At 42.6% G+C, this 71442-nt stretch overlaps 1 protein-coding gene across 3 annotated transcripts; it reads left to right on the top strand.

The window, feature by feature from the left end:
* Positions 1 to 35372: 35372 nt before the first annotated feature.
* Positions 35373 to 64323, top strand: LOC134383851 (zinc finger protein 345-like). 3 transcript variants are annotated; one of them, XM_063105316.1, is made up of 6 exons: positions 35373 to 35454; positions 36058 to 36237; positions 38375 to 38509; positions 59002 to 59128; positions 60000 to 60089; positions 61589 to 64323. In XM_063105316.1, exons 5-6 carry the CDS (start codon positions 60020 to 60022, stop codon positions 63958 to 63960), a joined length of 2442 nt encoding a protein of 813 aa, XP_062961386.1. In that variant the 5' UTR covers positions 35373 to 35454; positions 36058 to 36237; positions 38375 to 38509; positions 59002 to 59128; positions 60000 to 60019; the 3' UTR covers positions 63961 to 64323. The 3 variants fall into 3 exon arrangements, with proteins under 3 accessions (XP_062961386.1, XP_062961384.1, XP_062961385.1); XM_063105314.1 differs by lacking the exon at positions 60000 to 60089; XM_063105315.1 differs by lacking the exons at positions 36058 to 36237; positions 60000 to 60089 and having other exon boundaries at positions 35413 to 35454.
* The last annotated feature ends 7119 nt before the right edge of the window (positions 64324 to 71442 follow it).

Here is a 71442-nt window from a genome sequence, read left to right as displayed (position 1 = left end):
CACAGAGTTATTTAACGACCTGTGGTCAACTCAATCCTCCAGACCTACCAGATTTTATCCACTATTCAAACATGGCATCCGAAAAGCTGTCTGGGACCACACCATTTTAGCAACTCCAGAGAAACCTAATTAAGAGAGCCAGGCTTTAGCACTAAGTAAATGTTTCCACTGCAGAAAGCTAGAATTATTAATTTCCAGATTGGTAGTGAAAAACTTTCTATATGACCAATGAAAATGGTATTTCAGACTTCAGTGCCAGCAAGTGTTCATGTCCCAAGAGCACTTACCATACTTTCTTCTTGGGTTCCATTCTAATTATGTCACAAATATGACTGCCTTTTTGTCATGAAATCAGAAAGACCAGACACACATTTGCACTTAACTTAGATGACTCTAAGGTCTTTTAAACTGCCTATATCTGCATGCTCACTTTACCTTATTTATGTACATTTCCTTCAAGATGAGTTTACCTCATTTCTTCTTTATAATTTTAATTCATGGACCCCATAAAGCTCATAAAGTACAATGTAAGTCAAAGTAATGAATAAATGAACAACTCACCAGACATTTATTCATTTTTTGTTGCTCTTGGAAATGCGTGGAAGTATAGCTGGGAGAGAAGGTGAATGGAGTGGCTTAAGGAGAGAACTGTTGTGTCTTGGTCCTGATTCTCCTGCACAAAACTCTCTATACATTAGCTGAAAAAGACAAAAATTTCTCTCTATGGGAGAACAGTCCTTTATACCTCAATGAGGGGCAACAAAAACCCATTAAAGATATATCTACAAGTACACTAATTGGTAGAGATTAGACATACTATTTATTTTTGGGTTAATGAAAACATGCATTGCCTACTGATTTATCAACCATGAATGTTACCTAAAGGTAAAATTTAAACCAATGAAAAAAAATTATGTGTTCATAAAACTTAATGTTATAGAAAAATTCTCTGGCTCATTTAACTATTTCCCTATGAACACCGGGGTTCCACAAAGGACCCCGTATGACTGTTTCAGCTTCAGCACAGCTAACATTCTAAGCATCTGGAAAGCATGCATCTTGCAACCCAACATTTTTTTTGCCAGCAACACACAGGAAAAGTGTACGTAATGTCTGCTTCCTGTAGTAACCTTTTCCAGTGACAGGTCTCTCTGTACACAGGCCCTCCTATACATGCTGTGACAATGAACTGCACTTTGCCATTTGACTTGCTTTGGCCAACAGGACATTAGAAAATGTGATGCAAACATAGACTCAAAAAGTCTTGGCCACTGGTGCTTGCCTTCTTGGACACAGTCATACTGTGAAGAAGCCTGGGGCTACCATGTTGGAGACTGTGAAGGTTAATTCTAGGTGTCAACTTGGTTAGATGAAGGAATGCTGAGAAACCTGGTAAAGCAATCTTTCAAGGTGTGTCTGTGAGGGTGTTTCCAGCAGAGATTAGTATGAGAGTCTGATTGGATTGGGTGGGAAAGACCCACCCTCAGTGTGGGTGGAAACTGTTAGGCAATTATGTTTTAGCCAATGTCTAAGACTGCGGAGGGTGAAGGGAGGAACACCCAAAACAGCAGCGGAGAGTTTCAGGTCCCTAGAACAGCACGTTTTCCAAGAATCACAAAAAAACCCCTCCCCCTTCTTCCTCACCACTACATCCTCTTCCCGCGCGGGTGTGCAAATTTCTCCACCTATAGAAAAATCCCAACTCAGCTTAAATCCCACTCGCTTCCCTCGCCTTCCTTCTTAGCCAATAGGAACAGTCCAGCTCAGCCTAACTGGATATAAAAGGCCCACCCCGACTCCCAGCTGCTGCTCCCACTCTGGAGAGGGCAGCCCACTTGTTCATTTTGCCTGCCTAATACACTTTGGTTGAGTCCCTGTCTCCTGGAGTGTTTTATTTTCATGCTCAGGTTGGGGCTTTTCCTTTCATTGGTGCCTTGACTAGAATGGGGTTTCCCCACTCCTAGTGGGACCCCTATCCATTTCTCTGCCCATGGCCTAGAGCCCACACCAGTGACGACTGTCCCGGTGCCGGGCGCCCCTCAGCTCTCCAGCCCTTTGGGGTCCCTCAACCATCACGAAACCGGTGACGACCGCTTCTGGGGTTTGAGATTTCTAGGTAACCCATCCAAAGGGGGGATGCCCCTTTGGAGCCAGTACTTCCTCCTCCATTCTCATGGGGGGTGCCTCGTCTCTCCCGGCTGACTCCCCTCTGAAATGTCTCCTAACTAACCTTCACACTTGGGCTTAACCCCAAACATCAAGCCAAAACAACTCGTTAAACTCTCCACTCAGGAATGGCCCAACTATAACTTAGATAATCAAAACAAGTTGGCCTCCCTTTGGGTCCCTCAATCCCAACATTCTACAGGACTTACACAACTTTTGCAAGCAATTGGGAAAATGGGCCAAAATTCCTTATATCTAAGCTTTTCTTACCAGCCACAGGCAACTATAACACCAGATGAACAAGCATTAATCCCAATTTTACCTTTTCATCTGCTTCTTTTCTTCCCCCCATTTTTAAAGCCATTGTTAGGCTCTTAATCCTTTTTACTTTCGTTTTGGAACCGGACTTCCTCGTTCAAACCACACTGGCTCCATCTGCTCCAAAAACTTCCCGAATCCTTCCCCTCTTCTCCTCTGTCCGAACTCCCCAAAAACCTGGCCAGCCTGCCGGCTTGGGGGCCAGCAACTCTTCCTCCCCGTCTTGCCCCTTTTTCCTGTACCCTCTGTCTTCCTGTCTTCTGGGTTCTTAGCTCAGTTGTGGCTGCTCCACTCCTGGCACCCGGAGGTCACTTTCCCCTTTTTAGTCTTGCTTTTTGTCAATTGTAACTGCTTCATTCTTTTTTCCAGAGCTCCTGGAGCTCCCTTTATCCACTACCTGTTACCCACTTTTTACTCACTGCCTGTTTTGCCTTCTCCTTTCTGGATTCAACTTTAACTTCCTCCTCCTCCTTTGAGCTCCTGGAGCCCAACTTTGATTTCCTGTCTGTTTGACCTGTTCTGACACTCTACCTGTTTCTCTGACTTCCCACTTGCTTCTGATATCGCTCCCGCAGCAGCCTTGCCCCCGGTGTACTCAGGTCCCTTCCCCCGTCAGCCCCACCCATCTGCCCTGCCATTGCCAACCATCCTACACACCCATTTCAAAGTCCTCCTTACTCGGACGCCCCCCCTTCTTTTCACATCAGCTCCATCAGCCCTAAGTGCCCCTAAATTTTCGAACCGTCTACCCCAGCGGAAGTTATTCTCCTAGCCCCCCCCATTTTCTTTTTCAATCATTCCCGCCCTCAAACTCCCATTCCCGACCTGGTGAGAATCACATTTAAAGTTTTTAATTCCCGGGAGGAAATGGCCAAACTTAAAAGACAAGCCCGGGTCCAGCAGAAGGTCCAACTCCAAACCCAAGCCTTGCTAGCAGCCCTGTGGCCGGCTGGCTCTGGGAGCCAATGGAAAGGGGTAACCCAGCAACCCCCTCCAGGGGCCTGCTTCAAGTGTGGCACTGACAGACACTGGGCCCGCCAATGTCCAAATCCAAAGGAACCAATGTGCCCTTGTCCTCAATGCCAGACGATGGGCCACTGGAGGTCTGACTGCCCTGGCACTGGAGGTTCCCTGGTGCCTCCACACAGAAGAAACTCTGAGCCGGTAAGTCTCGCCTTCCAGCTCCTTGGCCTGGATGACGACTGACGAGGCCCAAACTTGAAAACCCCTCTCACCCACGCCGAGCCCAGGGTCATGCTCCAGGTAGCAGGTAAGTCCATTTCCTTCCTGTTGGACACAAGGGCTACCTACTCTGTTCTGCCTTCCTACTTGGGCACCAGCTTCCCTTCCCCAGTGGCAGTCATGGGAATTGATGGCACCTCTTCTAATCCAGGGACCACCCCGCCCCCTTCCTGTAGCCTGGGTGGATTTACCCACTCTGGCTCTCCCAGACCCTTCAAAGCCCTTTCATCTATTTACGGATGAGTGTTCTGGCTTGGCTACAGGCCTCCTGGCCCCGCCTATTGGGCAGTGGCATACCTATCAAAACAGCTAGATGTCACGGTCCAGGGATGGCAGCCATGTTTCAGGGCGTTAGCAGCTGCTGCCTCCTTGACCAAGGAAGCGCTCAAGCTTACTTTGGGCCAACTCCTCACTGTCTTTTCTTCCCATCACTTGGGGGCCCTGCTCGGCCACAAATCCCTCAGCCATTTGACTCCTTCCAGAATCCAACTGTACCACCTCCTTTTCATCGAAAATCCCCAGATTTCTTTATCCACCTCCCCCCTCTTAAACCCCATGACCCGTCTGCCTACTCCCTCCACTACTCCCAACCCTTTACATTCCTGTCCTCAACTTTTAGAGGACTTTACTCCCTCACATCCAGGGCTCTCTGACCAGCCCCTATCCAATCTTGACCAGGTGCTTTTCATAAACAGTAGCTCTTTCATTGCCCCGGAAGGCCAAAGGCATGCAGCCCATGCTGTTGTTACTCTAGACACCACCTTAGAGGCTGTACCCCTTCCCCTCGGAATAACCTCTCAAAGGCAGAGCTAATAGCCCTCACTCGGGCCCTCCACCTGTCCAAGGGACAACGGGTCACTTTATACACAGATTCCAGATATGCTTTTCTCATCACCATACTCATCCTATCCTCTGGCAAGAATGAGCATTCCTCACTACTAAACGGACCCCAATAATCAATGGGCCCCTCATCTCAAAGCTACTCAAGGCCCTTAGCCTCCCAGCCGAGGTGGCTATCATTCACTGCCATGGCCACCAGTCCTCTAAAGACCCTATATCTAAAGGCAACAACAAAGCCGATTCCACAGCCCAGGCTACAGCTCTAGGCTCTGCCCCAGCTCCTCTCCTTTCCCTCAACAAATCCCATTCCCCCTCGTATGCTGAAAAAGAAACTCAGATCCTCAAGCAGTTGGAGGGAATTATCGGGGAAAAGGGTTGGATTTTTATCCAAGATAAGGTCACCTTCCTGGGCCACCTAGCCCACAGCATCATTACAGATGTCCACCAATCCCTCCACATTGGCCCAAAAGCTTTATATCAGTTCCTAGAACCCCCTTTTCCATAACCCACACCTCTGAAAGCTCATTGAGGAGGTTCATCAGTCTTGCAATACCTGTTTTGCTGTTAATTCTCAAGGGGGAATTCACAGGGTAGGACCTAACCATCAACTCTGAGGCCATCAACCAGGGGAGGACTGGCAGCTTGATTTCACCCACATGCCATGTCACAAAACCTATCATTACTTACTAACTGGTGGACACCTTTACAGGATGGATTGAGGCTTACCCAACAGCTCGAGAAACAGCAGACGTGGCAGCTGCTATACTCATTAAACATATCCCAAGGTTTGGCCTCCCATGGACCCTACAATCTGACAACGGCCCAGCCTTCACCTCCAGTGTCACCAGCAGGTCTCCGAAAGTCTGAATGTCACCTGGAAACTCCATATCCCTTCCATCCCCAATCCTCGGGAATGAATGAGAGGTGTCTAGGGTATCCGTCAACCAGCTTCTGCTCCACTCCTCCTATGTGCCCACTTCCGACAACCCCTAAGACACCCCTAATTCAGTAGGAACTAGGCAGAGACGATGGTGACGCCCATTTTCCTATCTAAACCAAAGAGGGGGGAATGTTAGGCAATTATGTTTCAGCTGATGTCTAAGACAGTGGCAGGCGGACGGGAGTAACACCCAAAATGGCTGCCAAGAGTTTCAGGTCCCTAGAACAGCATGTTTTCCAAGAATCAAAAAAAAAAAAAAAAAACCCTCCACCTTCTTCCTCACCACCACATCCCCTTCCCACACGCATGTGCGAATTTCTCCACCTATAGAAAAATCCCAGCTCAGCTTAAACCCCTGCTCGCTTCCCTCACCTTCCTTCTTAGCCAATAGGAACAGTCCAGCTCAGCCTAACTAGATATAAAAGGCCCACCCCGACTCTCCCTGCTCCTGCTCCCACTCTCGAGAGGGCAGCCTGCTTGTTCATTTTGCCTGCCTAATACACGTTGGTTGAATCCCTGTCTCCTGGTGTGTTTTATTTTCATTCTCAGGCCGGGGGTTTTCCTTTCAGGAACCATCCAATCTTCTTGGGGTTCGGAGAGAACAAAAGACAGAGGAAAGAGGTGAAGAAGCTCTCTCTAGATCTGCTGGAGCTGGGATACACTCGTCTCTCCTGTCCATGGACATCAGAGCTCTAGAGTCTTCAGCTTTTGGGTTCCAGAACTTACACCAAGAACACCATCAGCTTCCCTGGTTTTGAGGCCTCTGGATGTGGACTGAGCCACGCTACTGGCATCCAGTTTATAGATGGCCTATCATGGAACTTTTCTTCATAGTCACGTGAGCTAATTTCCCTAATAAATCTCTCTCATATAATTATAACGTATCCTATTGATTCTGCCTCTCTAGAGAACCCTGACTAATACAGAGACACAGGGCCAAGCCAAGATGCAGCACAAACCACAGGACACGTGAACGAAGCCATCTTGAGCCAGCCAGCCTCAGTCAAGGCACCAGGTGACTAACGCCTCACTTGTACTGCAGGCAACACCAGCACAGAAACTGCCCAAGTGAACGCACCCCAATCTGTGGATTCACAGGACTTTGAGCAAATAAAATGTTTTTTTAAAATCCAGTAAACTTTGGTTGGTCCCTTACACAGCAAATGCTAACTGATACATTACTCAGAACTCAATGTTTTAAAGAAAATTATGTGGGAGAGAAAGTCTTAACTTACACGTCAAGTACAATCAGCAGAACTTCAAAACCACATGTAGAAGTTGTGAAAATCACTATGAGTGTCAACTGGATGGACTTCAGTGAGGTTGCTGGTGCTAAAAGAGGCCATGTGAATTTTAAAAAGCAACTGTTTGCACACCAGTAAACTATGTCTAAAGTTTTTGTACGTCATAAAAGAATTCTGTTTACTTCACAAAATGTAAAACATGAGAAAGGCCTGTTATTTATAATTGAGTACTGGATTTTTAAATTCATCTTAAGTAATGATTTGGAGAAGTGTGATGCTGTTTCATTTTCCTACTTCAAATAATACAAAATAACTTAGGAGAGTGTTTGTGCTGTTAATACCAAGGTCAAGGGTTCAGATCCCTGTAACAGACAACTGCCAAAAGGATAAAAGTGAAATAGGCTCTTATTATTTTCTGAAAGAGTTCATAATTTTCAAGATCAGATTACTGACATCAAGTGGGAAAAATCTGTGTTATCTCCCCTTTGGGTCACATAATCCACAGAAAGCGTTGGGAACAAAAAAGGATAGGGATGTTTAACGCAAGGCATTTTAAACCAATACTTGTTCTAAGGTGACTTCAGTGTCACAAAAATAAACTCAAAAGTAAACATACACTTGTTTTGACTTAAGTATGCAAAATTAGTAACGCTAACCAAATAATCAGGATAGCCAACATGGAGAACTCGTGACTTTCAGCAAGTCACATCTCCTCAGATCCAGCTGTTTTTCATCTTCCTTATAAGGTAGAAAGACCTTGGCAAACCCTTCCTGAACTAAAGACTAGGTTTAAGAGAGCTTAGACTCTGGAAACAATCAATGATGGGGGAATGAAGGAATGGGAGTGTGTTCAGAGCACTGTGGACAGATCCTCTCAGTGATGACAGGTGACTCCTCCAGCCCAGAGCACACTTTCAAGAGTCGTCCCAGAAGTAACATTTCCCAGGCCCTTGCCTATCCTTCTCAGCTAAACTCGGGCAGTCCCTTTCCAAAGCTGCTCCACGTCTTCAGTAGAATCCAGTCTTTGATAGATACTGGATGAGAGACTGTCATCAAAATCTTGTGCAGGGCCGGCCCGTAGCTCACTCGGGAGAGTGTGGTGCTGATAACACCAAGGCCACGGGTTCGGATCCTATATAGGGATGGCCGGTTCGCTCACTGGTGAGCGTGGTGCTGACAACGCCAAGTTAAGGGTTAAGATCCCCTTACCGGTCATCTTTAAAAAAAAAAAAAATCTTGTGCACTGTGCACTCTGTGTGGTAGGATCAACAATAGCTTGGGCTCTGCAAAGCAAGGATCTTCCTCTCTCTACAACTCTTCTGCCTCTGCTCTGAGTGCTACTGACAGGGTTCAGGCCAGGCGCTGTTCTTTCAGGTGGGATTCCTATTCACAGGGCGCCCTCTTTCAAGCTTTGTAAACCTCCTGTACTCCAAAGAAAACCGGACCGTCACCCAGCACCCCCATTTTCCTCCTAGAACACTGAAAACTAGGTCTCCTATGATCTTCTGTAAACTCAAACCAGGAGCGCTAGGCAGGCGACACTGTGCAGGAGGGGACCAGAAACTTCACTTGCTGAAGAGACACCGACACCCCCCACAAAAGCTACTGCCGGAGTAAGACGCAGTCGGCACACACTTCGCCATCACCTCCCTGGGTCGCGGGGGGGGGGGGGGGGGGGGGCGCCTCACTAGTCCTGTTAAAACGCTCACGCTACAGACCGTGAACCGAGCGTCAGTAGGTTCGTCGCAGGACCCGTCACGCAGAGCCGGGATGTCTCCTCACGCCGCCCCCACCCCCGCCGCCACGTCGGACTCGACCACCCGTCCGCGAAGCTTCTGGGCCCGGCTCTTGCACACCGGCAGCACATGCTCGGTCTTGCGGCAGCGCACGGCGTCCCGACAAGACAGTCCGTGAACGCGCAGCCCGAGCCCACCCTTCCCCAGCCCCCGCCCAGGTCCGCCGCTCCAGCCCCACGTCAGGCCCCGCCTGCCTGAGGCCCACCCGCCTGAGGCCCGCCCGCGTTCCTGCTCCACCGAGTGCTGCGTCCGTCACCCGTGCCGCCCCCCACGGTCCTCCTAGGCCCGGGGCTTCTCTTTCCCCCTCGCCTGCACCTTCGGGAACGGTGAGTCCAACCCCGAAGTCTCAAGAGCTGCCCCAGCACAGCCCGGTGGCCCTGAAGTTCCCGGCGGAAGATGGCGGGAGTGGGCCGAGCTGCACATGCGCGCAAGGAAGCCGGAATAACCTTTTCCGGAGTGCTGTGCTGGTGAAGTCATTGCAGAGCGACTGCATTTCCCAGATAGCGGGAGTGGGCCGAGCTGCATATGCGCAGGGAAGCCAGAATAACCTTTCCCAGAGTGCTGTGCTGGTGACATCATGGGAGCGCCAGGCTACATTTTCCGCAAACCTCTGTGGCCCGTGTCAGGTACAAGAGGAAGATTTGTTCATTTTCCAGCAGAGTCCTGTCACCAAGAGACCAGGACCTGATGGACCAGCACTGGTCTCTATCCACGTGACAGCGACGTGGAATTCTGGTTCTTTGTTAAATCCCGTTTGATGACCTGGGACAATGTGCGGATAATGTGGAATCTGGAATGTGGGACAATTACTGAATGGTTTTAATAAGTAAATTTAATTTCTTAGTGCTGATATATGATTGCTGTATAGGACTCACGTCTACTTTTTGCAGATTCATTTTAAAGCATGAATAAAATAATATATTTTACTTTAAATTTGTTACCAAACGAGAAGGTATTGTGTGTATTCATTTTGTGTTGCTATAACAAAATATCTGAGACTTGGTAATTTATAAAGAAAAGAGATTTATTTGGCTCATGATTCTGGGAGAGCCACATCTGGTGCAGGACTCAGGCTGCTTCTACTCGTTGTGGAAAGTGGCAGCAGCCAGTGGGTGCAAGATCACATGACAAGAGGGGGACGGAGGGCGGGAGGCGGTGCCAGGGTCCATTAAACAACCAGCTCTGCAGGGAACTAATAGAACGAGGACTAACTCACTGCACACATACACACCCCGGCATAGTTTATCATAGTAAAAAATTAGAAATAAACAGTTTCTATTTTTAAAGGTTTGGTTAAAACTACACGATAATATGGAGTGTCGATTTAAACACGACAATTGAGAAAATATCTGTCATAGAACACTGTTCAATGAAAAAAGTAAGATACCAAACAGCAAACATAACATGCTTATAGTTATAATTAAGGTAGATGTACATGCACATAGAGAAGGTTATACACAGTTTAATGGTAGCTGTTTCACGGTGGTGGGATCATGAGTGCTTTGTGTTTTCTTTTGTTGGCCATCACATATGCTATTCTTTCTGTTAGGGGAAAGAGTAAATGGATAAAGTTGTCTTTTCTATTAGTTTCTGCATATGTAAACCTGCCTTGATCTAATCCCATTTTGCACTGACTGTGGCTATATGGGGAATTCTACATCGGTGTTCTTCCTTTGTAGAATTTTGAAGGTATTGCTCCATTGTAGTGTGGAATTCTGTGTTGCTTTTGAAATAGTGATACCAAAATGAGCCCTATTGACCAAGAGGGACTTACTATTTCTCCCAGCTTGATTAAACTTTAGACAGGCTTCTACCAGACCTCCCTTTTCTTAGAGCATTTACTTTAGAAAACTTATAGTTGTAAATTTTTCCTGTCCTTTTGAGATACAAATCTTTAAAAAAAAAAAAAAAGTCTGTTGCTAGTTATACAACTCAGGACCATTTTCTTCAAAAACCTGGAAGTCACATTTTGAATTGTAAACAATAGGAGAGCTAGCACTGCAATCTACTGGTATCTGTGGGAGGGTGTTAGCCTAACTTTGATGGGGTCCTTGCATCAAGTTGTAAAACTACCTCCTGCAACGAAGATAGCAGGGTTTCTTTTTCCCTTGGATCAAGCCAATTAGCAAACACAGATGGCCTAGATCACCCCACCACAGGTCTTAAAAACTGTCCAGCACTTAGTTTCTGTGGAGTAATCTGAAACTAAGTTCTGCCCTCTTCTCCATCTCAACAGCCTTAAATGATGTTTTCCTTCCTAGTCAACTCTGTCTGGTGCGGTTTTTGCTTTGACACTATATTTTCTTTTTATACTCGAGGTTCTGAGGATCCAAAATAATGTTCCTTGATACATATATTATCTGCTGGGGGGAAAAGTGAATATATATTCACTTTGCTGAACCTTGTGGTACAGCAATTTTGTAAATAGCCTTTCAATTAACAGTCATTTTTTTTCTGCTTTTGGCTTATCTCTCTGTCTTATGTTACATTTGTGCCTTCAAATCCAGAGTTTCTGAGGAAGGTAGAAAACGACTACTATTTGCATCCTTCCCTATTGCCTTCGTGAACTGAACTGACAAAATTTTACAAAGTTAAGACAGTAATACATACAAATACAATAAAAATAAAATAAAAATGAAATAGAAACAAATGCAAATACTTTTTTTTTAAAAGGATGTGAACAAAATAGATTCTGGAAAGCAGATTTTGGTAACTGGTTTGGCAGAGAAGAAAAACTTAACTCTAAAGGTCAGCTTTGACTTGTAGGGTTGGGTTGTCAAGGGTGAAGAGCCCAGTCTATTTGTACTGCAAAGCCCTGCTATGTGTGAAAAGCCCAAGAATTCAAGGCAAGAGGAACCTCTGAAGATCAAGGTGTGGGTGGGGTGGGAGGAGGTGGGGGTGGATGGAATTCTGTATAAAAGGTAGTTAGATCTCAAGTTTCCTTTACCACCCTGCTATGTCTCCCTCACACGGTAGGAGGCTGGAGACTTGCTTTCTGGAGGGGCTGGACTAACAGGGACAAGTGATGGTGGCAATCCCTTCCAGTCCCACTCAGCTTCCAGAATGCAGCAACCAGGTTTATAGAAATAAGCAAAAGACTGGAGGCTCCTTTGTGAATTCAAGATCTCCACAATTTTACCTCTTGGGCATTTCCCCCTCCAAACTACTAGAGAATGTATCACTAAAAGAAAATTAATCATAACAGAGGATGACATAAAATTTGGAAAATACATAGTCCAAAACTGGATCAGAAAATTTCACAGATGTAAGAGGAAAACTCAGAACAATGGAAAAGAGACATCTCAGGATTGGCAGCCTGGTCAGTGAACAGTCCAGATAGGAGCAGGAGGATTGAGAGCCACAGAAAGGATATTTCAGAAAATAATAATTAAGTCTATACAGAGAGATTTAATTATTTTATTAATTATATAGAAATATAAATATGTAAAATATATTTTAAAATATATAAATATATAGAGAGAGAAAGAGAGGAAAGATGATGATTTACTTTATAAATTTGATTTTTTTTTTCTAAAAGACCGGTAAGGGGATCTTAACCCTTGACTTGGTGTTGTCTGTCCAAGGCCAAAGAGCCCGGTCATAGCCTGCCCAGGGTCATGAAGCCTGTTAATAGCCCTCTGGCACTAAAGATATAAATGCTGTGACCTTTCTGCCCTTTTCTCCTTCTTACTGCTTGCACAGCCCTAGGCATAGATCACTGCTGCATTGCTTTAGATAGCTGAGAAATGTTCCATTTCCCTGAACGATTTGCTCTGTGGTTTTTCCCAGAAAACATCTGCAATACTTCCTTATCTGCTGATTCCCTCCTACTGGCTATATAAGCTGTGACCTTCTGGCTAATAAACGAGACTTGATCAGAATACTGTCTTGTCTCCATTTCTCGTGTCTCTTGTTCCCATCCAATTCCCACTCCCCCCTCCAGGGTCTGCGTTGAATATCCCGCGGGTCGGGACAGTTGTCAGCACCACACTCTCCCAAGTGAGCCAGGGGCTGGCCCTTATAAATTTGATTTTACTGAAAGTAGACTTAAAATTTTGTGAGTTCGAGTTCGGAATCAAATTTAAAATAGGCAGTAATAGAAAACTAAGGAAATAAAAAAATAAGATAAATATTGATTCCAAGAAGAATGGGAGGATTTCCATAAAGGAAATTCAACTATAATCATTTTCTATATTATATGGTTTAGATGTAAAAAAAAATTGTCAAATTTATATATTATAAAAACTTGATATATTTATTTGTTTTGTGGAGAGGTGGTATAAAAGAAAGCCAGTGCAAAAATATTTTAAACTGAAAAATCAAGAAGACACAAATAGTAGGTTGTTTATAAATGTGGATGCATTTATTTTTTAAAAACCCACAGCAGAATTGCAAGTGATTGCCTCCAGAGAGTGGGCATCAGGGGGAGGACTGAATGGGGCAATGGTGTTTTTAGTTGTAACATTTTAAAAACAATTTGCCTCCGGCCGAGCCCGTGGCGCACTCGGGAGAGTGCTGCGCTGGGAGCGCGGTGACGCTCCCGCCGCGGGTTCGGATCCTATATAGGAATGGCCGGTGCACTCACTGGCTGAGTGCCGGTCGCGAAAAAGGACCAAAAAAAAAAAAAAAAAACAATTTGCTTCTTAATGATACATATATGTTACCTTGGTGGGGGGGGGGAAGACAGTGCATGCATGCTATTTTATTCCATGAGTAATATTATGTACCTTTACACAAATAAGATTTTATGCTATATTTTAAAGTTAACCTGTTAGATACATATTTTACTTGCAAAATAAGTTTTGCAAGGGGAATATCATTATATATGTTCTTAATTTTAGAAAAAGTACAGGATCTTTTAATTGGATTTACTTAATTATAGCTAGATCACTGGGTCATGGTCAATGATTAATTGCCACAAGATAGTGAGCGAAATCAGCCTCTTTTGGCAAAGTTAATTTTTAACATTAAGAGAATAAACAATAGTTTTCTCCAACACATTTTAACAAGTGTGAAATCTTGCTGAGACTCAAGGTTATAAGCCATCAGTCCTTGGAACTGTTAAAATATACCTCTAAGTCTCACAGGAGAGCCCTTTGCCCTTCTCAGTAAATAGATTTTGAAAATTAAAGTTTTCATGACATAAAAAGAATAAGACTGTACTGAAATTTTACATTAAATGGTCTGCCAAGATTGCTTCTTTATCTCAATCAGCAAAGACCAAGGAGTGACCCACAGATCTTTTGTCAACAGTGTCTTTGCTGATAGTTTCTCTCAAGGATTTCTCCTTGTTAGTTGAAACATGTGGTTTCTGAATTCAAGAATAATTTTCACAGGTGAATTAAAATAATTTGTGATTTCTTATATTATTTACCTATTATGAGCAATTGGAACTCTAAAATAGATCACATTCTTTGGATAATGTATTTCTCTTTTAACAATAAAAGTGACTTGCATATATTGTGATTCTATACAGAGAAACTGCCTTTTTCTTAGTTTTGTTTTGTTTTAGAAGTATTTCCCTTACGACTCTATAATATTTATATTTAGGTGAAATTTACTTCCTAGATTTTATAATATGCTTACTACAACAAAAGCAACTTAAGTGTTTTTATTGTTTTAAAAATTGTTTTGGTGAGATAGCATTTGAAGGCTGGATAGTCGACTGACTACTGAAATTGAGGAAGGAGAAAGTAGTCAAAATCAGGTTTTGACTACTTTCAAAACCTGATTTATTCATTCACAAATATTTATTAAGGGTCTGTAACGTGTCAGGTATTGTGCAAAGTACACATTAGCTTCCTACCTAGGAAACCCATGGTCTGGATGGGGAAGAGAGTTACAAAAGTTCAATTTCAGGGGAAAAGATTGGAATTACAAATGCAGAGCAGAGAGTAAATTTTTCTGTGCAAAGCAGTGGCAGTTAATTGACTGGGGAAGAATACTCCTAGAGGTGAAACAGAATCATTTTAAAAAGAGTTAAAATTTTTGTTATGTTGTCTGTAAATTACACACACAGGCATGCACACGCACACACCCACCCACCCACACTTTACTTTTTTTTTTGTTTTTAAAGATGACCGGTAAGGGGATCTTAACCCTTGACTTGGTGGTGTCAGCACCATGCTCACACAGTGAGCTAACCGACCATCCCCATATGGGATCCGAACCCGCGGCCTTGGTGTTATCAGCACCGCACTCTCCCGAGTGAGCCACAGGCCAGCCCCACAGTTTACTTTTAATATACAATTTGATTTGGCCTAATCTGAAATATTGCAATCCACGTTTAGTTATTTAACAATAAAATATTTTGAAAGATTGGTTAGTTAGCAATTAAAGAATTGTAATCAAAAGGCCAAGTACCAGAGGCAGCTACTGGGCCAGCACTTAGATATTATCATCTCAATCAGCACCAGAAGCTTGGCAACTAGCATGAGGACTCTACATGCTCGTATTGTTATTCGGTCTGAGACTCACTTTCTCTGACACACCATGTGTGCGGGACAGCTGGCGCCCTCGTCTTCTTTAGCTATTGGGTCTCACTATCCCACTGATATCTACTCAATATAAATCTTTTCATTGCAAATGACCAAATTAACTTAGGTAAGTTTGTACCAATGCATTTTACTCTTTGGATGTTTCCAGTACATTTGTCTCTTTGTTCTATTTAAGGATCCTTAACACTGACTTTTAATGAAAGTGAATTCATTCTCATCACAAGTTTGACAATATATATGTGTTGAAACTCATTTTGATGCAGAAATAAAGGATCTGTTTACGTATGTAAAGGGAAACTTGCAAGAGATTAATTTTTCCAGTTACTTCAACAATAGATATAGTTATTTTCAGAAAGTAAAAGTACAAAAACTTGATTGGTGCTTATATTATTACATTCTCTGTATAAAACAGTCAAATTTTTAAATTGTAAGCAATATGTTTTTATACTAGAACTTACAACTCTTCACAGAGTGGGGTGTGACACCGATCCATAGCAATTGTTATGATGATTTGCAGATCCAGGTAAATAAATAGAACACGGCATATTAGCGAGAAAACATGCATTTTTAATTTATTCTATTTTATTTATTTTTAAAATTAATTTGATTATACATATTTTTGGGGTCCTGCTCCTGTGTGCAATCAAAATTATTGATGTGCCAAGATTTTCCTTCAGTGTTCTGGGTTGAAAGACATTTCAAAACATTTATAAAATAATTCACATTTATGAGCTTTAAATCAGCTTAAATACAAACACAAAAAACAAATGAATAAACAAAATTCTTCAGAATTTTACACAAGAACTGCGAGTAAGATTGGTAGAATTTGTTTCCAAATAATTGTGTCAGGTGACATATTTAGGTAAGACAGTCTGACTTTCCCTTTCATGAGTAGAGAGGTCATTTATTTCACAAACCCTCTACTTATCACCTTACATTTTCATCTTCAATAATGGCTGCTAGCCCCCAAAGCTCTTTAAAGCAAAGTGTGAATGACATCTCCAAGAAGCCACCTTTGATGACCTCAAAATGCAAATAAGCTCTGACCTCTGAATGTCTCTCATTGAGGCATGTTATAAACATTATAAATCTGTCACATAGCGCTGTCTATTTTGTCACTTATGAACACAGAGTGGGAGTCTATGGGGGCTCTGTGCCTATCAGTGGGTGGGATCACGGAACAGCCTGATGCATTAGGGCTGTCTAAGCTTCCACTCAGAAGTGGTGAAAGTCACTTGTGGTGCAGAACTAGACCTCTAGATGTTATGGCCAACGTCCGACGGGTAAAAGAAATTTGCCTGCGAGAACCGGGTGATAGGAAAGGGAAAAGAGTTTATTTCTGGCAGCCAGGGCTATGCAGGCCAATTGAAGTGTGCAGCCCCAAGTTGAAACCTCTTGCAGCTTTTATTTTTAGCTAGGCGGGAATTTTTCACACCTGACACAATCTAGCCAATGCAAGCAAGCCAGCGATACATAAGCTAATTTTGTGGGTAGCCCTGTAGCCCCTCCCCACCCTGGATTCCCCATAGGGACTTTTCAGGCTAAAATGGCAGAGCTGCCTAAAATGGCGTTGGCCATGCTACTCTGTTTATTCCTCCATTTATTTTAGCAAGCGACTTGTACAGAAGCAGAATGCATATGTTAAGGTCAGTAGGGGTTGGGGCATCCCTTAACATAGACACCAGGATCAACTCTCTTAAAGAAAGACAAAAATTTTAAAAATCTAAATGTTTAGCAATGACAATTTGGGAAGGTCAAGAATGAATCTAGAGAAGAGAGAGCTCACAAGAATGTGCTTCAGCTTCCTGGGACCCTCTCCTGGGGAAGAACACGTGAGGGTTCCATCGTTCAGTGACAAGAATTTATTCAGCTCAGGTTCTATAATTTATTCCAAGAATTTCAACAAAAGGAAAAATAAGACTTAAGAGATAGACAACCACTGGGGAAAGCTACAGAAGCAGACGTCCTCTAATGTTTGTGTGCATCAGAGTCACTTGCAGGGCTTGTTAAAACACAGGTTCTGTGCCCCACACCCAAGTTTCTGAGTCAACAGATCTGGGGCGAGGCCCAAACAGGTTCATTTCTAAAAAGTTCCAGGTGGTTCTGATGCTGTCGATGCGAGCACTACATTTTGAAGACGATTGTACTAAATACTAAATAAATGGGCTTGGTGCTTAAAGAGGCAGCCTTATAAAATTGGAAGACCTATTTGGTGGTCGGGAATGAAGTAATTATAATGACTTTGTATCTCATGGATATTCTTTATAAACAAAATAAAACAAAACAAGAGCAAAGTCTGCCAGTAGTAGTCAACAATTCATAAAAGCAGCCACATATAATACCGCTGGAAGCAGGAAAAAGAGCCACCAGAGACTGAAATGTCTCCCTCCCTTGGAAGTGATACTGTTACATTTTTGTTTCCCCAAACTCTGTTTCCACTAGAAAGGAGGGATGACATTATGATATTACCATTATGGTTACTTAAATTAAAAAATGCTTTTGAGCATATCTTATATTCTAGTCACTGTGCCAGGCAATGGGAATCCAGAGGATAAGACCCAATCTCCTTCTCTATGGAGATCCGTCAATTATTAAAGTAATAAATTCTATAATGGCAGTGACAATGCCTTGTGCATCTTGGTATTCCTTTCAGATTTCATCACAGTGCCCTGTACATAGTAAACACTCAATAAATACATGTTGAGGAAGTGTTACATTCATTAGCATGCCAGTTTCAGCAGCACATTCTACTGATCCCTATATTTACTGAACTCTAACACTGTACCAGACACTCTGCTAATTCTCACAACCACATTATAAGAGAAGTAATTTTATTATTCTCATTACACAGAAGAGAAACCGAGGTTTACAAGATTAAGCAACTTGCCCCAGATCACACAGCTAAAAGTGTCAAAGCTGAAAATTGAGCCCTGATCTGTATGACGTCAAAGTCCCTTCTATATTAGCTGCATTGTCTCAAAAGTGATTGAAATAATTTTTGTTTATGTTGTCAAGTATGCCTCCTGTGGTCTTTACTCTAGCAATACGCTTAAGAAATAAATACTTTTACATGGCTCATCCATTTTTTTCACTCATGTACCACAGTGTGTAAAATATCAGATGTATTTTATTGAGCTATCCCAAAGTTCAGTTCTAAGTAATAATAAAAACTAACAGTTAACATGTTTCAGGCAATATGTTAAATGTAAAATGCAGTATCTCATTTTATTTTCAAAAGAAACCTGGTATTAATACTCCCACTTTACAAATGAAGAATTAGAATAAGAATAATTAAGGAAAAATTTTATAGTCATAGAGCTAACAAGTGGCAGGTCTGAAGTTTGAACCCTGTTTTTTTCTAACTTTAGAATTCTCACTCAACACCACTATTTCATGCTGCCTCTCCTCAGTTCTCACTTGCTGCTAGAAGGTCTGCCTTTAAAATATTCATCATTATGTTTTATGTTTTTCCTTTCTATTTAAAGAAACTTGATTGATTAACCTCCAAAAACAACTGTATGCATTGATCCAGGAGTACAGGCAGTCACTCAAATGACATATTGGTACTTGGCTTTCAACCATGTTCAGGACACGGGGGACTCTTGTGCTTTTTATACAAGGGCCAATCAACTGGTAATTCTTGTGGTTAATATTCAAATCTGACAGAACTTTTACAATGTCAATAAAAGCAAATTTAATGCAGTGAAAAAAATTTGAAAAGGCTGAAAATGGTAAGAGTTTCTTCTTTCCCTTATTAAGGGTTTTCTTCGAGCGTAGCAAATAATGTGTCAAGGAATCATGGCGGAAATGTACATGTCATGTATATCAAATTTATCTCCAAATTTAACAAATATATTAGCATTGTTTATGAATTAAGAATTGTACTCATCATGTAATCAGAGAATATTAGCATTATAACCAGGTGGATATAATATAATGGATATCATTCTGAATGGGTAGAAAAAAATAAAATTTCTATTATGCGTGGGAGTGACATTGAGGGAGACTTTACATTTAACCAGTTTTACTTTATTGATCTGGCTTCTGTCATCTGCTGTTTTTCTCTAGCTTCCGGGCTGTCCAGGTCCTAGAATGACCTTCTACGTAGCAGGAAGTACCCAGAAGCCTCTGCCAGGTTCAGGACTATGTCTCAACATCAAGTTCGCATTTGCTCCTGGGTCCCATTACCTCCCACCCTGCCCCTCCTCAGGAGAGTCAAGCTGCCCTTGACTTCTTGTCCCTTTCAAAAGCCAAGGATGTTTCTGCCTCAGTTTTCACTTGCTGCTCCTTCTGCCTGTGACTCGTCATTTAGATCTCAGCTCATATGTCTTCTTTTCAGAACATCCTTCTTTTCTTTTCATTTATCTAGTTATAATCTATTTAGAGTAAAAATGTACCTTGGTCAGTGTGCAGTTCTGCTGGTTTGACAAATGCCTAAAGTCATATAACCACCACCATCAAGACAGTACAGTTCCGTCCCCCACAAAAACTCACTGAGCCTCTTTGCAGCCAACCTCTTCTTTGCTTCAGACTGCAGAAAGCCAGTGATCTGTTTTCTATCCTTGTAATTCTTTTTTTTTATTTTCTAGAATGTCCCATGCATGGAATCATACAATATGCAGTCTTTTGAGTTTCAGCTGAATTTTACTACTTATGTGTTTCCCAACAATTTACTCTCTGCCATTTATTATCTGAAAGCATCATTTTATTGGTTCATGTGTTTATAATCTTTTCGTTGTTGTTGTTTTGAGCTGCAGCAGCTAACACATATAACACTTTTGTGCAAATTAGAAAAAAAAAAAAAAACTTTTGTCATGTTTATCCACAACTCGTACTTTAACAAAACTTTACTCTGCAAAAGCATTTCCAAGGTGAAAGACTAACTGATGTCCTCAACCTTCAAAGTGGGAATTCAATGAAACACTTTAAGTACAGAATTACATATAATATAAATATTAAAAACCAATGCAATAAAAGACGTAGGGGCAAGCTCTACACTGCTAGGGCATGTCAAAAGTTTTTTTAAGAAGATAATACCAATCTTACCATGAGCTTTTTCTTTTACTTTTCTTTTGGTGGGGGTCAGTATGGGGAGCCGAACCCCTGACTTTTGTGTTATGACACCACAGTCTAACCAACTGAGCCAACTGGCCAGCTCTCCATGAACTTTTTGAAGTACCCTCACATATACAAATTGATTTTATAAGGATTTTAGGAAGATTTAGTTGTCTATAAATGATTAACAAAGTAAAAATTTAAAAAATAAAATGATGTTTGTTCTTTTGTCAGTATTTTTGTGGAAAGTAGATTCCTTTAAATGATGAGATCAGAGAGAAGTATTTATAAATACAGATAAATAGAGTATAATACATACTTACACATTATATATTTTAATTTTGAAATAATCTATGTGAACTATTAATTTATGTATGGATAAACAATCATAAAGTAAACAGCAAAAATTAAACATGTCAACAATAAATACTGCTTTAAAGATAAGGACTTAAAAGCTCATTTAATTTAAAACCCTGCAGGAGGAGGATCAAAATAAATATTGATACCTTTGATCCCTAGAATTTTACAGGTTCAATTGTGGTCAATGAAACAAATATTTAAGACCCCAATACTGTACTAACTCACTGCATTATCAAAGACAAATTTAAGAACTTTTATAAATTTAAGAATTTAAGAAAAATATTAAAGGGAAAATTTCTAGGGCCACTAGACAAAGATCTCTCTTGACATACTTTGCACTGTACACAGCCACGGTGAAGGAAAGAAATCTGGTGGTTGGTATTTATGACCCATTTTAAAAGAAGGGTTTTTAATACAATCCTTGACACTTCTGTCTAGGATTTAAGTACAGAACTATATATTTTATATTAAATATCAATGCAATAAAAGATGTAGGGGTGAGTTCTACACAACTAGGGCATGTTAAAAGCTTTTTTAAAATACCAATGTTTCCATGAATTTTTTCTTTTCTTTTCTTGTCTTTTTTTTTTTTTTGGTGGGGGCCAGTATGGAGATCCAAACCCCTGACCTCGGTGTTATGATACCACAGTCTAACCAACTGAGCTAACTGGCCAGCTGTCCATGAACTTACTAGTGTATAATGAAACAGTCTCATCTGACCCCCAAAAGTCAAAAGGAAAACATGAGGCATCCATAAGTCAAATATTCAAAAGCAGACTGCTAGGATACTGATGTGTGACTCACAGATGGGACATCCTAAAACCTGTCTCGGTTTTTATCCTGTTATACTTCCATAGCAACAAATTTGAAACATATATACAAATGAAATATGTATATAATAAACAAGAAAAATAACCAAAATTGATTCATGAGGGTACTTCAAAAAGTTCACAGAAAAATAGAATTAAAAGGTAATACGAATCTTTCCACGAACTTTTTGAAGATCCCCTCTATTTCTTATCCTATTTCTCTTTATTTTCCTTAAGATATTTTATATGATTGGATATTCATTTATTTATTATTTCAAAAAAACTCTTTAAATTGTTCAAATAGCACAAGACAACATCGCACTATGGTAATACTGAGTCCCAGGGGTTGCTCTGCAATAGACGAACACATGTAACTGTTCTCACAAACAGGAGGAGTCAAAGTGTGCTTGGAAGAAGGGATGGGGCTAAAGCAATGGGATTAGGCGAGTGGGTTCATCACAAAACCATACCTTCAGGTTCACAGTCATTATGCTGTCCTGATTTTTCTGTTATCCTGAAGTTTCCTTTTGTGTGTCTGTGTGTGTGCAGCTGTTACTCTTCCTCTCTTTCTACTCTTCAAGTGGAGATGCGCCAAAGTTAACACTTAGCCTTTTTTTCCCCTCTTTCTCTTTTTCCTTCTTGGAAGTGTAACACACCTGTCTGTCTGTCTGTCTGTCTATCTAAGCTCCAGAGACTCATATAAATAGGACACATCTCCCATAAAATACTCCATGCCAAAACCTTCCCTTGTTAGAATATTTCTGCTAATTTTATTCAGGATCAGAACCACACTGTAATATATGCCCAACTATTTTCTTACGATCTCGGTTTTATGTAGTCATTCATCAGAGTCTGAGCGTTCTTCTGTGTAATGTTTCTTGCATATATCACTTCCTTTGCATTTCCACCTTAGTTAAGACTCATTTTTTTTAATACTCAAACATGTCAGCTATTATTTTTAAAACAATTAAACATATTTCCTTTTGTCAGGCTCTCCTGTCTTCTTATAAGATCATGATTTTATTAAATTACACCATAATGAACTAAATGTTTGTGTTCCCCTAAAATCCAAATGTTGAAACCCTAACCGCCAATGTGATACCATTAGGAGATGAGGCATTTGGGAGGTAATTGAGAGTTGGTGAGAGAATGGGGGTAGCGCCCTCGTGCCTGAGGTTAGTGTCCTTATAAGAATCCCAGGAGAGTTTGCTTCTCTCTGCTCTCCACCACATGGGAACACAAGGAGCAGTCAGCAGTTTGCATGCCAGAAGAGGGCTCCCCCCAGAACCCAACCACTGTGGCACCCTGATTTCAAACCTCCCAGGCTTGAGAACTATGAGAAATAAATTACTCTCATGTATAAGCCACTCAGCCTATGGTAATTTGTTACAGCAGCATGAACTGATGAAAACACTCACTTTCTGTTCATAAATCTTTATTAAATGTCCACCTTCCATGTCCTGCAGGAAAATCTCAAACCTCTTAGCGTGACATTCTCCCCTTTACCCACTAGCTACTTCTTCATGGATGCTGCACACTCCAAGTGCACCTGTCAACAACTGGTAGCTGCACAGCCCAACCTCCTCCCTGTACACGTCTGAAGAGCGCCCTTCCTCATTTCTACTTACTCAAAACATAGTGAATAGATTCAGGCTGTGTTTCTCCAAGAAACTTTGCTGATTACATAACCCAGTGTTTTCTACAGACTCTATGTAACCTTCTCTCATGAGAGGTTACAGACTCCAATATGACCAATAATAAAGGAGCCAATAATTTTCCTGATTACACCCATGACATATAACCACAAAACTAAAATCAACAAATGAAGGACGCAAACAAGTTGCATACTTGTTGTGTCATATTTGAGTATATCAATTGCTACTGCAATTGGTCAAAAGAAGGAATATCAAAGTGATCAAAAGGGTAAAAGCAATAATACTCTGAGAACAGTCATCAGCACAGCGCCGGGCTTACTGCGGGCACTCAGCAGTGCTGTTTTCATTCCTGCTCTTAAATAAATCACATTAAAATGTTTTAATTTTTTCAAGTCCAGAAAAATAATGTCTGAAGTCTAAGAAAATTATGCCACAAATGGGAAAAGTGAATGTCAATTTTATTAGCAAATCAGAAAATTAGAATTAGAAGCATTCTTTGAAGTGTAAGAGGGATATTGCAAATAAAACAGACACTTAGCGTTAAAGCTATTTCATTACAATTTCATGTTATCTATAGGATAGTCCCAAAACATTAATTCAAAACAAAGTGTCATCCTGAGGCCCCCCTAAACTTTTATTACTGAATAGATAATATAGCATTTTCCACAAAAATTATTGTACTGATTTCTATTTTTTCTTATTATGGATAAGAAAAAATGCACTTTTCAATTATTAGACACTGACGTAGGGCTTTATTAATATAATGTTTGAGAAAAATAAGGAAATTTAATAGGAATAGAGGCAACAGAATTATATTTTCAAATAATATTGTGGTTACATCAGTTTTTAACACTTTGGAAGCACCTGTCAGCAAGAACATCTGCATCCTAATAGATTATTTTAAGGAAATTTAAATCATCCTTATGCTGACAAATACAACAATATTTCAAACTCATGCCTCTCATAAAAGCAAATACATATTCAATGACTCATTAAAATCAAACATGTAAAAAATCATGATTCAGGACCCAGTACATATTTTTAAAATAACAACATTTCTTAATGAAAGATTGTATACTGTACCATATGCAAATATTTATTTCATTTAATAATGATGATCACTATAAAAATGCCTCTTAATCAAAAGAAAAAAATCATTATAGCATGTGTTTCAGCAAGTTATTTATTCCTCTCATAAAATTTAATGTGCATTTGAGATACTTGAAAGTTACCATATATTACATGTATAACAGTTACAATGGTCTTGAAGATTACAAACTAAATTTTATTGTATTTAATAAATATTAAAAATTATTGCAGTTTTTATTCCCCTAATGTAATAATACCCATTGATTTATCATCTGTTACCTACTGGGTTCCCATGGTTCAGAAGGAGAGCAGATGACAGCTCTAAAGAAAAATCTTTTGACTGTCATGTTAGACTTCGAGTCTGGATGGAAAAAGGCCTGGAAAGCTAATCTTTGTGAAAGATAAAAGTAGTTTTGAAATTCCATAAACTCCCTTTTAAGAGTTAGACTCAGCCTACTCTGATAAGGAATTTTACTCCAAACTTTTGCTAGAACAAATTCAGGAGAGGGTGAAATGGAATGTCCTTTCAAATGGGAAGAAAAAGTAGGAAGAATTCTATACAAAGAGAAATTGAAGGTGAAGAAATAAGAATGTGGATGAAACCTGAGACCCTAAGAGGAAAGATTCTCCAGTTCCCTGGGTCTCGGGCAGAAAGTTGTAGTAAGGAAAGGCAAAATTATAAACTCTTGAAGAAATCCGCATGTCTCTCAAATGCTGAGGAAGAATCCAAGATCCTCTAGGCCAGGGGTGATTCCCCCTCCCCCTTCCAGGGAACTTTTGGCAATGTCAGGAGATATTTTTGATTGTCACAATGTGTATGTGGGGGTGGGGTGGGGGTGGAGGGGGGTTGCTACTGGTATCTGGCACCTAATAGACAGAAGCTGGGGATGCTGCTAAGCAACCTGCAATGCAGAGGACAATCCCCCACTGCAAAGAATTCTCTGGTCAAAATGCCAACAGTACTGAAGTAGAGAGACAGGGCTTTAGGATGGTGTTGGGAAAATAGAATGGTTCAGTCAGGCCCCCTCACCTCAGGTCCAGTTGGGGGTGGTGCAGCACATTCCTTGTAAACAAGTGTGTTTGGGAGGAGTTAGTGCGCATGCCCGCCTGTGTCTCTCTTTAGTTTGTTGCTATTCTTGTGTGTTCTTCAGTGTGTGGAGCAGCTGCTCTGGACAGCTGGTCGGCAGAGAGCTCGCATCTAAAAATAGAGCATATTTACTTTGCTGGCAGCTGCTCAGTTTTTCTTTGGACTTTGCTGGTAGCAATTGACTTGCTGAGTTTCTATTTGTGCTGCCAAGGTCTTAGACGTGTGTGCTGAATAAAGACTATTCCTGCTTCAATGAAAGCTCAAAGGACGTTTTTGTCAGTTACCTAGCTCATAGACCTGCGTGTGAAGGGTTTGTGAATGGGCTCGAGGGGTCTGTGAGCTCCAGGCCCAGCCCTAGCTCTACACCTCCCCACCCCACTTCTCCAGGGAAGGGAGGGCTGTGCCATCCCTGGGGCTGCTGTAATAGGCTCCTATGTGGGGTTGCGGGGATGGACCTGGGGGAGGGAGGGGACGGGGTGGCCCTTGTGGCGGGGCCAGCAGCCTGCCATGCACTAGGCAGAGTTGAGTTCACTGGTGTCGGTGAAAAAGGGAAGGACGCCCACAATTAAGTGACCAGGATGATGCTGACGAAGCCTTAGAGCACCCACCTTGGCCAGAGGCCAAACTCTAGGAGGGTGCATAAAGGGGCTGTCACCCATGTGTCATCTCTGCTGTCACAAGCCACCCCAAAGCCATCTCATTTGCTTGTGATTCTGTGGTCAACTATTTGGTTGGGGCTCAGCTTGGGTCCCTCAAGGGGCTGTGTCATCTGACAGCTTGACCAAGGCTGGGGTCTAAGGTGGCCCTATTCGCATCATTCCGGAGCCTCTCAACATCTCACTTGGAGCATCAGTGAGGGTGTGGTGCAGGGAGGTGGTTCCCATCACTCCTGCCACAGCCTCGTGTCTCTCTACGGGGACTCTGCAGCAGAGGACGTGTTCACTTGCCCATGTACTTCTTGCTTCACTGTCTGAATGACATCGGGGACCCCCTGGACATGGGCGATGACCACTCTGTCCCGCGGGGCCCTGCTGATGGGCTGGAGTGGGAGGTGTGGCCACTCACCAGGCTGTTATGCCAAGGTCATCAGGAAAAGAGAGGTTGCTGGGCCATGGTGTTGGAGCTGGGGCACATGTCCCGGTGTCCCACATGAGTGATGGTCCCCTCCACTCAAAGGCCTGGGGGCTGCTGAGCTCTACCAGCTGCTCAGAAGCAGCGAAGCCCATAGCAGCCCCACCAAGCAGGAAGCAGGAGCTCTGGTAGCCAGGTGTCCTTCCATGCTGCCACCCTCTGCCCCTTCCGCTGGCCCATCCACACCTGCAGGAGGAAGAAGTGCTTCTTGATTCCTCCGAGGCAGGAGGAGGCCCGGTGGCACTGCCGCGGTGGCCTGCATTGTGACATGACCTCCCCCAAGCTCTTCCGCATCCTCCTGCAGTGCTGTGCAGGCCGTGCAGCCACCTGGAGGCCACACAGGAGGCTGCAGTGTCTGTGCCTGGCGGGCGGCAGCAGCCAGTGCACAGCCTGGGGAGGCGGGCAACCCACCCGCAACACGCCTGAGTCCACTGGAGCCCCTGCTGGCAGCAGCTCCTTTCCCCAGAAGGATGGCAGAACCGCCCTCCTGACCGTCCCTCCTGGAGACGCAGCGTGGGAAGGGGCTTCCCGCAGCATTGCTGTGGTCCCAGCCCCTCTGTCACTCTCTGCCATGTTCCTGCCATGGGCTCAAATGCTCAGGGTCAGCTGTGGACTGCGGGACTCCAGCTCAGCACCCTCTTCCCTCCTGAGCTGGCATCATCAGGAGGCGACAGAGGGCTGGGGCCCATGGCATGTCCCACGTCAGCACCCCAGGGCACCGGGCCTGATGCAGGAGGTCCTGGTTGGTGCCAACAAATGTGGCAGGGATTGGGGCAGAGCTGGCTGTGAACTCCTGTGGCACCATGTCCCTTTTGCACCTGCCAGAGAATGGGGCACCCTAAAAGGAGTGGCCAGAAAGCAGCCTCCCTACTTCAGGGTCCCCCAGAAATAAGACTGGTCTTCACCCGTGTGACCTGAGATATGCCCATTGCTGGGCCTCGTAGCCTCAGCATCCCCCCGGACAGCTCCTCTGCTTAGCATCTGATGGGGTCCTGGTGACCTATGGACAATTCCTGATTCACTGTTCTCAGGTTAGGCCCAGGAAGGACAGGGATTCTGGATCCACTGAGAGTTGCTCTGGTGGGAGCATGTTGGTCCATGTGCCCTGCAGCAAGCCTGCCAGGGACCAGAAGTTGGGTGGTGGTGTCAAGACTTGGTTTTTTAGACCCTCCCAGCATTCCCTCAGGTGAAGGCCAGGACATCTGAGTCAACAGTGTCTGGTCTGTCTGCATCTGGAAGCTCCTCTGTGTGGTCCAGCCCTGTCCCCTCATCACATGCTCACATGCACCCTCCCCAGCCCTCCTGCCCATCTGGCTCTGCCTCTGCATTCCCTGAGACTGCAGCAAGGCAAGGAGGTGGTGGGCATGGTGCTGCAGGCCCACGTTGGGCATGGTGAGCTGGTGTAGGTCACCTGCATCTGGAGGCAGCAGAGCTGGGGGCAGAGAGACACTTTCCAAGTTCTGGTCCAGCCGACACCCAGGATGGAGAGTTGGTGCTTGGGGACATGGGTGGATGGCACAGTCAAAGACCTGGGCTCTCCTTCCCCACAGCCCCACATGACTGCCCTTGTGGGGGCTGTGACTGCCCCACCCATCCACAGGCCAGCACTCACCCTAGCCCATGGGCTGTCCCGGCAGTGGCAGGGCTCGCTACCAGCCAGAGGCTGACAGATAACCTCTGTCGAGGGAGCACTCCATCAGTGGCCACCTCTCCCCATATCAGGGTAGCCTGTCACACTCCCGTCTGTCTCCTGGGCAAGAAGGGGCAGTGCCTGCTCTGTTCCTTCCCTGGCTGCACACAGTAGGTGCCTTATCACTCTCTGAGAAAGAAAACATGCATAGTCCATCCCTGTCCACCCTTCACAGGGACCCAGAGGCATCTCAACCTCTAGTTCATGCACCAATGTGCTCCCTATTATGTAGATTCTCATCTTCCCACTGAGGAGATTCTCAGGACTGGTGGCTGCAGCCACCCCAGCCCCATATGCAGCTGGGCACAAAGGACTGAGGTGCATGGCTGATGTGAGAGGAGGAGGCTCACCATGTCCCTGTCCTGGGCCCCACATCAAGTCATGGGTGGGGATTGATACTGGCAGGACCCGACTCTCCTCCCCAGGGCACCTGTGACCCATTCTTAGCTCTATGACTCCTTCCCTCTTGCAGGGAACCCCAGACCTTGGCCCTCCAGTGGGAATGACAAGGTGTGTGGGGCCAGGGTACTGCCAGGACCCTCCCCCATGACCCAGAGTCCACTCACATTTCCAGCTGGTCCTGGTGTTCGAGTGAGCAAGACTGAAGCCATGTTGGGTACTAAAGCCCCCTGGGCTGCAAGGGGCAGAGGATTTTTAAAAGGACTTTTTTTTTCTTTCTTTCTCTCTCCACTCTTTCTTCCCATCCCCTGACTGTCTTATCTTGCTTGTTAAAGAGGATAACAAGGCTGAGAAGCTAATCAGTACTTTGCAAAGCTAACTAACAGTTCTCTTTTTGACACTTGTAGAGTTTTGAGAAACTATTGAGGCCAAATGACTGGAAGCTGACCTTGGGCAGCAGCCAAGTCAACCAGAGCCCTGTGAAGTGAAACTGTGCAAAAGACTGCAGAAAAGACAATTCTACACTGGAGCAAATCAAAATGTAGCAGGGCCCCGAGATAACAGTGAAGGTGAGAACAGAAACCAGAAGAAGTGTTGGTGAGACCTCCTGACTCATAGACTTGGACCCCCCATAGCTCAGGACCCTTCTATCCTGCTTTTCACCTCCCATGTTCCATTCTTCAACCCATCATTTAGGAACCCCTCAGTAAAGCTAAATCTTTGATATGGGATAGCCTACCTTCTCCTTTAACTGAACATACCTGCTTTTCTAAAGCCAACCATTTGACTTCTGAGGGTTTTTTTATCCTCAAGGGGGCAGGTGGACCTGAGTTCAGTAACACTGAGGTCTGCCATCCCCATCACAACAGGGGAGGCTGCATCCAAACCTATAGGACGGTGGCACATCTGTGGTCTGGACAAGATCTGCTATGACCCCTACTGGGACTGGCTGACTCCCAACTACAGGGGAGGCTCAGGAGGACAGGAATTTGATCTGTTCTGTTTGATGGTTTATGCTAACTGCCTGCAAAAGTGACTGTATTTGGCAGGCACTTCATATATGCTTGTCAAATGAATAAACCCCAATGAGCACCTCCTGAGATACCTGAGTGGACCTGGGCCCCTCTTCTTGCCCCCAGGGGCCTCTAGATGGAATCCCAAACCTCTTACAAATGAAAAACCCATGCTAACCAAACCCAAGGGCCAATGAGAGCTGAGGCAGGGGCTACTTCATGGGGGAGAGGGAAATAGTTAACATGAGCAACCTTCCAGTCCTTTCTGCAGGGGCAGACACTGGGTATAGGCACTTTCCATGGCTCATTCCATCTGGTTCCTGCAATGACCCTCTTGGTCTGGTCCTTTTGGCACCCACTTTTTAGAGGTGTAAAGAGCTCAGGTGCAGTGACATTCTTAAGCCACAGCTAGTTGGAGCCAGGTCACCTCTGTGCCATAGAGGAGCAGTGCTCACCCTCCCAGCAGCAGGTCCAGCAGCTGGTGGGTGGAGGTGTGGGCTCAGCAGGGGCACAGGAAGGTTGGGTGTGGTAGGGGTCACTGCCCAAGAGGCCTCACTTGGTGCTCCAGCAGCTTCTCCAGTGTGTCTGCCTGGACCTTCCCCACACAGCAGGCCTCCCCTCTCTGGGGTGGGACAAGGTGCGGTGATATGGTCAGGGCAGCTTGGATGCCCCACCTCCTCCATGGGAACAGAGTCACTGACACCATGTCACAGAGGGCACCGAGGCTCCAAGAGGTCTTGATGTGAGCTGACTTGTCACAGGGCAGAGATGTGGCTAGCTGTGAGCTGCAAGAGAAATAGAACCACACTTGTGTCACTTCATGTGATGTGCAGCTAAAGCCAGAACACTGGCAGGAGTTGCAGTGAGGGAAATTAAGCTTTAATTACAAGACCAAGTAATAGATTCCAGGTGGCTAAAGCTCAGAAACATCCTGATCTCTGAGAATGTATACAGGCAGGGAGTTTTAAAGAAAGTGTTGGGGGTTGGGGAAGGGCCTGTGTGAGTCACCAGTTGACAGTTCGGAGTGACTGCACCTCTGAGCACAAAGAAACAGGATCTCCATGAACAAAGACACAACTTTTAGTTTCCTTTATCACTTACCAGGCTCCTATCAGTCTGTGTTCTTGACAGTTCACCTCCTCAGCACATTCCTAGGGCTGGGAAAGTTCTGGATTTTGCCCTGTAAAGACATCTTCAGGATGTGTGTCAAGATAATGTCTCCTGTCTCTGGAGCTTAGTGACTCTGTTTCATGGTCCTCCTCATCACTTAGGTTACATCCCATCCTGCCCAGCTGTCTTCTTTGTACTCCCTTACTCATTTGCTAGTTGTAAATCCTAACTCCTTAGAGAGTCTGTTCCCAGATCCTAAGTCACATCAGCTTGAGGGACCAAGGCCACAGCTCACTTTCATTAAACTTTTTGGAGGGCTTCACCCAAATGGGGTGTCCACTCAGTTATAGAATCTAGGATAACTTGACCACAAGGCTGTGTTCAATAATTGTTCAACAATGACAAAAATGAAAATGGTAATAATTACAACAGTGATGATTTTAACAATGGTAAGGACCATGTTGGTGATAATAACAGGAATAAAAGTAAACCCAAGGAGGTGGCAGAGTACAGACCTCCCCTAGTGAATGAGCAGGTGCTCATGTCGGGACCATGGGTGCCCTGCGGCCAGAGCAGAAAGAATGCAGCATGAACGGGTTCTGTGTAGGTGAAGGACAGAAGGTAGGTGGGAAAGAACGCAGGAGGGTGGGGGCCAACAGGAGACTCATGTGTGGAAAACTTAGGGTGAGCCTTGGGAAAAGAGGAAACCGATGCCACTCCCAGAGCACAACACCACCCAGGTAGAGTGAGGGTCAGGGTTGGTGTTGATGTTGAGGTTCAGGTTGAGTTAGGGAGAGGGGTTGGAGGTAGGATTGGGGGTGGGGTTTGGATTAGAGGTTATGGTTGGTTTTAGGGAGTAGGGTTAGGATTAGTGGTTAGGGGTTAGGTAGGTTGGGTTAGAGATTAATGTTACAACTGGGGTAGGGTTAAGTGCTAGGGTTAATGTTAGTGGTTAAGGACAGGCTTGCTGTTGGGGTTAGATTTAGAGGTTAGGGTTAAGGCTTATTATTAGAGTTGAAGGTTTAGATTTAGGGTTAGGGTAAGGTTAGGGTTAGGTTTCAGTTTAGGGGAAAGAGTTGGGATTAGGTGTTAGAGTTGGGATTGGAGTTAAGTGGTAGGGTTTAGGGATAGGTAATATGTATAACCTGTTAGGCATTAAGGACTATGGTAATAGGGTGTGTTTATGGTTTAGGGCTTAGGCTCAGTGGATTGAGTTGAGGATAAAGGTGTGTTAGGGAAAGGTTAGGGGTTAACTATAAGGTGTTAGAGGTTAGGGTTAAGAATTAATAGAAGAGGCTGGCTAGTTAGCTTAGTTGGTTACAGCATTTTGCTGATAACACCGAGGTCCAGGGTTTGATCCTTGTACTGGCCAGCTGACAAGAAAAAAAAAAAAAGAAGAGTTAGATGCAAGGCCAGTTGGAAGTTGGTATAGTCCCAATCACCAAAGACAGTTGCCGAACTGAGAAATTTATGGAGGGGAAGAAAGCCCTTTAGGGCAGAATTGGTTGATTTATACAGGTGTGGGCAGTGAGGATAAAGGAGGTGTTGGAGATAAAATCTGGACATCTGTCTCCACTGAGTGATTAGATGCTGGTCCTGCTGACTGAAGAAGGGGATACTGACAAGGTCAGATTGAGGTAAAGAGCTTGAGGGCCAGTTTAGTGACACTGAGGTCCAGGTATCCTCAGAGCACAGATTCCCATTCTAGAAAGAGCCAATTAGACAGGCTCTGTTCTTGGACCCAAGGGCATGTTTAATTCATGGTGAGAGGCACTCAGGACTTCTGCACCCCAGCATGCCCGATGTAATCACTGTCCAGTGAAGTCCAGCCTGAGCACATCCACACTGTAGGTGGAAACTCCACTGCCTGACTGGCCACCATTGTCCTGCATGTCCAGGACTGAAGTCCTCTGTGGCACCAGAATCTTCCAAGTGTAAAAGCGCCTGGAGGTTGAAGTGACCAGTGAGGAGTGGTATAAGTAGGCAAGGAGAGATGCTTAGGGGGAAGCCCCTATTTATGTAAACCAAGATCGTCCTTTTCAAGATACAGGGTATGACTCTGAGTCAAGGGCACTTGGTTGCAGGGAAGCCAGAGAGAGTAGGTTCTGAAGGGCAGGGCCACCAATCCTCCCAGGAGGCAGTTCTGCCCAATGGAACCTCCACCTCCATCCAAGATCTTGTTAGACCAGGATATCATGAACTTCTCAGAACACAGTTTATACAAAAAGAAAAAAAGAGACATTTGTCCAGTGAGAAACTTAGCAGCAACCACTAGGTGGGAGGTAGGGAAGTGAGGCGATCTGGGTTTACAAAACTTCTGCTTGAGAGAGCAGTGCCACCTCCAGGAGACGGGTCACAAGAAAAGTGTGTGTCTCCATCCAGGATATGACCTGCCGGCCTGAGGTGCCTGGCAGATATCTGAGTGGATGGGCATCATTATAATGTGTCTAAATATTAGTAATGACACACACACCACCCTGACTACTGCATGGGCTAATTTCTGTCCTCTTCTCCCCCCAAAATAATTATTTTGCAATCTAAAACCAAGGACTTCAAAAGGTGACAGCATTTTGAGATAGGGTCTTTAACGAGGTGGTTAGGTTAAATGAGTCTGGGCCCTAAAACAATCTGACTGTTGTCCTTACAACAAGAAGGGATTAGGACATACATAGACACACCAGGGGTGACTGTCCACAGAGGATGACCATGTGACAAGGAAGAGAGAAGGCAATGAACATCTGCCAGTCAAGGAGAGAGCCTTAGACAAAACCAAACCTGCCAGCACCTTGATCTTCAACATCCAGGCTCCAGAACTGGGAGAAAATACATGTCCATTGTTTAAGCTGCCTAGTCTGTGGTGTTGTGTATGGCAGCCCAAGCAAACCCATACAAGTAGCCAATATGAAATCTAGAGTAATGTGATGGGCTGTCTCTGTTCATACCAACAAGAGACTTGTTATACTCCATTTAGTGAGGAGGTGCTATCATTCACAGCTTCTGCTGAAGTTAGTGATAAGTTTCCATCATGAATTAAATTGTGTTCGCCCTTCCCCCAAATTTATATGTTAAAGTCCTAAACCACACCACCACAGAATGTGATGTTATTTTGCAACACTGCCATTGCAGTTGTAATTAGTTAATCCAGTATGACTGGTGTCCTTATGAATAGGGGGAATTTGTGCACAAACCACATAGGGAGAACGTTATGGGAAGATGAAGTCAAACATCAGGGTGATGATTCTACAAGACAAGGGATGTCAAAGATTGTCGGTACACTGCCAGAAGCTAGAGGACAGACATGAACCAGATTATCTAGGGTCAGAACGATCGAGGTGACCTCCTTTTGGAACTCCCATCTGAATCTTAATAACCAGCCTTGCTGATTTATAGAAATAAAAATTCTGCGTACAGACTGCGGGGGTTCAGGGGCGGTGTGCCCAGAAACTCCCAGTAGCCCCTTTTATCCTCCCGCCACCGGCTGAGCAAGAGACGGAACTGGTAGGATGACTCCTGCCACCCTAGTGGCCAGGAGAGCCCGGGAAGAAGGTGAGTATGCTGCCCGCCTATTCAGCCCACAGAGAGACACTCAGATGTGGCAGGGGTTCCATCAAGCAGTTCCGTTTATTTTCACACAAGCACCTGCTTTTATAAGCATATGGCAAGGGGACTTCCTAACTTCAACCTATCATAAAGGTCATGTGAACATGCATCTTGCTCTAATGCTTTGCTATTGCAATCACGCGGTGAGGGTGACCACGAGCGCGGAAATATCTTTTATCCAATAATTTTAAACTATGTCTTTCCTTGGCCACGCCCCGGCGGCTTCCGTCAGGTGTCATCCTTATCTCTCCTGTCCAGGCGAATGTTTTCAATAAATTACATATGCGTATATGTGTGGGGTAGTGGCTAGTTCTCTGCCCCGGGAGGAGGTGTGTGGCCTCAACGCCACGACACAGACAAGGCTTAAGATATGAATCCTAAAGTGCATGAGGTGTTAATCTGAAACACACTCTATCAGGTGCCCTAGCTGCAAAGGAAGTGGTATCTAGTAAGAATACAGAAAGACCCAGGAGAAAAGGGGGTGGTCACAACATGAGACAGAAACCAAGGTCTCACGTTAGCTGGGTTACTATGAGTCTGGTTAGTATTAGTCTTTCAGGTGGCAAATACATGGCTCATTTTCCTCCAATAGCTGTAGGGTTAAAATTTAGAACTTAATAGGGCGATATCAATAATACTAACCAGTTCTTTATCTGGGAGAGAGGGACAAACCTTTTCCAACTGTGTGGTATAATCCATTGAAGACAAATTAGTTTATTGGATGAGAACAAACGTTTTCTAATGCCTTGGAAGAGAGCTACCATGTTAATTTCTCGTTTGTTTAACCATTAAAAGGAAAAAAGATGCATGATTTTTTCATCCTCTAAAATGCATCTGCAAAAATAAACATGGGTTCTATAATAGCAATACCTATATGACAACTAAAAAAAAGTGTAATTACTTATTAATATCATGCTGTAATTGGCCCACATTCGAATTTCCCCGTTATTCTCACAATGCCTCAGGTTACCAAACCAGGATTTAGTAAAGAATCAGAATTCTACCGCGTAATAACGTGGAAAGAGACCAGTCTTGATCCATCAGGTCCTGTTCTCCTGGTAGCAAGAGTCCCTGCTGAGAAAATAAACAAAATCTTCTCCTTTGGTCCCTAAAGGATGATGGCAGAGGCTTGTGGGAAATGTAGTCTCACCCTCCAGTGACGTCGACAGCACAGGCGCACTAAACAGCTGCTCCAAGTTCCTTCTGTACTTGTGGGGCTCCGCTCGCTCTGCTACCTGGGAAATGTAGTTTCCCTCTGCAGTGACTACACCTGCGCAGGACTACAGGAAGAGCTTTTCCGGGTTTCTTGTACGCATGTGCGGCCCCGCCCACTCCACCATTTTTTGTCTGTAAGTCCCGGATCCTGCGGTGGCAGCTCCTCAGACCCTGGGGTTGGAGTGTGCGTCTCAGAAGGTGGTTACGAGGGTGAAAGAGGAGCCCCGCGGGCCTCGGGGTCCCCGGGGAGTGGGACGGTGTCCGGGCACTTGGGGGGCAGAAGCGCCGCGGGCCTCGGGCGGGCGGGGCCTGACGAGCGGCGTGAGCGCGGACCTGGGCCGGGCCGGGGAAGGGGCGCCCGGGCTGCGCTTTCCAGACCGTTCCGTCAGAGGACGGCGCTGCCGGGTGTGCAGAAGCCGGTTCCAGATGTCCCAGGACGGGGGCTCAGGTCCCAGGTGGCGACGGGAACGTGGGTGGGGGTGTGTGAAGACAGCGAGCCTGGGCGGTGTGGGGAGGTCACGTTCCAGCTCCGCCATCAGGAACCTGGTACCGACCTATGGGACACTCACTTCACCATCTGTAACGTGAGCGTATGGACATTAGCGTCATGCCCCAGACCCCAGCGGTGAATCTGGGGTTGTGAGGTGTGTGCAGACTGTCACTCTGTGGCTGCTGTGGTCGTGGGTGTCTCGGTGTCTCTTCAGCAGGTCAAGTTTCTGGTACCTCCTGCCCTGTGCGGCCTGCCTAGCGCTCCTGGTTTGAGTTTACAGAAGTTGATACACGACCTTGTTTCCTGGACAGTGTCTTCTAGGAAGGAGATTGGGGCACTGGATGTTGGTCCCATTTTCTTTGGAATGAAGGAGGTGTGACAGACTTTGAAGGACGGTGCCCTGTGAATAGGAATCCCACCTGGGGATGCATCATTGTGGCCGGAACCCTCTCAGTACTGCTTCAGAGCAGAGGCAAGAGAGTCCCAGAAAGGTGAATATCCCAACCTTGCACAGCCTAAACAATGATTGTGTCTAATGCTTAGAGCGCACCAGAGTTGGCTGATAATACCTCATTCAATGGGTATCTGAGACTGGATGGTATCGTAAGGTTTGGGTCAACTTTCAGGAGGGAGAAGTGAATCAGACTGAGAAAGAGAGGCAAGGACCCAGGAGGTGTTACTTATTGAAGAGGGTTTGAAGGTGTTCCGTGGGGTGCAGGAATAACCTGTCCCAGCTGAGAGGATCTGTCTGCAGTGCTCTCTGACCACACTCCCGTTCCTTCAGTCTTCCCTCATTGTTCCCGGTGTCTGAGCTCTCAAACCCAGCCTGTGGCCAAATTTGGCATCAGGAGATGTGCTGATAGTTCTCTCTTCATAGTTCTTTTCTGGTCGTTCGGAAATGGTTTTCCCCATATTTCTACCTTGTAAGAAAAGTGAAAATAAATGGATATGAGGAAATGTGACTTGCCCAGGGTTACATGATTTGTTGATGTTAGATATCTTGAATTTCTGGGTAGCATTTTCCATTTTGCAACATTGAAGTCAAAAAAAGAATTTGTTCATTTTTGAGATTATTTTTGTCATGCTGAAGTCAACTTAGAGCAAACATTGCTTTAACATACATTGCCTTAAACATCTCTATCCTTTTTTAATTCCAGTACTTTCTTTGGGTTATGTCACCTCAAATGGTAAATAATGTAAATATTTCCCACTTAATGTCAGTAACCTATTATTTAAAATCAGAACTTTTGCAGGAATATATTGGAGGCAATTTCACATTATTTAAAATGGGAAAATTAGACTGCACATCTCTTCTACTCCAAACCAATTTCTTAAATTTAATTAAAATGCTAGCGTGCTTCCAAAAGTTCATGGAAGGATTTCTATTCTCTTTTCATTCTATTTTTCCCCAAACTTTTGAAAGTACCCTGGTACAGTGCATTACTCACTTATAAGGAACACTCTTTTTTTGTTGTATATTTTTAAAGTAAACATCTTATATGTGATGTAAAAAACAATACAAAACAAAAATTACAACTTAGTTTACTGATGTGCAAATAATTGTTTTTGTGAATCTCATAGCCTCTATTAGGGCTAGAAGCTTCACTGAAATACATGTGGTTAACATTCACTGTGATTTTTCAAAAGTTCCACCTGTGGTTCTGAAGGTATATTGAATGTATTTGACTTGTAAGACTTCCTCCCCCTCATAATTTTGTGAAATATATTTTGAGTTTTGGGGACTTCGATGTATCATTCAGTATTTGCTATGTAAAAAACGAGTCAAACCCCAATGGCTTAAAAAACCCAGCCATCTTATTTTTTTTGAAGTTCTATGGAACCACATCTTGGGGTGCAGTTAGCTGGGCAGTCTCATACTAGTGATACCTTGATTACAAATGTGGATTTAATCACCTGGTATCTAGACTGAGGCTGTTTGGTTAAAGATGGCTTCACTCACCTGTCCTGTGGTTTGTGCTGACCCTTGGTTGGGCCTGTGTCTCTCCAGCCTTCTTCATACTATGACTCTGTTTAAGAGACAAGCACCAATGGCCAGTACTTTTCAAACCTATGTTTGCAGGACATTTTCTAATGGGCCAGTGTCCAAAGCAGGTAACATGACAAAGACTAGTTTATTGTCAGAGCATGGTATATGAGGGCTTGGGTACAGGGAGATCAGTGTACCAGAAGAAATATAGATTATGTGTATTTTGTTTACCTATATAATCGTGGGCAACATGTGCTGAGTTACAAGTTGCACACTATCCAGATATTTAGGTACATAAAAGGAAGATGTGTTCTAATGGAAACACTATTTTGGAGTCGTGTGAACTTAATATATTAATAGGGTAACAGTTAATACAGCCAAATGATTTCTACAACATTAATTCTAGTGATGTCACAATGTGTTTTCTTTGGTTTAAGGTCTTAAGTTATATGTTTAGGTAATATCGATTCATGCTAAGTCAGTAGGCTATGTATGTTTTCATTGACCCAAAAATAAATTGTGTGCATAATGTGTAGCTATTAATGTACTTGTAGCTGTATCTTTAATGGGGTCTTGTTGCCCCTTATTGAGGCGTGAAGGACTGTTCTCTCACAGGAAGGCTTTTTGTTTGTCTTTTTCAGCTAATAAGGGAAGGAGAATGTAGAGCCACGCCACAACCGTACTCTCCTTAATCCAGTCCATTCTCTATTCTCCCAGCTATGCTGCCAGAGTGTGCTAAAGGTTTACAAGAGCAACAAAAGATGAATAAATCTCCGGTGAGTTTTTGGTTATTTATTACTCAGTATTTTTTTTATTGTATTATGTGAGCTTTATGGCATGCATAAATGAAAAAGTATAGATGAGTAAAAGTCAACTTGAAAGAAATGCACATTCATAAGATAAAGTTGGCTTGTAGATATAGCAGTTTGTAAGACCTCAGAGTCAGCTGAGTTGAATAAAAGTTTGTCTGGTCTTTGTGATATCATCGAAAAAAGGTGGACACTTTGTTTACATGATTGGAATGGAACCTGAGAAGAGAATCTGCCAAATTCTCTTGGGATGTGAAGATTTGGTGGCACCAAATTCTGCAACACCATCAGTATTAGAAAGTTTTTCACTGTTGACCTGGAAATCAACATTTCTCACTTTCTGCAGTGGAAATAGTTACCTAGTTCAAAGGCACAAGTTGCTTAGTAAGCTTTTTGTAAAGTATTTAAAATAAATCTTGTTCCAGGTGGCTTTGGAAGACTGTACTAGTTTCATAGGCAAAACCTAGAATGATAACCTAAATTATAGTCAAATCCAATGACTGTTCTCTAGTCTTTTTCTAACTTGAGTCTTCTGCTACAGTTTGGACTACTGTTCATGATATTCTCCTGGAGATTCCTCTGTGTTAGTTTGTTAGTTTCTCTCATGACTTCACTGATGGTTTTTGCTCTTTTCTCCTGAATTCTTCTACTTTCTTCTTTATAACGTAGCTTATCAAAGTGCTTCATCCTGGGCCCTGTTCTTCTCATGTGAAATTCTTTTTCACTGATTCAGTCCTCTGCATTTTGTACTCCTCTTTCTCTCCAGGTTGTGCTTCTTCCCTAGTCTTTTGTTCATAGGTTGAACTGTGCTGAATGCTCGTTCGTAGCTATTCAAAGTGCACCTCAAGGGGCTGGCTTGTTAGCTCAGTTGTTTAGATCATGGTGTTTTAACACCAAGGTCAAGGGTCCAGATCTCTGCACCAGTCAGCTGCCAGGAAAAACAAAACAAAACATCACCTCAAGGTCAACAAATCTAAAATTAAAACCACTTGCCCTTCTTCTGTTATATGTGTTATCACTACCACCCAGCCACTGACACAAGCCACCGAATGAGATTTCTCCTCAACTCTTCCCTGTTTCTTGGGTCTAATTTACCTTGTGTTACTTCCTGCTACTTTTGTTTGTTTGGTCTTTTCATGTTATTCTAATTTCTATATACAGTGCCAGTATAGGGGGAGATGTTTGTGCTCATAAAGACTGTAACTTTGTTCCACTGGAAATATCATTCTTGTAAAAACCTGAAGGTAATGTTTCCTGGGCTATGAGGTTCAATCCCTGGTGACCTATGCTTCTAGCCAGCACTTGTGGTGACATCCTTAGGAGTCCACGGGGAGAAAACCTTCAGGAGTGACTGGGACATGTTTGAACAATGGTCAGTAAAAAGACATGGAATAATAAAAACAGAAAGTACAAATTTTCGTAATTTCTACCTATTGCTTCTATAAATTTACATCAGTGATTCTATTTGTAGTTTTTATTAATATACAGTCATCTGTTTGTAGTTCAATAAGACCCATCATGTTTTTAAACTTTCTTACAGATTGTGTTTTATTCTCCTCCTATTTCAGGTGATTACTTAAAAATGAATGCGTGCATTAGTCATCAGTATGTTTTTAAAGCAGAATTGTAGCTAACAGCTAGTTAAGAACAAAAATTGACAAACCAGTTAGCTGAACATTTACATTCACAATTGTAGTTTGAGACCTAACATAAGATGTGAAAATCTTTGTTTTGAATGTAATATTCATTGTAAACCTACACTCTTCATGTTTCAAGTCAAAGTACTACTTAAGGTCTCTAATAACTTTTTTGCTGTTCCAGTGATCTGCGGTGCAACAAAATATTACAAAACTTGATGGCTTAAAATAAGAACATCTTCTTATTACATGTCACAATGTTTTGGGTCAGTAAACTGGACAGGGTGGTGTGGGTTTGATGCTACACAATGTCTCTTCTCTGAGCTGGAAAAACTCTAGTGGCTGGGAACACTAAGCAGACATCCAGCCCTCTCTTTGTGGCTATGTTGGACTTCCTCACAGAGTGGCATTCCCAGGGTAGTCAGGTTTCTCTGGCTTCTGCCAGAACAAGTGTCCAAGAGGCCCAGGCAGAAGCTGCAAGGATTCTTGTTATCTCCACTCAGATACCAAGGCATCTCTTCCAGTGTATTCTCTTAGTCAAGCACATCACAAAGACCAGCTTTGATTCCAGGGGAAGACAATTAGATTCCACCTGTCAGTAAGAGAAATAGCAAGACTTCACAGCACTGTTGAATAGTCCACAGTCTGCTCTCTGACCATAAATTTTACTGCGTGCAAAATATACTTTGCCCCTCTCAAGAGATCTAGAAATATTCTACCACTGTGCAGTTGACAAAAAGCCAAACTAAACAAGCTCCAGTGTCCTGTCATCTTTTTAACACACATCCAGCTTACAGTGAACAGACAGGCATGATTCTGTGTGCACTTTTCTTCAGACAGGGTTGGTGAGAAGGGGCAGCACCCTGAGGGCAGTGGTCTGAGTAATTATATATTCCCATCAGGCACCTGCTTTAGTATTTCATTAGGGCCCAGTCCTGGTCCCTGGAAAGGATGCTTTGTGCCTCTTCACTGTGTCTTCTAGGCTCTCACCATTTTGTCAATATCTCTTTTCCTTGAATGGCTGGGTTTGCAGTTGACTGACTTTCTTTACCTATTTTTGGTTATTATATGTTGGGGGATCAAACATCCTTCCTTTTTTACTTTTTTCTGACTCTAGCCTTTTTTTTTTTTTTTTAATTTTATTTTGTCGATATACATTGTTGCTGATTATTGCTTCCCATCACCAAAACCTCCCTCCCTTCTCCCTCCCCCCCCCAACAATGTCCTTTCTGTTTGCTTGTCGTATCAACTTCAAGTAATTGTGGTTGTTATATCTTCTTCCCCCCCCCCCGGTTTGTGTGTGTGTGTGTGTGAATTTATATATTAATTTTTAGCTCCCACCAATAAGTGAGAACATGTGGTATTTCTCTTTCTGTGCCTGACTTGTTTCACTTAATATAATTCTCTCACGGTCCATCCATGTTGTTGCAAATGGCAGTATTTCATTCGTTTTTATAGCTGAGTAGTATTCCATTGTGTAGATGTACCACATTTTCCGTATCCACTCATCTGATGATGGACATTTGGGCTGGTTCCAACTCTTGGCTATTGTAAAGAGTGCTGTGATGAACATTGGGGAACAGGTATACCTTCGACTTGATATTTCCATTCCTCTGGGTATATTCCCAACAGTGGGATAGCTGGGTCGTATGGTAGATCTATCTGCAATTGTTTGAGGAACCTCCATACCATTTTCCATAGAAGCTGCACCATTTTGCAGTCCCACCAACAATGTATGAGAGTTCCTTTTTCTCCGCAACCTCGCCAGCATTTATTGTTCAGGGTCTTTTGGATTTTAGCCATCCTAACTGGGGTTAGATGGTATCTCAGTGTGGTTTTGATTTGCATTTCCCGGATGCTGAGTGATGTTGAGCATTTTTTCATATGTCTGTTGGCCATTTGTATATCTTCCTTAGAGAACTGCCTACTTAGCTCTTTTGCCCATTTTTTAATTGGGTTGCTTGTTTTTTTCTTGTAAAGTTGTTTGAGTTCCTTATATATTCTGGATATTAATCCTTTGTCAGATGTATATTTTGCAAATATTTTCTCCCACTCTGTTGGTTGTCTTTTAACTCTGTTAATTGTTTCTTTTGCTGTGCAGAAGCTTTTTAGTTTGATATAATCCCATTTGTTTATTTTTCCTTTGGTTGCCCGTGCTTTTGGGGTCGTATTCATGAAGTCTGTGTCCAGTCCTATTTCCTGAAGTGTTTCTCCTATGTTTTCTTTAAGAAGTTTTATTGTTTCAGGGTGTATATTTAAATCCTTAATCCATTTTGAGTTGATTTTAGTATACAGTGAGAGGTATGGATCTAGTTTCATTCTCCTGCATATGGATATCCAGTTATCCCAGCACCATTTGCTGAAGAGGCAGTCCCTTCCCCAGTGAATAGGCTTGGTGCCTTTGTCAAAGATCAGATGGCAGTAAGTGTGTGGGTTGATTTCTGGATTCTCTATTCTATTCCATTGGTCAGTGTGTCTGTTTTTATGCCAGTACCATACTGTTTTGGTTATTATAGCTTTGTAGTATAGCTTAAAGTCAGTTAGTGTTATGCCTCCAGCTTTATTTTTTTTGCTCAGCATTGCTTTGGCTATGCGTGGTCTTTTATTGTTCCATATAAATGTCTGGATAGTTTTTTCCATTTCTGAGAAAAATGTCTTTGGAATTTTGATGGGGATTGCATTGAATTTGTATATCACTTTGGGTAGTATGGACATTTTCACTATGTTGATTCTTCCAATCCAAGAGCATGGGATATCTTTCCATCTTCTTGTATCCTCTCTAATTTCTCTCAGCAGTGGTTTGTAGTTCTCATTATAGAGACTTTTCACCTCCTTGGTTAACTCAATTCCTAAGTATTTTATTTTTTTGGTGGCTATTGTAAATGGGCAGGCTTTCTTGATTTCTAGTTCTGCATGTTCACTATTGGAGAAAAGAAATGCTACTGATTTTTGTGTGTTGATTTTGTATCCTGCTACTGTGCTGAAATCATTTATCAATTCCAACAGTTTTTTTGTAGAGGTTTTAGGCTGTTCCTTATATAGGATCATGTCATCTGCAAACAGGGACAGTTTGACTTCATCTTTTCCAATCTGGATGCCCTTTATTTCCTTCTCTTCTCTTTTTTTTTATTTTTTTTATTTTTTTTTATTTTTTTTATTTTTTAATTTTATTTTGTCGATATACATTGTAGCTGATTAATGCTCCCCATCACCAAAACCTCCCTCCCTTCTCCCTCCCCCCTCCCCCCAACCATGTCCTTTCTGTTTGTTTGTTGTATCAACTTCAAATAATTGTGGTTGTTATATCTTCTTCCCCCCCCCCCCGGTTTGTGTGTGTATGTGTGTATGTGTGTGTGTGAATTTATATATTAATTTTTAGCTCCCACCAATAAGTGAGAACATGTGGTATTTCTCTTTCTGTGCCTGACTTGTTTCACTTAATATAATTCTCTCGAGGTCCATCCATGTTGTTGCAAATGGCAGTATTTCATTCGTTTTTATAGCTGAGTAGTATTCCATTGTGTAGATGTACCACATTTTCCGTATCCACTCATCTGATGATGGGCATTTGGGCTGGTTCCAACTCTTGGCTATTGTAAAGAGTGCTGCGATAAACATTGGGGAACAGGTATACCTTCGACTTGATGATTTCCATTCCTCTGGGTATATTCCCAACAGTGGGATGGCTGGGTCGTATGGTAGATCTATCTGCAATTGTTTAAGGAACCTCCATACCATTTTCCATAGAGGCTGCACCATTTTGCAGTCCCACCAACAATGTATGAGAGTTCCTTTTTCTCCGCAGCCTCGCCAGCATTTATTGTTCATAGTCTTTTGGATTTTAGCCATCCTAACTGGGGTTAGATGGTATCTCAATGTGGTTTTGATTTGCATTTCCCGGATGCTGAGTGATGTTGAGCATTTTTTCATATGTCTGCTGGCCATTTGGATATCTTCCTTAGAGAAATGCCTACTTAGCTCTTTTGCCCATTTTTTAATTGGGTTGCTTGTTTTCTTCTTGTAAAGTTGTTTGAGTTCCTTATATATTCTGGATATTAATCCTTTGTCAGATGTATATTTTGCAAATATTTTCTCCCACTCTGTTGGTTGTCTTTTAACTCTTTTAATTGTTTCTTTTGCTGTGCAGAAGCTTTTTAGTTTGATATAATCCCATTTGTTTATTTTTCCTTTGGTTGCCCGTGCTTTTGGGGTCGTATTCATGAAGTCTGTGCCCAGTCCTATTTCCTGAAGTGTTTCCCCTATGTTTTCTTTAAGAAGTTTTATTGTCTCAGGGTGTATATTTAAATCCTTAATCCATTTTGAGTTGATTTTAGTATACGGTGAGAGGTATGGATCTAGTTTCATTCTCCTGCATATCGATATCCAGTTATCCCAGCACCACTTGCTGAAGAGGCAGTCCCTTCCCCAGTGAATAGGCTTGGTGCCTTTGTCAAAGATCAGATGGCAGTAAGTGTGTGGGTTGATTTCTGGATTCTCTATTCTATTCCATTGGTCAGTGTGTCTGTTTTTATGCCAGTACCATACTGTTTTGGTTATTATAGCTTTGTAGTATAGCTTAAAGTCAGGTAGTGTTATGCCTCCAGCTTTATTTTTTTTGCTGAGCATTGCTTTGGCTATTCGTGGTCTTTTATTGTTCCATATAAATGTCTGAATAGTTTTTTCCATTTCTGAGAAAAATGTCTTTGGAATTTTGATGGGGATTGCATTGAATTTGTATATCACTTTGGGTAGTATGGACATTTTCACTATGTTGATTCTTCCAATCCAAGAGCATGGAATATCTTTCCATCTTCTTGTATCCTCTCTAATTTCTCTCAGCAGTGGTTTGTAGTTCTCATTATAGAGATTTTTCACCTCCTTGGTTAACTCAATTCCTAAGTATTTTATTTTTTTGGTGGCTATTGTAAATGGGCAGGCTTTCTTGATTTCTCCTTCTGCATGTTCACTATTGGAGAAAAGAAATGCTACTGATTTTTGTGTGTTGATTTTGTATCCTGCTACTGTGCTGAAATCATTTATCAATTCCAAGAGTTTTTTTGTAGAGGTTTTAGGCTGTTCGATATATAGGATCATGTCATCTGCAAACAGGGACAGTTTGACTTCATCTTTTCCAATCTGGATGCCCTTTATTTCCTTCTCTTCTCTGATTGCTCTGGCTAGTACTTCCAACACTGTGTTGAATAGGAGTGGTGAGAGTGGGCATCCTTGTCTAGTTCCTGTTCTTAAAGGAAAAGCTTTCAGCTTTTCCCCATTCAGGATGATATTGGCAGTGGGTTTGGCATATATGGCTTTAATTATGTTGAGATACTTTCCCTCTATACCTAACTTATAGAGGGTCTTTGTCATGAATGAGTGCTGAACTTTATCAAATGCTTTTTCAGTCCTTGTGTTTGAGTTTATTAATATGGTGTATCACATTTATTGATTTGCGTATGTTGAACCAGTCTTGCATCCCTGGGATGAATCCCACTTGATCGTGATGAATAATTTTATGTATGTGTTGCTGTATTCTGTTTGCTAGTATTTTAGTGAGGATTTTTGCATCTATATTCAGCAAGGATATTGGCCTGTAGTTTTCTTTTTTGGTTATATCTTTACCTGGTTTTGGTATCAGGATGATATTTGCTTCATAGAATGAGTTTGGGAGATTTACGTCCGTTTCAATCTTTTGGAATAGTTTGTAAAGAATCGGTGTCAATTCCTCTTTGAATGTTTGGTAAAATTCTGCTGTGAATCCATCTGGTCCTGGTCTTTTCTTTGTTGGGAGCCTTCTGATAACAGCTTCAATCTCCTTTATTGTTATTGGTCTGTTCAAATTTTCTACGTCTTCATGGTTCAGTTTTGGGAGCTTGTGTGTGTCCAGAAGTTTATCCATTTCCTCCAGATTTTCAAATTTGTTGGCGCATAGTTGTTTATAGTAGTCTCGAATGATTTCTTGTATTTCAGATGAATCAGTTGTAATATCGCCTTTTTCATTTCTAATTTTTGTTATTTGAGTCTTCTCTCTTCTTTTTTTTGTTAGCCATGCTAATGGTTTGTCAATTTTATTTATCTTTTCAAAAAACCAACTTTTTGATTCATTGATCTTTTGAATTGTTTTTTGGTTTTCAATTTCATTCAGTTCTGCTCTGATCTTAATGATTTCTTTCCATCTGCTAACTTTAGGTTTGGATTGTTCTTGTTTTTCTAGTTCTTTAAGGTGAAGTGTTAGGTTGTTCACTTGCCATCTTCCATTCTTCTGAAGTGAGCGTTTAATGCAATAAATTTCCCCCTCAATACTGCTTTTGCAGTATCCCACAGGTTTTGGTATGATGTATCATTGTTTTCATTAGTTTCAATAAATTTTTTGATTTCCTGCTTGATTTCTTCTTGGACCCATATGTCATTAAGTAGAATGCTGTTTAATTTCCATGTGTTTGTATGGTTTCCAGAGTTTCGTTTGTTATTAATTTCTAGTTTTAATCCATTGTGGTCTGAGAAAATACATGCGATAATTCCAATTTTTTTGAATTTATTGAGACTTGATTTGTGACCTAATATGTGATCTGTCCTGGAGAATGATCCATGTGCTGATGAGAAGAATGAATATTCTGAGGTTGTTGGATGGAATGTTCTGTAGATATCTGCCAATTCCAATTGGTCTAGAGTCTTGTTTAGATCTTGTGTTTCTCTACTGATTCTTTGCTTAGATGATCTGTGTAATATTGACAGTGGGGTGTTCAGGTCCCCTGCTATTATGGTATTAGTGTCTATTTCCTTCTTTAGGTCTAATAGAGTTTGTTTTATAAATCTGGCTGCTCCAACATTGGGTGCGTACATATTTATGATTGTTATGTCTTCTTGATGGATCAGTCCTTTTATCATTAAGTAGTGTCCCTCATTGTCTCTTTTTATGGTTTTTAGTTTAAAGTCTATTTTGTCAGATATAAGAATAGCTACTCCAGCTCGTTTTTCTTTTCTGTTTGCATGGTAAATCTTTTTCCATCCTTTCACTCTTAGTCTGTGTGAATCTTTATGGGTGTGGTGGGTCTCTTGTAGGCAGCATATAGTTGGGTCCTCCTTTTTGATCCAGTCAGCTAGTCTGTGTCTTTTGATTGGGGAGTTTAAGCCTTTTACATTAAGAGTTGTTATTGAAAGGTGTTGATTTATTCCTAGCATTTTATTGGTTGTTTGGTTGTCTTAGGTGTCTTCTGTTCCTTGCTTTCTGATTTACTGTTTGGTTTCTGTGTTTGTTGGTTCCTTAGGTTGTAGATAGCGTTTTTGTTTGCTTGTTTTCTCTTCATGAATGCCATTTTTATTATACTAGTGGGTATTGATTTTTCTTGGGTTTTTATGGCAGTGGTAGTTATTTTTCAGGAACCAAACCCAGTACTCCCTTGAGGATTTCTTGTAAGGGTGGTCGTGTGGTAGTGAACTCCCGCAGTTTTTGTTTGTCTGAGAAATATACTATTTGCCCTTCATTTCGGAAGGATAGCCTTGCAGGGTAGAGTATTCTTGGCTGGCAATCTTTGTCTTTTAGTATTTTGAAAATATCATCCCATTCCTTTCTAGCTTTTAGGGTTTGTGATGAAAAGTCTGATGTTAACCTGATTGGGGCTCCCTTATAGGTGATTTGACGCTTCTCTCTTGCAGCTTTTAAGATTCTCTCTTTGTCTCTGAGTTTTGCCAATTTGACTATGACATGTCTTGGAGAAGGCCTTTTTGGGTTGAATACATTTGGAGATCGTTGAGCTTCCTGGATCTGAAGATCTGTGATTTTTCCTATACCTGGGAAGTTTTCTGCCACTATTTTGTTGAATATGTTTTCAATGGAATCTCCATTTTCCTCCCCTTCTGGAATACCCATGACTCGGATATTTGAGCGCTTGAGGTTGTCTGATATCTCTCTCAGATTTTCTTGAATGTCCTTGATTCTTTTTTCTTTCTGTTTGTCTGCTTGTGTTATTTCAAACAGCCCATCTTCAAGTTCAGAGGTTCTCTCTTCAACTTCGACAAGCCTGCTGGTTAAACTCTCCGTTGTGTTTTTTATTTCGCTGAATAACTTCTTCAGTTCAGCAAGTTCTGCTACATTTTTTTTCAGGACATTGATTTCCTTGTACATTTCCTCTTTCAGATCTTGTATACTTTTCCTCATTTCATCATGATGTCTAGCTGAGTTTTCTTGTATCTCATTCAGTTTCGTTAGAATTATCACTCAAAATTCCTTGTCAGTCATTTCAAGGGCTTCTTGTTCTATAGGATCTAGAGTTTGAGATTTATTAACTTTTGGTGGTGTGCTTTCTTGATTTTTTGTATTTCTGGTATCTTTTTTTTGATGTTTATTCATTGTGGCAGGGGGTTTCACAGTCCACCGGTTTGAGACTAATGACTAACTAGGATGTTGCTGTGGTTGCCAATTTTGTATGGCTACCTCCGTGACTGCTCAGTTGGCCTCTAGTGCCTCGTGTGTGTGGTTGCCTCGGGTCTTGGGCCTCTCCGGGGAGCCACCTTTCTGGTCAGCTTGGACTCTGCTGGGCTGGTGGATCATGTACCACAGGGTGTGTGATCTCTGTTGAGCTTTCACTTCCCATGCAGGACTTCTCCCTGTTCCGTGTGCTCTGGCCCAGGCTGTTGGATCGTGCAGTGGCGACCCCACAGAGTGTGTGGTTTCTGTCGAATCTCCGCCTCCCTGGCCGCACGTCTCCCCCCTCTGTGCGCACTGTGCTGGGCTGAGACGTGTCTTCTGCAACCCTCGTCTATCAGCTGGGCCTTCAAGACCCTGCTCGGCACTGCCTCGCCCAGGAAGCCTACAAGGTTTCTGGTAGGCACAGACGACCGGTCGCTCTGGGTGCCTTTGTAGCACTGTGTAGATCTTTCTCGGGACTTGTTCACATTTGTATCCCCCCGGCATAGACCGAATCTAGCGCCCACCTGCAGCCAGCTCTCTGGCAGGTTCAAGCGGACCTGGGAACTCTCCTACCACACTGTTCCCAACCAGAAATTGGTTAGGCTTTTTTCCGAACTGGTGGCCATAGAGATGGTGTCTGCATCCCAGTAACAGGAAGTTTACCAGAGGCCGGAGTCCAGGGTGTGGTGGAGTGACAGTCGGCCCACCCATACTTCCTTGCCCTCCCGAAACTGGCCAGGGACACCCCACGCCACCAGCCCCGCCAGAGAACCGTGGAGGGAGTGGGAGGGGAGGCCGGCCCGCAGGCTCCAGAAAGCCCCGCGCCAGGGCAAGCAAGTGGGAAGGCTCAGTGAGGGGCTGAGCCGGGCGGAGCTGCCAGCACCTGGGAAAATGGAGGCAGCCCCGGGGCGGTGAATGAACCGGTGATGCAGGCGGGAGCCGGGTGGGCGTTAGCCCCCCGAACAGGGCTGGGCCAGGGGTCACTCACAGGGCTGTGCCAGGTCTGGCGCTCACTCTCTGCCTCTGGTTTGTTGCCTTCCCCGTTCTCGGCCGCTGCCGCCTCAGGCTGTTCAGTCGGTCCCGCGGCGCGCGGCTCCCAGGAATCTTCTTTTATGCTGGCCTGAAACCTCAAATCCTGAATAGGGCCTCTGGCCACCTTCAGCGCGGCCCCGGCCTCCGGCATCCTGTCTGCATCCACAGCAGCCCTGGCGCCATGTTCCCTGTTTAGAGACTCGCTTTTGCAGCTAAGAAACTGTTCTTTTCCTGCTCCACACTTCAAAGCTGTTGCCTGTAAATGTGGCAGCCTTTCCTGCCGGGGGCAAAGTGGCAGTCAGCCCCCACGACCGGCCAGCAGCAGCGGACCTCCCTTAAGAGATGGCGAGAGGAAGGTCCACAAGTTTCCCGGCTGCCTGAGACCCAGTGGCTGCCTTTTCCACGTCAGCTACTCTGCGCCAACCACCGCAGCCACCGCCATCTTGAAACCCCCCGACTCTAGCCTTTTGATACAGGAAATTATCTGGTGTATTCACTGCCACAAAAACATGGGTTTCCATTGTGCTAAAATCCATTAAACGAATGCTACCCTCACACATTCTGAATCAGGCCCATTGTTCTCTGACCTCCCTTCTCTCTGAGGTGGCTATTTTCTTAGAAATTTTATTGTTTACTATGCATTGTCTATGTGTCAGATCCAAAGGTACTTAGAAAGCTAGAAATATTTTTGGTCTTTTATCTTTTTTGGAAAACAATGGACTTGATCCTTGCTGCAAAATAGTTTGAAAATATTTTTCTTGGAAAAATGGATGGAAAAATAATTTTATTTCAAACTCAGCAAGTTCTAGCTCCTTCATATTTTCTCTAAATTCAGTTTGAAAATTGAACATCCTTCTTTTATTTTCTCACTGACAGAGACAGGGGGCCAGTTAGCACTTTTCCTTTTGTGCCCAAAAGTCTCTTTTGGCACACCCCGAGATGGTGAGATACTGTTTCCATTTTCCATGTTATGGGAGGTGGTAGTATGGCCCACATCCTTCAGTGTTCCATTTATTTCTAGTAATATAATTTGTCTTGAAGATTGTTTTGCTGATATCAATATTTCCACTTAAGCTTTTCACAATTTGTGTTGCTATGGTAGATATGTTTTCACTATTTTACTTTTAGTCTGTTTCTTTGTATTTCAAGTGTAGTTCTCTGGACAACATATTGTTGGGTCTTACTCTCCTATCAAATCTAACAGTCTTTGTCTTAAGTAGAATATTTTTTTTTTTTTTTTTTTTTTGTCGTTTTTTCGTGACCAGCACTCAGCCAGTGAGTGCACCGGTCAGTCCTATATAGGATCCGAACCCGCGGCGGGAGCGTCGCCGCGCTCCCAGCGCAGCACTCTACCAAGTGCGCCACGGGCTCGGCCCTTAAGTAGAATATTTATTGCAATTCCATTTAAACTAATCATTGTTAAGTGTGCCATTTTGCTATTTTCTATTTGTATTTGCCTCATCTGCCTTTTAATCCTCTGCATCTTATTTTCTAACTTTTCATCAATTATTTAATTTTTAAACAGTATCTTATTTTGGTTCATCTATTGGCTTTTAAAATAATTTAATTTTGGCAAAAAGCGTATAGCATAAAATTTACCATTTGAATCATTTCTTAACCTTTATGTGGTTGTAAGTATATTGACACTGTTGTGCAGGAGATATCCACAAGTTTTTTTATCTTGAAAAGTTGAAACTCTATATCCATTAAATGGCAACTCCCAATTTTCCCAGCCTCTGGCAACTACCATTCTACTTTGTGTTTCTAAAAATTTGACTCTTATCAGTGGGACCATACAATACTTGTCATTTTGTGAGTGTCATATTTCACTTTGTGTAATCTCCTTAGGGTTCCATGTTATAGCATATGTCAAGATTTCCTTTCTTTTTTTTTTTTTTTTTCTTTTTCGTGACCGGCACTCAGCCAGTGAGTGTACCGGCCATTCCTATATAGGATCCGAACCCGCGGCCGCTGGGAGCGTCGCCGCGCTCCCAGCGCAGCACCCTCCCGAGTGCGCCACAGGCTCGGCCCAAGATTTCCTTTCTTAAGGTTGGATATTATTTCTTTTTATGCATATACCACATTTTATCCATTCATTCATGGCTGAACATTTCGGTTGCTTTCACCTCTTAACTCTGTGCGTAATGCAGCTGTGAACACAGGTGTGGAAATATCTTTTTTGAGATTCTGCTATTAATTATTTTGGATATGTACACAAAACTTGGATTTATGAATCCTATGTTCTATTTTTAATTTTTTGAGATGTCACTGTACTATTTTTTTTAATAGGGGCTGCATCACTTTATATACTCACTTAAAGCGTACAGTTTCCAATTTTGCCAATACTTGTTATTTTCTATTAGGTGTGAAATGATATTTCATTGTGGTTTTGCATTACTCTAGTGATTAATGATGTTAAGCATCTTTCCATGAGCTTGTTAGGCATTGGTATATCATCTTCGTAGAAATGTCTGTTGAAGTCCTTTGCTTATTTTTTAATCAGATTTTTGTTTTGTTGTTGTAGGCACTTTTAAAATGTATTCTTGATGTTAATTTCTTATGAGGTAGATGATTTTCAACTTTCATTTCTCTTTTTTGAGTTGCTAATGTAAATAGTACTGTGTTTTTTGTTTTAAATTTTACTTGGTCATTGCTGGGGTATAGAAATGTGATTGACTTTTGTATATTAATGTTGTATCCTGCAATGTTGGTGTAATCAGTAATTAATTCCAGGAAGTTTTCTATTTACTTGCTAGGATATTTTACACAGATAATCATATCATCTGCAACTGTGGGGAGCTCCCCTCGTCACACCATAATCGCCATTACAAGATGGCGCCGGCCGGAACTGAAACCCCGGCAAAAATAAGCCCAGAGCTCATGTGCTGGGAAATTCCCCGACCTCCAGTCTCTGCCTCTCCCGTGGCGTCATCTGGGCTGATGCACGACCGCCAGTCAGAGAGGGACACGTCCTAGGCGAGGGACAGTTTTCTATAAAAGGGAACGGGTTTCTGTACTTGGGGTCTCCGCCCCGATAAGCTTGTGCTCTGCCTCTCAAGACGCATTAAAGCTTTACTGCAGAAGGATCCTGTGTGTGCCGCGTCGTTCTTGCTGGCGAGATGGTTGCGCGGGACATCTGGTGCCGAAACCCGGGATATTTACATCGTCAGCACCTTCGGAGACCCCTTGATCACGAGGAGGATTCAGAACTGCAGGGAGGTAAGTTCAGAGAGGCATGCTTGTCCTTGACTTAGGGTTGGGTCTGTCACTTCCGTAGAAAGTTGTGTTTGCAAGTTTTCCTGAGGTGGTCTGCCGCTGATTGTGTGGATGGGGCTTACGGGTGTGGTCAGACTGACGTACGTAGGCAGCTGCACCCTAGGTTGCGTGAGCCTCTCGTAAATAAGAGAGCCGCGCGCCATTTCACTTTCGATTCGTGCGTCAGTCTCTCGTAGATAAGAGAGCTACACGTTTCTGCCTGGAAACCATGGGATCCACACAATCCATAGTTGCTGCGTTAGAAACAGTATTGAAGCAGCGTGACATAAAGGTGGGGAACCGCGCACTCAGGAATTTTGTGAAAGAGATCGATCGCGTAGCCCCGTGGTTTGCTTGTTCCGGCTCCTTAAACTTGGGCTCTTGGAACAAATTGGGTAAAGACCTTGATCGCAAGTACGCTGAAGGGGATCTGCGTATGGGCACCAAGACAATTTGGAAATTTGTCAAAAATTGTTTGGAGGATGAGGGTTGTCAGCCGGTGGTGTTAGAAGGACAAAACACCCTAGAGGAAGTGCAGGACAGCATGTCAGAAACTGAGAAGAGTGAGAGGATGGGTACCCGCAAAAGGAGAGACGTCTCCAAAAAGGTAAACGGCCCTCCCGGTAAGTCTGCTGACAAGGGAGTGAAAAAGAAAAAGGGCCCTCCCGGCGAGTCTGCTAATGAGGGAGAAAGTCAGCGCCCAAGTGATTTTCAGGAAAAAAGGGACAGCCTCTATCCCCTGAGGGAGCTGGGAGCCCTAAACTTAGGGGATTCGGGCTCTGATTCCCTCGGTCTTAGTGATGAGTCAGAACTAGAGGAAGAAGCGGCTAGATATGAGGAAGAGAGATATCACCCTGATGAATATTGGAGAAGTGACGCAGAAAGGTTAACGCGGCCGCCGCCCACGGCGCCGCCTCCGGCGCCGCCTCCCTATGCGTCACGCTCATCCGCCTTCTCGCTGATCCCTGAAAGGGTGAGGAAAAGACTGACCATGACCTTTCCGGTCTTTGAGACTTCCGAGGGAGGACGGGTCCATGCCCCTGTTGAGTTTACTCTGAGCCTGATAAGAGATTTCAATGGAAGGTCTTGCCTCAGGGCATGGCTAATAGCCCTACCATGTGTCAGTTATATGTCCAATTAGCCCTTGAACCTATTAGAAAACAATTTCCATCCTTGCTTTTGATCCATTATATGGATGACGTTTTAATGTGCCACAAACATCTAGAGACTCTACAGAGGGCATATCCAATTTTGCTCAAGACATTAGAGCAATGGGGACTTCACATTGCTACAGAAAAGGTCCAAGTTACTGGAATTGGCTTGTTTTTGGGATCGGTTATTCATCCTGATAAAATAGTCCCTCAAAAATTACAGATTCGTAGAGATCATTTACATACTTTAAATGATTTTCAAAAGTTATTGGGAGATATAAATTGGCTGAGACCATTTTTAAAAATCCCCTCTGCTGAGTTAAAACCTCTGTTTGACGTATTGGAAGGGGACTCTCATATCTCCTCCCCGAGAGTATTAACTCCTGCAGCAGATCAAGCCTTACAGGTCGTTGAAAGTGCCTTACAAAATGCTCAGTTGCAGCGCATTGATGAAACTAAGCCTTTTGATTTATGTGTTTTTAAAACTGTCTTCTTCTGTGGCCCAGGCCCTGAACACACAAACTGCAATAAATTCTCAGTTAAGGGGAGGATTGATGGTGGTCAATCAAAGGGTAGATTTAGTCCAAGAACAAATAGAGGTTCTATGGCAAATTGCACAACTGGGATGTCAATGGAAATATTCAGGATTATGTGTAACCAGCATCCAATATGAAAATTTTACCAGGGCGGCAAATTTGTCTCATCAATTGTCTAAGTATCTTTTAGGAAACTGGACAGGGAACTTTGACGACCTGATGCAAGAACTGCGCTATGCCATCGTGTCTGTGAATTCAACAAGAGTGGATGCCTCCTTTTCAGCTGGACTGTCCTCCTGGATCACAACTGCCATGTCACATTTCAAGGAATGGGTGGGGGTGGGGTTGTTTGGAGCGGCCCTCTGCTGTGGACTAGTGTTCCTTCTTTGGCTGGTCTGTAGGCTGAAAGCCCAAACACAAAAAGACAAGGTGGTCATTGCCCAAGCACTTGTGGCTCTGGAGCAAGGAGCCAATCCCGATATTTGGCTATCTATGCTCAAAGACTAGTCCCCCCCCCCCTTTTCGGCTGGCCTCCCTGAAAACTGATCAGTGGGGTTCGCCCTGGCTCGTGCTGGCCCACAATTCACAATTCAGAGTCCGCTCCAGTAGATCCAGAGACGGGCAACTTCCCCCCGGACGTGTGCCGACCTAAGACATGGTGCCCGGTGGCAATAGGGTTAACCTTTGACGGGTAAGGTCACGGCCTGAGGTGGGTCGACCTAAGACAGGACTACTGGCAAGACATATTGTGGCCAATGAGCTTGCTCCAGCCTCTTTAAGTAATAAGAAAGGGGGAGATGTGGGGAGCTCCCCTCGTCACACCATAATCGCCATTACAAGATGGCGCCAGCCGGAACTGAAACCCCGGCAAAAATAAGCCCAGAGCGCATGTGCTGGGAAATTCCCCGACCTCCAGTCTCTGCCTCTCCCGTGGCGTCATCTGGGCTGATGCACGACCGCCAGTCAGAGAGGGACACGTCCTAGGCGAGGGACAGTTTTCTATAAAAGGGAACGGGTTTCTGTACTTGGGGTCTCCGCCCCGATAAGCTTGTGCTCTGCCTCTCAAGACGCATTAAAGCTTTACTGCAGAAGGATCCTGTGTGTGCCGCGTCGTTCTTGCTGGCGAGACGGTTGCGCGGGACATGCAACTAATGACAATTTTATTTATTTCCCAATCTGTAAATCTTGTATTTCCTTGTGTTATTGCACTACCAAGTACTTTTAGTATGATGTTGAAGAAGTGATGAGAGGATACGTTCTTGCTTTGTTCCTGATTATCTGGGAAAGCTTTGAGTTACTCACCATTAAGGATGATGTTAGGTGCAGTTTCCTGTAAAGAATCTTTATCGAGTTGTGATATTCCCCTCTATTCCTAGTTTACTGAGAATTTTTATGATGAATGGATGCCTTATTTTTTCAAATGCTTTTTCTGCATCTATTGATGTGATCATGTGATTTTTTTGTTTTTTCTTGTTAGTGTTTTGATGTCATCGATTACATTAATTGATGTTCATATGTTGAACCACTCTTGCCTACCTGGGATAAATATCACTTGGTCATAGTGCATAATTCTCTTTGGACATTGTTGGATTAGGTTTGCTGACATTTTATTGAGCTTATTTGCATGTATGTTTGTGAGAGATAACAGTTTGTAGTTTTCCGTTCTCATAATATCTCTGTCTGATTTTGGTATGAGGTAATCCTGTCCTCATACAATGAACTGGGAAGTACTTCATCTTCTGTTTTCTGCAATAGAGTATAGGAAGGTGGTATATTTTATTCCTTAAATGTTGGCTTCAGTTCTCCTGTGAACACATCTGGGCCAGGGGCTTTCTGTTTTGAATGTCATTATTTGTTTACTCAATTTTCATAACAGATACAGGCCTATTCTCATTGTGTATTTTTGTGTGTGTGTGAGTTTGGTAAACTGTCTTTTAAGGAATTGGTCCATTTAATGTAGGGTGTCAAGTGTGCAGAGTTGTTCATAGTATTTATTATTTGTTCATAGTATTTATTATTTAATGTCCACAGGATCTGTATTGATGTCATGTCATTCATTTCTGATAATAGTAATTTCTGTCTTCTGTTCATTATCTTTTTAGTTAGCATGGCTATAGGCTTATCAAATTTATTGATCTTTTTAAAGAATCAACTTTTCAGATGTTTATTTTTTCTCTAGATTTTCTTTTTCAATTTTATTTCTATTCTAGTTTTTATTTTCTGCTTCCTTTCAATTTAATTAGCTCTTTCCCCCCTAGTTTCCAAAGGTGGAAATGTAGATTATTGATTTTAGATGTGTTTTTTTTTATAGTATGCGTTCAGTGCCATAAAAATTTTTGAGAACACTGTTATTCCTGTATCCTACAAATTTTGGTGTCATTTTCTCTCTTTTTTTTTTATCTGGTGGCTGGCCAGTATGGGAATCAAAATCCTTGACCTTGGCATTAAAAGGCTGTGCTCTAACCAAGTGAGCTAACTGGTCAGCCCCATTTTCACTTTCATTTATTAAAAACATTTTAAATTTTTCTTGGTTTTTCTTTTTTTTTTTAAACCTGTGTATTAGAGTGTGTTGTTTAATCCCACTGTATTGGGGAATCTTGTAGTCATTGCTCTGTTACTGATTTGTAGTTTGATTCTTTTGTAGTCTGCGAGCACATATTTTATGATTTCTATTATGTTAATTTTCCTAAAGTGTGTTATGTGAATCTGAATATGGTCTTAGTGGCTTTGTTTATGTGAGTTTGAGAAGAATGTCTATTGTTGTTGGAAGAAGTATTCTGTAGATATCCATTATATCCAGATCATGTTATTGAGTTTAACTATGTCTTTTATGGTTTTCTGTCTGCTGAATTGGTTCATTTTTGATAGAGGGTGTAGAAATCTCCAGTTTTGATGGTGGGTTCTTCTGTTTCTCCTAGAAGTTCTGTTAGGTTTGGTGTCACATAGTTTAATGATTGCTTGTGAGGCGCATACACATTAGGAATTGTCCTCTGGGAGAACTAACTCCTATATTATGATGCAATACCACTTTTTCTTTTCCCTTTATCCTATGTTTAAAGATGAAGTGTTTGTGCAGGCTCTGTACTTGTTCTTTTTTTACTTTCAACCTCTGAGGTTCATTCACTCTGATGTTTTCAGATAACATGGAAATTTTGATACTTTTCAAATCTTTGTTGTCAGCTTAACTTTCTCTCTTGAACACTGGAATCATATATCCAATTGCCACATGGACGTTTCCACAGATATTTCAAGTAGTATGTATTCAAGTCTGTTTCACTTTTGCTCTTTATATTTTTCTCCCATTTTTCAAACTTTGCTTTGCAGTTCCAGGACCTAACTAGCTGTGCTTACATAGATAGCCTGAGAGTAAAACTCTTTTTTAAAATTTCTGCACAGCAACTCACTACCACATTCTGTTTCTGCTTTTTCATTCCCTATTTCTTTTTTTATAGTGCTAAGTTTCTCTTCTGTGTGCTTATTTCTCTGTGTTGTAATGTAGTTGGTCTTCTGTCACCCTGTTTTCTTTTCCCTCTGGCTCTCCCTAAAAGCCTTTTCCATTCTCCTTGTAGTGGGTGACTATTAAAATTCAAATAAAGTTATGTACTTACAGGATCACATTGTTTGCTCCCTGTGGTTTAGAAAGTTGCAGTGTACACCCTGGTGTGGACACAAGCAATCCTTTGGCAAATGGGAAGGAGATTTTGGAATGCCTTTTTAATGTACCTTTAATTCATAAGAAGGTAAAAAAGCAACAATAACTACAAAAAAAGTTTTAGTGTATGAAATAGGTCACATGTTTAAGTGCAAAACCATTCTGTAATCAGTTGCTTCAATATTGTTTTTCTCTTATGCCACCCAAGACATGGTGGGATGGCATAAGAGACATGGTCCTGTGGGTTGTTCCATTAATGTGGAGTGTGTTCCTTGTGTTCTTGTGACTGGACTTTTGCTGTTGCCTCATATTCATGAGACCATGCAATTCACATGGAAGAGTTTAACGCCTTTGGCATTCCAGTGAAGTGCAAAGTGAATACAGAATAAAACTATATTTTCTATTTATTTCTCATGCCCAGCTATATTGAACTTGTGTTTAAATTTGTTCATCTAACACAGTATTTCAGGTATGTATTTATACTTATGTCTTTATGCCTGTTTATACTCTCTTTGGGAAAGAAAAATTTTATTCACACTTTTATCACTAGCAACAAGGATATTTCTTAAGGTATAAACTAAGTTTTGTAATATTATTTTTATTAATTGATAACTTATTACATTACCAGGATATTTGTCCTTTGATTTTTCTTCCTCCCATTCTTTGGAGTACAACAAAGTGGCATCTTATATAAGACACATATGACGCATGCACACACAGAGGTGTGAACTCCCAGATTTCTTTTTTGTGACCCAGGAATGTTGACTTGAGAAAAATGTGTCATTCCAGGAGGTGGTATCATTTGAAGATGTGGCTGTGGACTTCACCTGGGAGGAGTGGCAGGACCTAGATGATGCTCAGAGGAATTTGTATAGGGATGTGATGCTGGAGACCTACAGCAACCTGGTGTCACTGAGTGAGTAAAACTCTCCAGTAACTTCCAGGAGAAACAGGGTTTTTTTTGTTCATAAATATAGGTACCATTTATAGGGTTTCACACTATTTTGGTAAGATTACATTTTTTGAAGATGTGCTCTCACAAGGTTCAAATTGGCCTCTTTTTTGCACAATGTCTGAAGCTGAGCTTTTGCCATTCTTCCAAGGATGAGACTTAGCAGTTGTACAAAGTCCTACATTACTTCCCATTAATAGAACACTGTATTAACAAAGCTGAGGTGATTGTCAGGTTGGAAGGAGCAGAGCCATGGACAATAGAACAGTGCCCAAACCAGATCTTTTTTTTTTAAATTTTTTTTTATTTTTAAAAAAGATGACCGGTAAGGGGATCTTAACCCTTGACTTGGTGTTGTCAGCACCACGCTCAGCCAGTGAGCGAACCGGCCATCCCTATATGGGATCCGAACCCGGGACCTTGGTGTTATCAGCACCGCACTCTCCCGAGTGAGCCACAGGCCGGCCCCCAAACCAGATCTTGCAAGATTTGTCAGTGTATACAGTGCAGAAGCCAAGAAAAGTAAAGCTCATTAGATGTTGGCAGTGTTCAGCTGTTTCTAGCTATTGTTCCCCCCCAAGTCCCAGATTTGAGGATAGTTCATCTGCAATCCTGTATTACATAATCTCCAAGGTGCAGTGTCCCATGTACATCGCAGTATTTTATTTTGCTGAATCTGTTTTGTATGTACCCCCAGTCTAATTCCTACATTTCTCTTGTTTGACATTTATTTTTCCTATTTGCTTTCTTAACATTCTCAGTTGTGCTTGTGTCTTCAATTCTCATGTACATTTTTTTCATACTGTATCTGTTTGTTTTCTGTTGTTTCTGACAGAATACCTGCAACTGTAATTTATGAAGACAAAAACTTTCTTACAAGTCTGTTCTGGAGTCTCAGCATTCCAAGTTCAGAGGGTTGCATCTGGTGAGGGCCTTTGTTCTGGTGGGGACTCTTCACAGAGTCCCAAAGTAGTGCAGGGTATCACATAGCAATTCACTAAGAAAATAGGGAAAAAGGTAGAGCACTGAGCCTTGTACCACCACATCAAAAATCATGAAGGGGAAGAGAACCCTTCGTGGGAGAATGAAAAGGGGTGGTCCTTGACTTTGAAGGAAAACCAAGAGATTCTGGGTGCCAAGGCCAAGTGAACTAAGGGTTCCATGTTGAGGGGATAAGATTGTTGATTGGGAGTAGAGTTCAAAGTTAGTATTTTTCTGTTTTCTTTGTGGAAATCACTCAGAAAAAAACTAAAATGAGAAATGTGCAGGACAGTCATTTTATGAGAATAGAAGACCACGAAAACTTCACTGCACAAAACGAAAGCTTTCACAAGAAATGAATTATCAGGTGGTTGTCCATGTACCAGAAATTGGGAATAGAATACAACTTGATTTCAGAAGGAGTCAAAAGAGCACATTTCCAAGATGGTGGGAACAGCCTTGGATGCAGAACCAAATATTTTAGAACAGAAGGGGGTGTCTAGGGTAGAGAACTGACATTTCCTTTATTGTAATGGTTTATGAGAAGCAGAGGAAGTCATGTTAAATGAAAACTTGCAGGAAGCTATCGTTATCTAGGGTGGAGAAAAGGATATTTTATCCTTTGAAAAACTTCCACATTCCTATAGCCATTTTCTGAGGGAGAAGTGTAAAGCATATAAACATAAACGCAAAATCCTTATCCTCAGCCATGTTCCTGCATATGTGATAAAAACTGGCTCACTTTTGTACCTGAAAGTAGCTGATGAAGGAAAACCTAACTATTTTCATAGTGAAATAATGAAAAAATAGCAGTAGGAGACACTCATTGTTGTAAAAATGAAACAGAGAAAATGGTGCCTTCCAATCCTAGTAACAAAAGATTTAAAAAAAAAAATCAATAATGGATGTTTCATTTCTTTAGAAATGAAAGGTGTTTAGTTGAAAACTACAAGTAGGCAGAAAATAAAAATCCTTAAATATTTGTTCATGCATTAAAATTTAAAAATTTTAACAAAGAAAAAGAAAAAACATGACATAACATTAGAAAATATATCAGTACAGGCCGGCCCGTGGCTCACTCAGTAGAGTGTGGTGCTGATAACACCAAGGCCACGGGTTCGGATCCTATATAGGGATGGCTGGTTTGCTCACTGGCTGAGCGTGGTGCTGACAACACCAAGCCAAGGGTTGAGATCCCCTTACCAGTCATCTTTTTAAAAAAATAAAAAATAAAAAAATAAAAAAATAAAGAAAATATATCAGTACAATATTACACTGTGAGTTGGAAAAAATTCCATAAACTCATGAAATCAACATCCATTATTGATTTTTTAAAAAAGCCTTTTGTTACTAGGATTGAAGGCACTTCTATACCTTTACTTGAGCAATCAATGAAATGTGGTGATGTGTGGTTCGTTATCAGTTATTTTTTTCTCATTTCAGATGTCCAGATAGATGATGACCTCATGGAGAGGAACCAAGAAAGTCATGGTAGATGCTTGCAGCACATTGTAATCACCAAAAGCAACCCATCAGCTGAAGAGAGAGCTGTGTTAGGGAAATCATTCTATTTGAATTCATATCAGGTTTTAAATCTGATTATAAATAATGGGAACTATTTAGGAAAGGGACTTGAGGAGTTTTACATATGTGAGAATGCACTTCTTCCTAGAGAGCCTGATGAGGTGCCTGCTGGAGAGAAACCTGATGACCATCATATAACTGGAAAATTGCCCAGACATCATGAGCATCTTAGTCATCATCGCAATATTCAAACTGGGAAGCAGCCTTTAGAATACAGTGTAAAAGGGAAATCCTCCAACACAGAGCCATTAATATTTACACATGAAAAGATTCATATGGATGAGACCACCTATAATTATAGTGAATATGGGAAAGGCTGTGGTAAGTCAGCTGTCATTGCCAAGAAAATAAATCAGGTAGAAAGGAAAACTTTCCAATGTGATATATGCAGGAAAATGTTCTATAAGAAGTCTGAACTCACTAAACATCAGATTATGCACACAGGAGAGAAACACTATAAATATACCAAATGTGAGAAAGCTTGTATTAAGAAATTATACCTTACCTCCCATCAGAGAACACCTACACAGGATAAGCTTAATGGTCGTAATGAACACGAGAAAGTTGTTTGTCAGAAGTCAGACCTTACAGTGCATCAGAGAACTGACACAGGAGAAATGTACTCTGGGAGTATTAATTGTGGAAAAAGCTTCTGTGAGAATTCACTTCTCAGCCATCCTGAGAGAATTCACACAGGTGAAATACCAGTTGGATGTAATGAATGTACAAAATTTTTCTACCATGAGTCTGCCCTCACTGTATATCAGAGAATTCACGCAAATGAGAAACCATGTAAAGAATATAAGAAATTTTTTTACAGTAATTGTGCCAAAGCTTTTCTCCAAAAGTCACACTGCAGCAGTCATCAGAGAACTCCCACAGGTGAAAAATCACGTGAATGTAAAGAATGTGGGAAAGCTTTTAGTGAAAAGTCACACGTTGGCATTCATCAGAGAACTCACATCTCAGGTGAGAAACCATATGAATGTAGAGAATGTGGAAAAACTTTTAATCACAGGGGAGAATTCAGCAGGCATGAGAGAACACATACAGGTAAGAAACCGTATGATTGTAATGAATGTGGAAGAGCTTTTAGCCAAAAGTCATGCTTCATCATTCATCAGAGAATTCACACAGGTGAGAAACCATATGAATGTAAAGACTGTGGAAGAGCTTTTAGCCAAAAGTCATGCTTCATCACTCATCAGAGAATTCACACAGGTGAGAAACCATATGAATGTAATGAATGTGGAAAAGCTTTTAGCCGAAAGCCACACCTCAGCAGGCATCAGAAGAGTCACACAGGTGAGAAGCCCTATGAATGTAAAGAATGTGGAAAAGCTTTTAGCCAAAAATCACACTTCAGCATTCATCAGATAATTCACACAGGTGAGAAACCTTATGTATGTAAAGACTGTGGAAAAGCTTTTACCCACAAGTCGTACTTCAGCATTCATCAGAGAATTCACACAGGTGAGAAACCATATGTATGTAAAGACTGTGGAAAAGCTTTTACCCACAACTCATGCCTCAGCATTCACCAGAGAACTCACACAGGTGAGAAACCATATGTATGTAAAGACTGTGGAAAAGCTTTTAGGGAAAAGTCACAACTCAGTAGGCATGAGAGAATTCACACAGGTGAGAAACCATATGTATGTAAAGACTGTGGAAAAGCTTTTAGCCAAAAGTCACACTTTAGCAGTCATCAAAGAATTCACACAGGTGAGAAACCATATGTATGTAAAGACTGTGGAAAAGCTTTTAACGAAAAGTCATACTTCAGCATTCATCAGAGAATTCACACAGGTGAGAAACCATATGAATGTAAAGACTGTGGGAAAGCTTTTGCCCACAAGTCAGACATCAGGAAGCATGAGAGAATTCACACAGGTGAGAAACCATATGTTTGTAAAGACTGTGGAAAAGCTTTTAAGCACAAGTCACAACTCAGCATTCATCAGAGAAGTCACAGAGGTGAGAAACCATATGAATGTAAAGACTGCAGGAAAGCTTTTGCCCACAAGTCAGACCTCAGGAAGCATGAGAGAATTCACACAGGTGAGAAACCATATGAATGTAGAGAATGTGGAAAAACTTTTAACCGAAAGTCAAACCTCAGCATTCATCAGAGAAATCACACAGGTGAGAAACCATATGAATGTAGAGAATGTGGAAAAACTTTTAACCGGAAGTCAAACCTCAGCAGCCATCAGAAGTCACACAGGTGAGAAACTGTATGAATGTAAAGAATGTGGGAAAACAGTTTATTGGAACTCACCATAATAGACATGAACAAATTCACATATGGGAAAATCCCAATTAACGTAATGACTGTGGAAGAAGATTTTGCCATAAATCTTACATCACATTTTATCGGAGAACTCACACCAAGAAGAAGGCCTATAAATGCACAGCTGTCCCTTGGTATTGAGGTTGGTTCCAGGAGCCCCTGTTGATGAACTACTTGCAAAAGATGAAGCCCCTTCTATAAATGGTGTAGTATTTCTCTATTACCTATGAGCTTTTATCTGTGTCCTTTACATCTTGAGTGGAATATTTATATCACTGAATACAGAAGGAATTCCTTGTAAGTAGTTGTTATACTGTGTTGTCTTTTACTTTTATTATAGTTTTATGTTTTTCTTTTGATTTTTATAAGTGGTTGAATCAACAGATGCACAACCCTCAAATATAGAAGGGGGTCAATAGTTGTGAAAACGTCTTTTATCAGCAATTACAGGGCTGGCTGTAGTTAGTGTATTGTTGTTTAGAGCGTGGTGCTGATAACACCATGGGTCCCTGTACTGGCCAGCCACTGGGGGAAGAAAAAAAAAAGAAAGAAAGAAAAGTAAAGTAAAAATAACTCATGCTGCAGCAAGCATGATAGTTTACACTGGGGGGAAATTCTGCATGGATTAGACTGGGTATTTTCTAAAAACACCTTTTTTTCCTTGTGTACGTGCACGCAATCTTAGCCTTTAATTATTGTGTGTGGACATATAATTTAGCTCTGTTCAGGGGAGTATGGATATAGGTGATCATCACTTCCAGGCCAGGCAATAAAAATGTTCATGCATTTGTGCCAAATTTCTCATTCTCTGGGACTGAAGGGCAGATGGCTCCTAGGGTAGAGTCAGGGGCCATAGGTGGGAGAAATTTACCACAATTTAAGACATTGAATTGAAGAAACTAGTTCTTTCCAACTCTATCCCCAAATCCTATATTCATACTTTACAGAAGAAATGCTTACTATGGTTTGCTGTTTCATGTGTTATCTCTTTGTGTTACAACACAAGTAGCCCACTGTGCTAACTGACTTTATGAACTTTCTGAGAGAGGTTACCAGTTCTTGAATATAAGAATATTCACCCAGAAGAGAAACCCGTATTGTCACCTTTTACACCCAAGTCTGCTTATGGGAAAGTTCAATTATGGGGAGAAACAATGCAATAAATATGGAACACCTTACCAGGCAGGGACTTCTCATTGAACGGTGACACTAAGTTTATCTTCATCAGTGTCTTTAATGTGTCAAAGCTTTCAACATAACTTCCATTTTTGTATATCAGATAACTTGAAGTGAAAACTATCAATTTATGTAATGTTAATGCAAATTTTCAAATAGGATTGATAAATGTAGAATCAAAACTATTTTTAAAAGTCTTGACTAACAACAGTTAAATATGATTGGGGATATTGCCTGCCAGGGGACATTTGGCTATTTCTGAAGACATTTTTGTTGTCATAACTGGAAGTTAAAAGGTCTAGTGGAAAGAAGCCAGAGATGCTGCTACACAGCCTGTAATGCACAAAACAGGCCCAAGTATGCTGCATTTATGCATATGAGTATTATTTATTAAAAGTCTATCTTGATAGAAGCCAGCACAACTACAGATAGGAAATACTTACACATAGGATAATAGTGTGACTTACATCAGAATTTTTTTATTAGCCTATTCATTGTTACAAATCATACTTATTCTTTATGCCCCTTATCCAATCTCTACCCTTCTCCTTGTAGTCACCATAGATTTGTTCTCTCCATCTGATAGATTAACTGATCCTCTGTTGGTTTGTTGCATAGATGATCTATCCAGTACTGAGACAGATGTGATCAAGTCCTCTTATCATAAATCAGACGCTTTTACTCTGTAGTGTGCTTTGTGGAGAGAGTGTTTTTTTTTTTTTTTTTTTTTTTGTCTCTGCTGGTGCCTCTTGTGTCAGTGCAGTTGAGTCTGGTGTACCATCTCCAGAGTGGCTGTGACTGCTGCTATAGAGCATAGCTTCTTTTGCAGTAGCCATGGCAATTGTGGTAGCTATGGGGGCCACCTGCATGAAAATCATGTTTTTGGTATTCTCTATACCTAGTTGTGGCTGGGTTCAGCTTCCCCTGACTCCATACCATAGTACCCTGGTGTGGCCCATGGTGGTGGTGGTGGCTTTCCTAGTTCCAGCTTGGTTCAGCTTTCCCCAGCTCCAGGACTCTGGACCCTGGCAGGGACCAGACAGTGGCAGCTGCTTGCCTAGTCATGGCTGTGTTCAGCTTCCCCTGGCTCCATGCCTCATTATAAGATGTTGTGGAGCAGTTGGAGAGGAGAAGGGGGAGGGGAAATAGGGTGGGAAGAGGGGGAATGAGGTGGAGCATGATCAAAGCCTGTGGCCTCCCACATTCCCTCAGGGGAGGCCATGGGGCTTATAGCAGTGGCTGGGTTGTCACTGGGCTGGATGCAGATATCAGGGTGTGTGGGTCAAGCCTTTGGCCCACAACTGCCCCAGCTCAGGAGCCTGGTATGCTTCCTACAGCAGCTCACTGGTTGTCACTAGGCTGGCTTTGATGTCCAGGGAATGTGGCTGAGGCCCTTGGCTCCCCATCACACCAGCTTGGGAGACCAGGGCACTTCCTGTGGTGGCACGATGGTCATCACTGGGCTGGTTGCAGATGTTAGGAGGTGTGGCCAAGTCCCTCTGCCCTCCACTGTCCCAGCTTGGGATCTCAGGGCACTACCAGCATTTCCTCAGTGGTCGTCACTGGGCCAGTTATGGATTTTGGGGGAGCATAGCTGAAGCCCTTGGCACCCCACAGCCCTGCCTCAGGATCCCAAGGTGCTTCCTGCAGCAGCTCAGTGGCCATCACTGGGCTCATTATGGATGTCCAGGGGGGGGTTGAGACCCTTGGTCCCCCACGGCCCCATCTCAGGAGCCCAGGGCACTTCCTGTGGTGGCTTTGTTGGATGCAGATGTTGGGAGTGTGGGGCCGGGGCCCTTGGCCCTGCAATGCCCTGGCTTAGGGGCCCAGGGTGCTTCCTGTGGTGGCTCAGTGGTTATCAGTGGGCTGGTTGTGGATGTTGGGTGGGCATGGCTGAGGCCCTCAGCCCTCCCACCTCCCTGGCTTGGGAGCCCCGGGGCTTCCAGCCCTTCTAGGTTTTATAGGTGTTCTTTGGTGGTGTTAGACCTTTACTAGTAAAGATCAAACTGTCTCTGATCTGTGGATATTTTGTTTTTTCTTTCACTTCTGTGTTGGATTACTCACTGTACCCACCACTTAAGCTCTGCACTGGAATTAATTTGTTGTCTTTGGCTTGCTTCCAAAGTGAAGGAACTTCCTATGGGGACCAGCACTTGAGCCCTGTTGTTTAGCTAAATCACTGCTTTGCTGCTGATTCCCTGGGGAGGGCTTTCTGTGCAGCTCATGTTTTAATGGTTGACCTTGTATGTACTTCCTGGTCTCATGAGGTCTGGTTCACCTGGGTTGTGTGGAAACTCTGGTCTGCACCTGAGTCTTTTTGGCAAACTGCACCCTAGCATTTCTGTATTCCTGACCAGTCTACACTGAATGATCCTGTGCTGATTGGAGAGCAGATCAGCTGTCTATGCTGTGCACCAGTGTTTCCCTGGTGGGCTATGTCCCCAACTGCCTAAACTCCAAACACTTCCCATAGGACAGGCCATGCACTGGCCCCTTGTCATGACTCACTGGCCTCTCACTTGTTACTTTTGTCTGTTGTCTGTGGCTCCTCCCTTCTATATTGCTCCACAGAAACCCTGTTAGTGGTCTTGCTGGCCTGGGGGACACTAAGTCCCTCTTCTCCCCTGCCACTTTTAAGCAACTTTCATACAAAGGGCACAGCTGTGGCTTTTGACATCTCTCGCTCTGTGTGTTCACTTCAAGTGGCTGGGGCTCAAAATGGTGGGAGTGATGCTTTCTTTGTCTCATCATGGCTTCTCCTGCCTTCAAGAACTCCATGGGTCTCTCCTCCTCTTCCCATGAGCTCTAGCAGCCCCAGCATGGCTGTCATTGCTTTTTAATGGTTGTAAATTGGTTGATTTGTCAGACAGAGTGATGCTGGGGACCATCTATTCTGCCATATTGACTGGAAGGCTTACCTCAAAATTTTTGATATTAAATGCCACTTGTTTTAGTCCATTTTGTGTTGCTATAACAGAATTACTTGAGACTGGGTAATTTATAAAGAAAGGTCTCTTTGGCTTATGATTCTGGGACAGCTGTGTCTGGCATCGGACTCAGGCTACTTCTACTCATGGCAGAAAAGTGGCAGGCAGCTGGCGGGTACAAGCAGATCACATGGCGAGAGAGGAAGCAAGAGAGAGAGAGAGAGAGAGAGAGAGGAGGTGCCAGGGTCCTATAAACAACCAGCTCTCGCAGGAACTAATGGAGCAAGAACTCACTACCCCTCCTCCCCCAGGGAGAGCATTAATCCATTCATGAGGGATCTGCCCCCACCACTCAATCAGTTTCCAATACTGCCACATTGGGGATCAAATTTCCACGAGTTTTGGAGGGATCAACACATCCAAACTCCATCACCACATCCAAACTCCATCACCACTTCTTTATATTTTGTTAAATTTACTGCCTAAAGTACTTTGCTTCTTTCTTTATTCCTACTCTACTATTGTAGGAGATTTGTAGGAAATTTGTGTGGCCATTATTACAAAACTCTCTCAAGTAAATGTATTTTCTTCTAATGTTTAAAGCTAACACAGAGCCAGTCAGTGGGTTGAATAGAAATACTTCCATGAGAATGCACAGATCAGGCACATAACTGTTAAGAGATTAAATCTGCAATCATTTACACTGCTATGAACAGTAGTAGTTATCATATTCTATTTAGCGAGAAGTAGTGTCTGGAAGGAAGATGTATCCTTTATTCCTCTTCCTCATCTTTTTAAATGGGACCACATAATAGATATGATTATGTAACATGTGCTCTGTGCTTCAGGAATATCTTGTGTTTATATCTGCAGTGATGGAGTGCTATGTTTGTATCTTGCCACTAAGAGGGGCAACAGAGTAAATCCCAGTTGCACTTGTGTATTGCCTTGTGCATGGTTCTACTTGCACGTAGGTCTGCAGACCTAGCAATGGACCCGGAGCCTGTTTTCACTGAAGGAGCCTCCTGGAGTCTGCAGTGGCCCCTTCTCTGTCCTCAGAGCCCTAGTGAGGGGAGGAAACCCAGGCCCCAAGGAGGGGTAAAAGTGAGTAAGACAAAAGGGACCTGAGGTGTGGCTGAATGCAGGTGTTGCAGGACCCTGTTGGGCAGAGAGGTTACTTCCACATGCCACCCTTCTGTTCCCCAAATCTCCAGTACCAGTGGGCAGAAACTACAGCACCAGTATTTCTTTATCATTATCCACTCTGTATTATTTTCTGTTCTTTAGGGGTTTAATTTTTCTATCTTTTTCTTGTTTTTTAGTTGGAAGGTTAGGTTTTTTATTTCAGATCTTTTCAAAGTATAGATATTTACAGCTATAAATTTTATTCTAACCCCTTTATAAGTTTTGGTACATCATGTTTTTGTTTTCAGCCTCAAAATGTTTCTAATTTTTTTGTGTGAGTTTATGGCTTACTGGCTGTTTGGAGTTTGTTGTTTAATTTCAACATAATTGCGAACTACTGAAATATTCTTCAGTTTATCATTTTCAATGAAATCTATTGTATTCAGAGAACATACTTTCTGTTATTTCAACCCTCACATTTATTGAGGCTATTTTATGGCCTCGCAAATGGTATTTTCTGGGATCCTTCCATGTGCACTTGAACAGAATGTGTGTTCTGTTGTTGGGTGGAGTGTTGTACGTATACATATCTGTAACGTCAAGTTGCTTTTAATGTTGCCCAGGACTCCTATACCATTGTCAGTGCTTTGCCTAGTTGTTCTATCCATTAGTGAAAGTTGCACTGGACATCTCCAAATATTTATTTAGAATAGTCTACTTCTCTCTTAACTTCTTTCCTAATTATTTTCATTTAATGTTGGGCTTCTGTGTTTGATGCTTGTGTATCTATAATTGTCATGATGTTGTCATGACTGACACTTTTGTCATTATAAAATGTCTGTCTTTAGGGCCGAGCCCGTGGCGCACTCGAGAGAGTGCGGCGCTGGGAGCGCAGCGCCGCTCCCGCCGCAGGTTCGGATCCTATGTAGGAATGGCCGGTGCGCTCACTGGCTGAGTGCTGGTCACGAAAAAGATAAAATGTCTGTCTTTATCCCCAGTAACATTTTTGTTTTAGTATATGTGCTGCCGAAGCAAGCACAACATTTTTGTTTTAATATTTATTTTGTCTGATATTAGTGTGGCCAGCCAGTGTAGCTGTATTTGGGTTCTGTTTACATTGGTTGAGTTGTTCTGTGAGACCAAGGGGATCCTCTAATAATGATTTTATTTCCTTTTTAAAATTTCTAACTTTGGTACTCGTGAGGGGGACATTCATGAATCCAATGTCTCCTCACCTCATGGGGACTTCCCTAAGGGGAAACATTTTAGAGATTTCCCTAGGAGCCCCCAAAGGGAGGGGAAAATTCTCAAGATGTGTCTTATATTGTTCTAATTCCCTCTTTAGACTGGGACATGCATCCACAGGGGCTGAGGGCTCAGACTCTACAGGGGCCGAGGATTCAGACTCTGCACAGGGGTCTGAACATTCAGCCTGCCCAGAGTCCTTCTGCCTCTCCTTCTGTGAGACACACAGAGGACAAAAGGATCTCAGGATTTTTTTAGGGTCTTTCCCCTCAATTTGAAGAGGAAAATGGGAGTCTCTCCTGATAACCAGCATAGAGCATAATCTTTTTCCTCCCAGAAGGATGGGGATTTATCATTAACATAGAGGATGAGGGCCTGACAGACCCAGTCCTTATTTGAGCCCAACTGTGGCCAAAACACTGAAGGTTTATGAATGGGCTCTGGTCCAAATAAAACGACAGTACTTTATCATTTTTTGTTTCCCCTTGTTCCTTGTCTGGGAATTCCTCTCCCAGTCCTTTAACATTCCCCGAAGGGACTATCGGAGGGAATGTTGGGAAGAATCTCCTAATTCCTCCTTTCCTTGTTACCCTAGGCCTAGAATTTTTGTTTCCCATTTTTACACGAGGTGAGCGAGCCTTGTGTCTGAGTCTCCCTTAGGTACTCAACCCCCCTTACTGGAGGTTTCTTGTACACATCAGGACCCACTTCGTCTTTCTCTGGCCGTGTCCCTTGCCAGAAAACAGAACCTCAGATTGAGACTCTGCACTCATTTTGCATCTAGGATATGTCTCAGCCACACACTAGACCTCCAAAAATGCCCAACCACCAAGACAGTACTTAGTAGTCCAATTTTCCTACCTTGGCTCATGCACGAGGTTGCCTGGTTGCGGCAGTGCCTGCTTCCCCCTTGCGCCCCCCAGTGTTGCTTCTGCCATCCTCAGAAT

This window comes from Cynocephalus volans, chromosome 8 (genome assembly GCF_027409185.1).
Source record: "Cynocephalus volans isolate mCynVol1 chromosome 8, mCynVol1.pri, whole genome shotgun sequence".
NCBI classification, from domain to species: Eukaryota; Metazoa; Chordata; class Mammalia; order Dermoptera; family Cynocephalidae; genus Cynocephalus; species Cynocephalus volans.
The sequence above is the reverse complement of the archived record's forward strand: the minus strand, read 5'-3'. Positions and strand labels throughout refer to the sequence as shown.

What these genes read in the sequence shown, in the direction of transcription:
- LOC134383851 (XM_063105314.1), top strand. Translation starts at nt 38,453, where the DNA reads ATGCTGCCAGAGTGTGCTAAAGGTTTACAAGAGCAACAAAAGATGAAT. An exon ending in AAAAGATGAATAAATCTCCG is followed by an intron (nt 38,510 to 59,001) that starts GTGAGTTTTTGG and finishes GTGTCATTCCAG; the next exon opens with GAGGTGGTATCATTTGAAGA. An exon ending in CAGCAACCTGGTGTCACTGA is followed by an intron (nt 59,129 to 61,588) that starts GTGAGTAAAACT and finishes TTCTCATTTCAG; the next exon opens with ATGTCCAGATAGATGATGAC.